The 71,541-nt window shown below is 44.0% G+C and overlaps 1 protein-coding gene across 1 annotated transcript; it reads left to right on the forward strand.

The window, feature by feature from the left end:
- Positions 1 to 1,561: 1,561 nt before the first annotated feature.
- On the forward strand, positions 1,562 to 55,267 carry RNF144B (ring finger protein 144B). The gene is made up of 8 exons (XM_049823991.1): positions 1,562 to 1,872; positions 18,870 to 19,058; positions 32,156 to 32,260; positions 40,596 to 40,656; positions 46,237 to 46,441; positions 47,605 to 47,749; positions 49,476 to 49,565; positions 49,762 to 55,267. Exons 2-8 carry the CDS (start codon positions 18,894 to 18,896, stop codon positions 49,900 to 49,902), a joined length of 912 nt encoding a protein of 303 aa, XP_049679948.1. The 5' UTR covers positions 1,562 to 1,872; positions 18,870 to 18,893; the 3' UTR covers positions 49,903 to 55,267.
- Positions 55,268 to 71,541: the final 16,274 nt, after the last annotated feature.

Below are 71,541 nucleotides of genomic sequence, written 5' to 3' on the forward strand. Positions count from 1 at the left end.
TGAGAGCAAGAAGATTTTTTTCTTGCTGCGCTTCATCTGTGGCCTAACAAGTACCTGGGTGATGGAGGCAGAGTAGCAAAGATAGCAGCTGCAGGAAGAAAATATAGGAGCTGGAACAGAGGGAGGGAGAAGAGAGGGGATGTAGTGGAAAGACAGTGATAGAGGCTTAAACTATTTCATACTAGTACAGAAGATGGAGGATAAAAATGTAACCACTGAAGCAGACTCCTTTTCTAATCATGAAGTTTGACACAGAATCCCACATTTTCGCTACTGCTCTGCAGCCTCAAAAATAGCTCAGAGCCCCATGTGTTTCTTGAGTACTGTCTAGGATTGGTCACTGCTGAGGATAAAAGTCTGCTGCTGCTGGGAATTGCTCTACCAACTCAAGTGGCAATGTCTGTGACATGGCTCTAGGTTGCCTAATCTTATTGTAATCCTATTGAGGAGTACTGCAGGGATCAACGTGATTCCACATGTTGGAACGCCTATATTTTTTCTGGTTATTTCCCTCCTTCCCCAGATAGAAAATTATATGTAACACCCAATGTCAAATAGGTTGATAAAGTTTGTACTTATTCCAAGGGGAAAAGACTATGTGATGATAATTCAAGCAAACCTGTAATGCATAGGTGCAAAGAGGCTGAATTAAGGTTGCACGAGCTCTCTGCCTTTTCCTTCAATTAATCTGGTGCCATATAATTGTCTGAAAATAACTAAAAGCTCAGCTGTGGGCTTCTGTGCAGCCTGGAAGAAATGCCTATACATCTGTCTTTACAGAAAAGTACTGAAGGCAAAATGGCAGCAATAATTGCATGAAGTACAAAGTAAACTTATTTCATCGTAAAGAGAAAACTATAGATCAGCATCTGTACTTTTTCTCCCTCTGTTTTCCTGCACCCCCTGGACTGAGATACATCTGTACTTCTTATCTGTGGGTGTGGTACATTTCCTACAGCAGGAAAACTTCTTGAGGTCTTGGTGTCTTGTGGCACAACAGTACCTTCTCCTGCTTCTTGGCTGGTGTGAATCACACCCCTAGGTTTGGAGTACGCAACTGCAGGATTTCCAGCCCCTCTTGCACACAAGCCCAGCTTAAAGAATCAAAATTTAGTATTGGCACCGTCGTCATTAAGCACTCGGATTTGAAATGACACTGATAGTTTACTTGTGCGTTTAGATTTTCTGCTCCCTTGCCCTCCAACGTGAAGAAGTCACTTTGCTTTTAAATTGACATTTTTCACATGTGGAGATAAGCAGAAGCCAGCAATGTTTCAGACATCATCTGCGGGGAGGGCAGCTGCTACACAAACTGCTATCCCAAAACAGGTTAAATGGTAATTGGGAGGAGTGTCACATCTAACGCCTCGTCTCTTTCAGTTTTCTCTTGTCAGGGCTCAGATGGGAGTTGTGATTAAAAGCAGCACAGATATCCAGATAAGAACGTAGGGTATGCGTTGGCTGGAAGCTGGCAGGGTTTAAGTAATCACCTGCAGTTGGATTGAGACTCGGATGGGAAGTAGGAAGTGCTGTACTCAAGCTTCCTGTACAAGTAAATGCAGCTTTCCCACAGCTACTGCATACAAGCTGTGACGTGCTTTTAAGATATAATGGCAGCATGCTCTTAATAGCAGGGAGGGGATGATTTATCAGAGTGGCAAAGGGGCTGGGAGACAAGTCCTGCTGCAGTCCTAAAAAGTGTACAGCTGTCAGATACCGGGAGAGGAGGAAGGGCGTGCGAGAGCAATCTGCCTCCGCTGCTGGTTGCGAGCTTTAGAGGTTTGTGACATCGTGGTTCTTGGGAATGCTGGAGTCTGAGTGCAGCTACTGAAAAGTCACACAGCTGGCAGTGAACGCTGCTTTCCTTTCAAGGTATGTTGGAATACAGCTTTCTGTCTGCTTTTTCCCCTTAAAAGCAAAGGATACCCTGAAAACAACAGAAAGCCAGCATTTGCTCCTGAGGGAAGAAGGTAGAAAAGGCTTAGTTAAAAAAAAGGTAAGAACTAGAATGATTAAAGAGCTAAAATAAATGTTATTTGTGGTTTGGCTAAAATCAAACTGTGTGGTGCTTAGAGCTGAGGCAAACGGAAATCTGGGAGTCCCGACTGTTAAAGGCACAGAAAATTAATTAGACATCAAGTACTTCCCAAAAGGGTGAAATTACTCTTGTCAGTGTAACTTTTAAAGAAATATCTGTGTGAAGTGTTTGAAAATGCTGCGGTATTAGGACATATCTGTATGGAAAGCAGTTGCTAAGATGGCATACTGTCAGTCAATGTTATCTGTTTTAGTTTAAATACAAGAACTCTGTTCATACTGAAAACACATCTGATTAATCAGGAGGGAGCCGGAGTCTAAAATGCAGAGATTTCCTCCTGGTTTAAAGGCATTTCGTCTGCCACAGTCTTGTACAGCTGGTATCGGGAAGGAAAAATATGCTGATCTGTATTATAAGTGTTAATGTACACTTCTAATCTGTTCAGGGTTTAGGGTTATGTGGTTTATGTAAGCACATACTAAATATACAGTATATTTGTTTTCTAGTTTGCATTTTTAAATTTTTTTACACTAAGAACAGAAAATTGCATTTACTGATATGTTTGCACTGCTTTCTCAGCATAAGGCTTTATCACTACAAATCTGCTTCAGTAATGAAGATGTTTCCGTCTGACTTACTATAACGCTCTGTATTTTCTATAATACAAAGGCACACTGCTTCCTAAATGTGTACAGCAATATCAAATGCCTTCCTTCAGAGAGCACTGTAAGTAGTAAAATATTTAGGATAACTATAGTTAAGGAAGCATTGCCGGGTGACTTCCCATCCGTTTGGTAAATAGACACTGAATGCTTTTAAGAAGTAAATTTTAGCAGAGATACAGGCCGTGACTGAAATGCCCCCATGCAGCTTTCCAACGAACTGTGAGCAGGCACAGCAACACGATATGTTTGGCTACCCTCAGTCTGAAGGGCAAGTGGTCTCAGTTAAGGGCAAGCACTGGGTTTGGGATGCCAATATTTCTGGAAACAGAAGTTTCAAAATCCTGTCCTTAAATATTTTCCAAAACAAATGCATTGACCTGATTCTTGTCCTGTTTAGGACTCGTCTATGTCTGAATGTGAGTGAGGGTATGGGTTGTTGTCATAGCATGAAAGTGGCTGAAACCCTTCCCTCGGTGAACATAAGCTAAGTTGGAAAAAATACAGCACATTGATAAGGGGATGGCTGCTGTTATGTTCCTGGAAGTAATGCTTTAGATTATGGATTGAGAGGAGTGTGTTTGCAGAGCGTCTAAAGCTGTGGTAAAGTGGGAGGCATTCCTTCAAAATAAACTGGAGCTATTCTGGAGCCAAGCCAGTATGATGAGAATCAGACTCCTTTTCTCCCATGCACCTTACTGTCCAATGGGGTTATTTAACACAAAGTGCTGTCTGCTTATACAAGGACATAGAAACCTTCATACACTTAATGTAGGAACAGCATTTGGCAACCTGGTATAGTTTCTGTTCCCCATGCTGAACTATAGCCTGCGTGCTCCTCGCTGATAGTCACAGTCTTCTTTCCCACAGATGGTGACATTTTGGTGATTTTGTTTGTGTGGTGGTATACTTTGGAGCAAAAGTTAATAATATAAATAGCAAACAATATGGAGTTGTTTCTCTCTAGCTAGGTTCTTGGATTACACTGTATTCTCTAAATGCTTCATAAGTTTTGTAGAAATAAATAAACAGTGTTCAAGTAGTTATCCGGCCTTTCCCTTCTGGTGGAGAAGGAAAGTACGTATTTGTCCTTATTATCATCCTAAGTTTAAAATGGGACTGTGAGAAGAAGCAGCAAGTCACTTTACAGGAAAATAAGCAGCGCTAATACTTAACCCCGGTTCATTAGTATGCCTCTGATAATATCTGTGGTATGAGTCTGAGCCCTGTGCCTGCAGTCCACCTTCTCCAGACCTTTCAGTGACTTTCAGTGGTGAGACCCAGTGGAGTGTATTGCTTTGATGTGTAGCTCAAAAAACTGCTATAGACTTGCTGTCCCTCTTCTTTGAGTGGGGAGTTCTCCTGAATGTGTCTGAAACTACACAGCGCCTATAGATTGTATGTATCAGATCCATATAAATATCTCCTGGGCTAGTAGTACCATGACATCTGAGACCGTAATTATAGCTCTGGGCCCATGGATGTCACAAGCACATGTGAACAAAATACTGTGGCAGGCTGCTAGTGTCGCTGTGAACTGAGTCCATCGGACCTCCTTGTACATACCAAAGCAGACATTGCCTTCAGCTTCATGAGGCTGAAAATGGTTCTGGATCTGTCCTCTTCCCCCGTGTGCTCGCCAGGAGGTAGGTACAGTTCCCTCCCCTCCCTCTGGCTTCCCATGCCAAAGCCCAGCTCTGTCTAATGCACTTCACAAATTCTCTCCATTACCCAACAGCCAGGAATAACCTTACATTCATTCCAGCTCAAAATTAGTCTTCTTTTTGTTTGTGAAGGTGAATATTGAACAAAACAAAAAAGAACAGGTCCAGGGGGAAAGACAGCAATGATACTAAGCTCAGCCTCTAGCATTTTGTATTTGTGCTGAAGCACAGCTGAGCTCCAGTGCTAGACTATGAGCCTTCTCACTTGACAGAAAGAAGTACAGGTCTGAGGGCCATCGTACCCTGCAAATTTACCCAGTGTTGGACAAATATTTACAGAGATGCTCGTGCCAAATAACTTTGTGCTGATCAGTAAGAAAATAGTGTTCGGTAATCTTTCTCTGTGTCTCTTGTAAATGGTTTTGACTCAGTGGGAACTGAGTGGGCATTATGTTCATAAAGTAGATCATTGCTAGCAGATACTAAAACACTCATAAAAAAAAAGATAGCATCTCAAATTACAAAGGACCTCATCCTTCACTTCCTGCTGAAGTGGGACTTTTCCAACTCCTAGTCTTCCAGGGAGGAGCAGAGGTGCTGAGTGGAAATTTCTCGGCTTGAGAGCACAACTAGGTTAACGGCACTGCAAACACACTTTCAGATAAAAAATGTAGCTGTATAAAACACATTTTGTTGATGCAGTTTCCTGGATCTCTTTATATGTGTTGATACTTGCACACAATGACATATTCCCCGTTTCTGGTTCCTCTTATTCTATTTTAATAAAGAAAAAATATTGTGGGTTGCCCAAGACCTGGGTGGTTTTTCACGGTATTTCTAGGGGAATCTTCTCAGCCTCCAAGGGAAAATCCATAATCCATAATTAGAAATGCCATCAGCTTACTTGATTCTTTGAATGTCCCTGGTGCCTGCAAGTACAGTTTTGGCTTCAGTGGAGTTTGAGCTGCTCGACTACGGGATCTACAGGCATCCTTGTGGCTCGTGTTTCCAAGCAGGTCAGTATCTCTGGAGTCCCAAAGCCAGCCAGCACTGGCCACAGCAATTTGGGCCATGTGAATCTGGCTCCAGCTGGAGAACTGTTAACCTCTCTGAAGTAAGGCAGTCTCAGACACTCTGTAGTGAAGGGACTGTTTGTATAAATTATGTTTATATAAAACCTAATGAGAAATTCTGTACCTGTCTGACAGACTTCAAAGACCATAAATAAGGGCAATTGGGTGAGTCAGAGTGGGGCTATTGTGTGGCTCCAGAATTGGGACTTGATAAGGTGTATTTTCTGGTGTTGGTCTGGAGCTGTTAGCAGTGAAGATGGTGAAGTCAAGACGTGCTGTTCGTGAAAGCTATAGCCAGCATATTACTGTGGAAAAGTCCAGCTTGTGAATGTGAGTTTGTGCACACTAGAACACATCCCCTGCATGGGGTTTCTTCCTGTGCACTGGAGCTTGTTGTAGACACAACCATTCTACCTGCTTTTTGTCTGAAGGAGAGATGAGAGATGCTGATTAGGAGACAGAGTACAAAATTACTTTTTACTAAAAGAAAAAAAATACCATTTTACTGTCATGATCATGTTTCTCCCTTTTAATTGAGAATGGCAGTATTTGTGTCTGTTGCAAGCTTTTCTGCCTTTCACTTTGCTGTAATAATGAGGAGAGGAGGGAAAGTATATGACATGAGTCACTACTCAAAGAGTGGACGCTGTCTGAGTGTCTAACAGAAGCTTTGATATTCATGTTTGGTTATACAAACTATTGTATCTTCAGTCTGCCAGGGAGTAAATGTGCAGAACTGAAAACTTTTATGTGCTTTATATGTTTGCAAAAAGGAAAACAAATTGCAATGAAAGAGCTGTATCTCTGTGTTCAGGTCATGAAATGGGTCCTTCAAGGCTACGGCTACTTATGCTTTTATGTACTATATGCTGCTGTGGCTTAGGGGTCAATTCCCTGCTCATGTATATATAGCTGCAAATCATTCAAAATTGCGTGCTCGAAACCCTAAACCCTATGTACGTGGAAGGAAAAACACATTTCATGACAGCTAGTATGTAGGCGAATCGTTTGCATGCAAAGAAAATTCCAGGTTTAAGTAGAAGCTGTGACGTCCAGGCTGATACTGGTTATGTCAGCAATAGATGGAAAAGTTCATGTGTTCTCCCTGTGCTTAAATTTGGAAGCATTCTGATGGGTGGAGGTGGGGAGATGATGAAGGAAAACAAGCTGGTCTTACCCCCTTCAAAAAAAGAAGGTTACAAAAATGTAGTCAGTGGGGAAAACAGGAGGATCCTGTGTGCTATTTACCATTGCACTCGCTTGGAGCTTTTTCACAGCAGTGGACCCTTGGCTAACCACTGGTCTTGGAACCCTTCCCGATGGGGTTTTCCCATTATAGGGCTAAGATAACATCCACAGGGCCAGCAATAACTTGCTTGCTGAAGTTTTGCACAATGGAGAGGATGCAATCTTGCACCTATCTGACCTCTTCACAGTTGCAATGATGGGTTTGGTGGTGGGGAATCTCCATCACAGTCTCCGGGGAGGATTTGTGGGAAAGGCAATCATGCCCTTTGCCTGGACTGGAGTAAAAGCCACATATATGTATATATAATTTATTCAATACTACTTTAAGGACATGTATTTTTTGGATTGGTCAATGTTTTTATTGCAAATACCCAAGCAGTGTACATGGCTTGACTGGTTTCAATCCCCTTGTTGACTTAGCTTCCCACATTTTGAGAGGATGGGCCAACAACTGAAGGAAACATGTAGTTGTGGGGAAAGGAGTAGAGAAGGAGTCAAGAATTCTTGCCATAGCTCCTTTTCCTAATTCCTTAACAATGAGGGCAAAATGCCTTTTTGAGGGGCATTAGTTGTCATGGTCATAATTAAAAGACCAGCTAGCAGAAAGATATCTTTAGAAAGGTTTCTGTAAGGTTGTCACCCTATAGTATAGTTAGTCTATGAGTTCCTTCAGTGCTGTGTTTTAGATACTAATTTTTCTGAGTGTTTGGGAGGTGGGGCAGCTTCTTTCAACTGCTCCTAGTTGCTTCTCTTTGCACACATAAGCAGGTCCATTGGAGCCATTGGAAACTCTCCCATTGGCAGGGCTTCGACTTCATGGCTAAGATCATGTAGAGACTAGCCAGTTGTTAACAGATACTAAGGCACATGAGGCTGAAATCTGGTATGTTTACAGGTTGCTGTTCTCTGAAATTATTTCTGCAATGAAGGTTGAAATTTGGAACTGAAGGGAGGGGATGATGAATGCAAACCTCTAACTGCATTTGATGTATACTTCTGGTTTATTATATGTCTTGCAGTATCATCCGGATTTGTAAGTAGTTGCATCGAGCACCTGAGAAACTGTGTTCCCTGTGCTTGACACTGTACAGGCAAAAATCTTCTGTCAGTGCTTAGAGCCTGAAACACAGAGTCAGAAAGTGGATGCAGAAAGTCAGGTGGGAGAGGGCAGGGCAGCAATGAGATGACATTGTGTTGCATGACAGACAGTGTCATCAGCCGAGACGCTGCAAAGCTTTTTTACTCAAGTTTAAGAAAATGTCGTATTTGTCTTATATAGTTAGTAAGATGCAGAACAAAATAGATCATGCTCTGTTCATTTATAAAAGTAGGAATATATAGGTGATTTAAAAATATGTAGCTGTTAGTGAAGAGCATAAGACTAATTGTAGTTGAAGCTGTTACTGTTATTCCAGCGCAGTTTGCAACTTTCGTTCAGTAGCATGTACGTGAAGCCTGTCAGAGGTTAGAGATGCCCCAGAGTCATGTCCTGATTGATGGGGTGGGCACCGTGGGGCTCCTCCGTGCTGGGGCAGCAGGCAATGTCGAAAGAATCGCCTGCAGCAGACCCCCTCCCAGGAGCCGTCCCCCTCCCAGGAGCCATCTCCCAGCATGCTGGGCTCATCGCGCTTCCCATGTGTGGGCTGGAAAAGAGGGAGAGCAAATGTGGATATCGAGAGGACAAGCAGAGGGAAGCTCAGTTAGGGGATTGTTACTGGAGTTTACTTCTCTTTTTTACCTCTGCAGATCTGGCCAGAGCTGGGACTCGTTCAGTGCTCTGTCCTTTCCTTATCTCTGGTTGCAGCTGACTTTGGTAGGGCTTATTCAGGGACTGGCAGAGGAGTGGTTCAGGGATACACTCTGATTAGTTTAATAACCAGTTGTGAGAAGCAGTAGTAGTTATTTCAGTAAATGCATGTGTTCAGTTCCAAAACAACCTGCTCATGTCCGGATCCAAACCTCTGCTATTGCTTCTTAATGACTGTATTGTTTCTTGTCAAACTCCAACATAGTCATTAGCTATTCATGTTGTTTTCTTAATGGAAAATGCTTATATTGTTGGTAGTGACTTCCCCAAGGTCTAATCTTCAGAGTTGACTCCCCAGTCTTTGATGTACTGAATGTCATTGTAGCTAAGACTTGAAAGTTACCACTGGGTAGTGTCCCCCCCTCCTCGCTTTCTAAGTCATCAAGAGTTATTTGGATCAAGGGCAGTTTTCAATGTTTTACCTGTTTTATCTTGGTTACCTTGCACAGCGTGTTTCTTCTATAATAATGGGCAGCATATTCGACTGTGAGATTAGATAGGGGCAAATTAGAACATTATACTTATTAGTTTTATTCACTGAGCAGTCGGACAAAAATTGTTATAAAAGGAAAATGAACTTACTCTTTGATTCCTGTTGATGTAAATCTAAACTTGTGTGAAAGTGCTTTTCAATGCTTGTAGTGAACAAAGACTGTAGGACCATAATCTTGTAGGTTTGCCATTTTCTTGGCCTGACAAAATGACAGGGATGTTAAAGGTGTCATCTTATTGCAAGCACTGAAAAAAACATTTCTCAGATCATCCCTTCTAAAAATAAATACCTAAATATGTGTTAATTTTTTTCACTAGATGGTGTTCGGTAACTTTTTTTAGTATATGGTGTTTTTGCAGAATTCGGTGGAGGATCACTTTCATTGTTTCAGTCAGCTGAGCTCTTCTTTGGCTTCTGGCAAACTCCGCACTCTTCCCTTGGCCCTAAGAAGTTTCTTGCTGTCACTTTTGGGGCCTGGCTTTGTGTCACGTCTCCACTTGCCTTGACCTGCTTGCCTTGCAGTCAGGACACTGCTTGCTCCAAACGCAGCGCTGGATGCTCTGGAAAAGGAGCCATGTCCAGCCCGAGGAGCCCAACAGCCCAGTTAGTTTCTTCTTAGAAGAAGAGTACATGCTATGAACAAACAGATCAAGTTGGTCTTTCTGTCAAATAACATTCCATTGCTTTCACTTTAACAATGCATGTTTACAAATATCTTCTAAAAATCCTTGATGTAAGAACAGGCCAATGTCACAAATATCTTCTGAACATGCCATATCTAAACTGTACACATTCCAGCTCAAGGAGTTAACATATCCCAAGGTTTCGTTATCTGATTAACAAAAATAAACTTTTTTTTCTGTGTCAAAGGCGAATTATTACATCTGACTTCCTATTCCTGTTTCAGCCGAGACAGCTAGCCAAGTTATCAACCTGTTTGACCTCCCAAAAACTCAATTCCTTTTTACTTAGTAAATGCTACGGTTACCAAAAGGTTTCGTGTGGACAGAGAGGAAGACCGACCATTTGCTTTTGTCATTAATGTCACGAAGAGTGTGTTTTTATTTAATAGTAGTATACTACCTCTCGTCAACAGGAAGTTAAAAGTAAAGTGCACCAAACTAGTTTGGCTGGGAATTCCTTGTAGCTTAGCATTGAACAGATGTTGTATAGTGTCATTAAGAATAGGGGATGTTATTTAGATAAGCTTTAGAGTCTAATCTTAGACCTGGTAACCAATACTTGGAATTCCACTTGGTATAATTTTGTTGTTTTGATGTGTTTTGGAAATATTTGGAAATGTTTGATGCCAAAATACACAAGTTCTGTTGTCTGGCTGCACTTTGCCTGTTTCACTGCATTTTGTGCTGATCAACTTTCTTTAGCTCTGTGACTGCCAGGGTGAACATAAAACTTTAGGGGAATCCTGCTAGGGACCAGACGTATCACCATGTCCTGCTGCCTGTGGCTGACACCATTACGCTGCTCAGGCAGAGTAAGTTTGACACATTTGGGTCCTCCCGAACTTGATGCCGACAGGCCTGCCCAGGACTCACATCCACTTGGTCCTGGTGCCGGGAGCTATGGCTTTCCAGCCTGGCGCTGTTGACAGAGCTGTGTCCTGAACTTTGGTATGTCCTAGTTCAAGAACAGTTCCATGAGAAGTGAGTGAAGGTGGTGGCTGCTGCGATATGACTGTCTGACCTCATTCCATGTAGAAGGGCTTACTCCCTTTCTCATGGATTCAATTAATACTGCCATTTTGTGGCTCCTGTCAGTATTGAAAAGAAACGAAGACCATGTTTTGATTATGCATTTCAGCTTAGTAACAGGCTCCATTATTTCTTTTTCAGTCTTCATGTTTTTATCTTTAAGTGATCAGAAAGTGCTTTTCCTAGCTGCCTGTCAGCTGGGAGTAGCAGCATTTATTTCACCATTGGCTATTAGATTCCCTTTTCTTCGACTCCCCAGCTTTTTAGCAATGGGAGGGGGAAAAGCCCACATTTTTCCCCTTGCTTATTCTAAAGCAGCATTGCAAGGAAACACATAAAGGATTCCCACAATTGCAGTCACATATGTTTTGGGGAAAAAAAAAAAAAAGTGGTTTGTTATATTCAATTAATATCCATGATCTTCTTGCAAAGAAACTCCCCGAAGACATATTGATGTAGGGTTGCTAGAGGTTACTGTAAAGAACTGGTGTTTTAAAATCTCAGAGTTATTCATACCTCACAGTATTACAGTACAGTAGAGGTATTACCTGACAAGTGTACTCTCAAAGACTTGTGGAGACTGATTTACATGTGCCCTAATGGTGTTTTGATTTATTAGAACGATTTGAAATTATTTGGTGCATGTGAGATTTGGGAAGCTGTTCAATGTGTGTTTTAGGCATCCTAAATTGCTGGTATAAAAATGCCTGGCAGGAAGCTGGATGATAATTAGTGCAGTCTGTCCCTTACATTTTTTTTTTGTGCAAGAGGCTTCCCACTCACTACATTCCTTTCAAAGTATTTGATATATTTATTTTTTGGTTGCTAGCATGATATGAAAATACTCCATACAGCCAGTGCTTCTTGAACAGCAGCTCAAGGGCTCTTTTTTTTTTTTTTTTCCAGGCATTCCAATGAAAACAAGTGAGAGAAATTGCCTTCAGTGCGTTCTCATGTACCAGACAGCATGTTTACTTAGGCTGCTTGTTCTTTAAAGAAGTTTTCATAAAATAAAAATTTTACCGTGCAGAAAGCTGTCATAAAATATTATACATCTGACTTTTCTTAAGCCCTGCTCAAAGAGAACACATATTGTAATACTTTTATTCTCTCTAATACTTCGTCTTGGTAGTATATTATGGTAATCCAGAAATGGGTTTTCCTTGTACATGCATGTAATCAAGTGCTTGCTGTATTAAGTCAGAGATGTAAAACAGTAATTCTGAATATATTAAAAATGTATTTAAAATTAGACCTTCTATTTGCAGATCTGGTTGCTTTTTTTTGACACCACAACTTCAGGAAATCTAAGTAGTTGTTTAACTAGTTAATAATCTCATTGCAATAAAGCAAGATATTCAGGCGCCCTCAGGAGCCCTTAAACATATGATTAAATGTCCTTCTTGAAGATGAAGGCTTTCCTGAATTGGAGTTTTAATCGTACATTTTACAGCCTTAGTGAATCACTGCTTGATAAGTAATGCTGTATGGACTAGATAGGTAGCTCTGTGTAGGCAGTGCATATCAAAAGGAGGAGAAATTAATGCATTGTGGTTTAGTGGTCAGTCTATTAGACCACAGAAGTACTGGTGCGCTTGATTCAGACTACTTCTCTGTGCAGAGCTGTTGCGTTTAAAAGAGCTGCCTTAGAAGTGAATTTTGAATAACATTGTCTTGAGAGAGTTGGGACAGCAAAGGACTTGTAACCAAAACTGGTAATGATGGGGTTTTGCTGAAATTGATAGAAATGTGGGTTTCTGACAGCTGTCTTCACATAGCCTAATTTCATAGTTCAGTTTATATCTTCTATGATCTGACCCCCTTATCTTAATACCACTCTATTTTTTAAATCTTTCTATAATTATTCTTTTTTTGCCAAAGGCCCGATTTTTGGCATTGGTTTTGAACACTTGTATTTTTCAGGTAGTTTTCTTCTTCTATTTTATTTTGAAGGGGGGGAACCTTAGTTACAGTAAACAACAGAATCCTGAGCTGAACGATGTCAAAACAGGTTTTTGTATGGCATTGAAGTAATTTCGTAATGGGTGGAGTACTTAAAAAATCTCTAGGGCATAAGAAACAATTACAGTGCTTGCAAATGTTTCTTCAAGGAAGTTCAGTGAATACCTGGGACAACACTAAGTAGGAGCTTAGCACAGGTGCTGTGTGTTCGTTCTGACACTAAAATGCTTTTTGTAAACTGGGAAGTGCGATGTTATGTGTTAGACCCACACGTGACATCTTTACGATGCCACCGTGTGTGTGTGTCGTGGTTTAACCAGGACAGTGAGCAAGTCCATGCCTGGGTGCTGGTTTATGGCAAGCCTGGGGGGTACGGGGGTCGAGGGGTCTGCCGGGGCTCAGCCTGCCCCACAGAACGGGCTCAGGCACACGCCAGCCCGCGGGGAAAACCACACAAAGGACCCTTTTTATTCCGTGAATGTTTCCTGGAGCAACTTGTCTCATGTTTGTACATTTCTTGACTCCTTTAAACTCCAAATTGAGCTAAAAGCGTACAGCTCTACTAGCTTCAGCAGAATTGTTTGTAAACACAAGGCTTGAAGTAGCTTCTCCAAGAACTCTGTTGTTGCTTTTGGATGCAGCATGTGAAAAATGAAAGGATGACTTACGGTGCTGAATATAATCCATTCATTCTCTTCCAGCTTCAGTGCAGAAGGCTTTCATGATTTTATGTGATGTTTCCAAGTGGTGAAAGTCACATTCAGATACGTTTTTTTAACTAAGTACAGTGACTTGATTGCAGGCAAGCAGGCAATGTCCTTCTGATGTAGTTTAGGAGACTGTCTGGCTTGTTTGCTCTATCACATATACAGAGTAACTTCTGTTCTTTGAGCCTGGCATTCTTGGTTTGAGGCAGCTGGGCAGACTCAAGCGAGCCTTTGTGTGATTGTAACAAGGATGTTACCTTACAATGCATGCTCACAGGGAAAGTTTCAGCTCTAGGTTGCATCAATTTTTAACACCTTTATGGAGCTGTGGTGGCTTGACCTTGGCTGGCTGCCGGACACCCACCCAGTTTCTCTCACTCTCACTTCAGGGAGTTAATAGTTTCCACTTCAGGACACTAATACCAAGATTTGCAAGGGGTACCTGTCTAGAAGCCAGCACAGCAGATATTTGCTGTTAGGAAGTCGTTTTCTAAGCCAGACACCAGACACTGTGGTGTCAGGAGGCCCTGAAGGCAGACAAGTTCTGTACTCCTTCTTCCAGTGCCTCTGTTGTGTTTTTCATATTTTGCTCAAAACCTCCACGGCTTTTGTGTTAGTGTTTCTGCTCGTACTTATCCTTCCGACCCCCCAAGCCCTTCTCTTTCTGCTTTGAGCACACTCTAGTGTTTTCTTGCTTATGGATAGTGTTGAGACATTTCAGTGCTATGTGAAAGCACAAAGCTTTGTCATCTCCCAGAGAAAAAGCAAAATTGTTTGCAGGCAGATGAACGAAATGGAAACGTTGACAGGTCTGAGTGCTCAGCAAACTCTGGTCCTGGTGACTGTGCAGTTTATGCTCTCCTAGGACTGACCCCATATAGCTCACTCACATTCATTCAGACTGTCTGGTCATGCCTTATCCTGCGGCATCAACACCATTAGCGTCAGAGCCAGGGAAGGATGAGTCTTCCCAACAGTTCTTCTTCCTTATAAGATGGGCAGCATACCCCTTGAGGAAATACGTCCCGTTTCCTGGAAATTCTGTGCAATGTAAAGGGAGTGTGATCTGTATTTGTGTGTGTGTGTGTGTGTGTGCATGTTCATGGCTGATAGAAGTATGTAAAAAGGCTTGGATCTTTACAGTTCATGAGCGTTTATGCAAGCTGGGGCCAGTTTGAGCCTTCCTCATCACCCATTTGCACTGGTGCAGAGCTTAGTTTATTATGTTCCTCCAGGTTAGATGTCCCTGAGACATGTTTATCCTTATTCCACATCATCTCATGGAGCCTTTGTTGCTGTTCAGTGGAGGTTTTGTGAAGAGTTATGTGCTGTATTCCAGTTTCAGTCATACATTTCTTGCTTTATTTGGGATTCTATCCTAAATGGGTCATTTGTGTTTGTGAGCATGAAAGGGAAGATCTTAGTGCTTAGAAATGTATTTTTTATATATGAGGGTCTGTTTTTTTCAGGGACTTTCTATTTACTTTTATTTCAGGTGACTTTTATTAATATAAGCAAATATGGAATGGTGTTTTCCTCTTTGTCCCCAACTCATTCTTCACTGATTCCCTCTTCCCCTGCGCAACACATATCTTAGGTGTTTTGTTTTCAACCTAAACTGTTGGCAACTCACTTGTAATTACAGAAGGAATTTTAAGCTGCTGTAAAGGGAGCTAATGGATGTATAATTAACTAATGACAGTCTGTGGGACTAAGCCTAGCAAAGTGAAAGCCATAAAAATTTGGAGCAACTGAGGTGGAACTTCACAGCTTCTCTGCAGTGTATGGAAAAGTCAGTTCTGCCAGGGTAGTAAAGTCGGGGAGATGGTTTGAGAGCTTGGCAGAGGACAATATATCTTCAAATGTGGGGAAAGAACAGGAGAAGGAGTAGAGGGTAAGAGCAGGAGGAGGACACATGTCCTTCTCTCCCCATCATTTCCACCATCTGATCTGATCATGGGAATGAACTTCCTCCGCAGGCCTGATTTCTCTTTGGAGCCCAGTTGCCACTGGATGGGGCTACCCTTTCCTGTAACCATTAACTCTTCCCCACTGCATGCTTCCCTTGGCAGCAGTAGAAGAAGTCACAATTCTGGCGAGCAGAAGCAGAGACCAGCTGGTTGGATTGCTCTGAGAAAAGGAGCAGTCCATGTAGGCCATGCATCCACTCTCTCTCTGATGGACAGGTTTTTGGGTACTAACAGGATGGCTGTGCCTCTGCCAGCCTGACCTGGAGGGCCGCTTACGGACAAGCTGGACCCTTAGGGAGCATGCAGGGAGTGCTGCTGCTGGTAGCCGTGGTGCCTCCTCTAGGCAGTTGTCTCTGTGGTTCCCATCCTTTTTGCTTCATCTGCTAAACCCTGCCAGGGTTAATGAGGCTGCGGTGAGATGAGCCAGCCTGGGCTGTGTGGGGGCTGGATCCTCTGGTCTGCCAGGTTTGCTTGGTGTTGTCTGCTGGAGATTTCCACAGGGTGCTCTGCTCGTTCTAGGTTTAGATGCCCCACTCTGGCATCCTGGTGTGAGGGAAGGAAGAGTGTGGGGATGGGGGGGGGGGGACAGGGAGCAAAACTGAATTTAACCTACAAACAGTCTTCAGGGACAAGGGTGCCTGCTATATCATAACAAGTCCCCACGGCCATCACACTGTGGCATCTGATCACTAGTAGGGCAGAGCGGTGAATCAGGAGCCTACTCTTCACTGTGGCAGCCTCTCTTGCTATCACACTGAGAACCAGATTTAGGCCATCTAAAATTAGCCCCTAGCCTTAAACCTCAGTCATACACCTGAGTCTTTCTACTGCTGCCTTAATAAAAGCATGCAGTGTTATAACCCTTTTGGTTATAAAAAGAACACTGACTTTGGAAACAGCTGTATCCATTTTATATCCATTCCCACATCTCGAAATATTCCTTTGTACATCTCTCCTCTTAACATTGCTACCTTTTACCCTGTAAATGAAGAAATGTCAGATCCATGCAGCATGGGGGCGAATAGCTTACCTGTACAGATGCAGCTGGTGTTGAAAAGCACACCTGAGTAAATGTGTTACAATTCCCCTAAATACTGAGATAACGTCTAGCGCCCGTTTTAAATAACAGGTAGTTCTTGATCTGTTGTAGCGTTTCCAGTGACTCACTGTTCCTCCCTCCTCCGCCCTCCCCGTTGCAGTAATTACAGAAGAGTATTGCAGTTCCTGACTCAGAGGGAGGCTTCCTTCCAGGGCTTCCGCCCATGCTGGAGCTCCAGCTCTGCAGCCGTATGGAGCAAATAGTGGGGACCATCATGGTAGCAAGCGGGGACTGCGCCAAGAATAATGCAGGCACGGCGTATGTTTTGAACTAGTGATAGCAAGCCATTAAAGGGAGAGTTCGCTTTGGATTCGTGGCCGGGAATTTGGTTGCCAGAATCTTGGCTATGTCTCTAAAACTGGATGCTTACGGGAAGGGCATCCCAAGGGACGCGTCTGGTGGCTTCTCTGTCAGGCTCGGCTAGGAAACTGCAAAGTGTAAAAATCAAAAGGGGTAAGCGTGCTCCCACCCAGATTTGTTGTGGTTCCATGGCTTTTGAAGAGGAAGTGTCTTCCTGCGGTCCCGTGGGAGCACAGAGCAGGAGGGTCACGGGGCAGGTCTGGGGATGGGGCTCGGCTGTGCGTCAGGTTGTGAGGTGGGAGCTGTGGGGTGAGGTTTCAAGCGTGGTGACCCCTCGCGCTCCACGGACACCATCATTTCTCCCTCTCAGGAGGAATTCAGCAGGTAGTGCAAGCTGGCACGTCGTGCACTCGCTGACTGGCTGCAGCTGGCCTGGCCGCTCCGGGAGCAGCAGAACGGCAGCAGTGATGCGCTGCCAAATCTGACCCGACAGCCCTGCCACGAGGACGCTCAGGACTGGGGGGGAGGCAAGCAGAGGTGGACCAAAGCGCTCGAGTCTCCCGCTTGCCTCGTGAGATGTTAGATCTGACAGGCACACGGACAGGTCTTGATCCTCTGTTGTTTTCATGTTCGTGCTGCCTCCATTCGTAATGCAGCTTTTTAGATTTAGTAGAGCTGCACTCGTACTTGGCACTGGTGCAAGCAGCTGTGTGCAGCTGGCCACCGGGCCTCTGCTTCTAAGAAATGTGTCTGAAGGTCTTCTTGCCATCAGCTAAGTGTATTCATAAGCAGAACTGTGCAAGTTGAGCCAAGTTTCTTGGAGATGGGAATAGATTCTTCTGTGCCCTAAACGCTGCACTGAACGCCGCTGTCTATTTTGAGGTGAATAAAATCTGCAAATTTGCTTTCCATTGTTTTAGCTTAAGCATGAGGAAATTCTCTTTAATTTCTCTTTCAGTGTTACTGTGTAAGAATGAGGGTCCTGAAATTTTTTATGGCTATAGTACAGTGTTTTCAAATGCTTAGGTCAGAAACCATTACATGTGAAGCATAGTATTTCCATCTGTTGCTTCTCAAAGGATAGAAATTTCACCCCCAAGTACTGCTGTGACATAACGCGTGGTGGAAGCATGGCTCTTCTGAGCATCTCCTTGTCAAAGTGCTGGTGTACTTAGTTCGTGGTTCACAAACCTCAGTGCCTAAGAGCCCTAGGAAACAGAAGAGCTGGTTGCCAGTGAGTGGGATGGACAAAAGCTACAGACCTGAGCAGGCAGCTCTCTGGCATAGTCAAGGCAATGCAGAAAAGAGGACTCAACGTGGAATACTCTTATGAGCTTGGATTTTTAAGCTCCAGCCCCATATGAAGTAGGACATGCAATCTGAAATCCTTTCCTGGATTTAGATGCCTTTGCCACCTCTCTTGCGATGGACTGCTATCTCAGTGACAACTCACAAAGAAGGTGGAGTTCATGGTACCCACCAATTATGTTACAGGCTAAACGTTTGAAGTGCTTGCCTAGGAAGTAGGAATCTGTGCTTGCTGTCACACTGCCCAGGAAAGCTCCCGAGCCACCAGCTGGAATGGAAAGTGGGAGAGGAGACACCCATTGAAATAGTGTGGGTGCAATGAAGACTGAGGGATTCATAGGGATGGGAGGGGAATGACTCTGCAACTCCTTTGAGGGGGCATAGTGATACATATATATATGTACTTATGAACACAGTTTACTTTTTTAATTAAAAATTCATTGTCCCAAGTCAGATCTCTGCTCGTAGGACTTCGGTGACGGCTCTGACCACTATACTGTTGCATATAACATAGGTAATGTCTCATCTGTGTGAGTTTTAGTTTGTTTGGTTTTTAATATGATGATAAGTGGCCTGACAGGTGCTTTGTGCCAGCAAGGTGAGTGTTCTCTGAGAACCCAACCCAGGTCAGGCCTTTTGGGGTGGTGGGCTCTCAGGCACCTACTTTGTAAATTTTGAATGGCCTGAAGTGTGAGACTGGCATCAAGATGCTGAAGTAGTATATTTGGGTGTGCAGGTGCTTTTATGGATCTGAGCTGTAAATGCTCAGGTCAGTGAGAAGCTACATGGCTTGTGGGATGTTTCAGCTCTTGATTTCTCTTTTCAGGCTGAGTGGACGATTAATGATTGAATGGGCTCTGCTGGGAAGGCTTGTCCTCACACCATGACAGCTGATGAGTCAGAAGCTGGAGAGTTAGCTCTGGAGCCCCTGCTCACTTGCAAGCTATGTCTCTGTGAATATTCCCTGGATAAGATGACCACTCTTCAGGAATGCAGCTGCATCTTTTGTACATCGGTAAGGCCTAGCAGCGCCTTAACATTACAGAGCGGGGTAATGGGAGACAGAACTGTGAGATGGCATTGCTTGTCCTGTACGAGAAGCATGTGTTATCCATGCTGATAGGAGATGCTTTCCTAAAGAGCATTTGGTGTTAGTGTGTCTTTATTTAAAAGAATGACTCTGTCATTCTCCTTTTGATAATTCATAACTCTAACAGTTAAATAATAATAAATCACAGTAGAAAATGGGAAAAAGATGCTTTTTAAGAATGTCAGAGAGCATACACAGTCTACATGCAATCTCAGTATTTATTTTTCTGAAGCAAAACCTTGAAATGTCATAGGATAACTGTGAGATTTTGTTTCCCCTTTATAATTTTCTGAGTACTCAGAGACCTTTTAAGTCTTGTACGTAATTTTTAAGGGCAATCAGAAAACCTAAACAAGAATGAACCTTGGCCTATTGAACCTTTGCATCTGCAGTTTGTACTGCAGAGATGTTGCCCAAGTCATGAATTGCCTATAGTTGTAGGTGAGGACTTTCTGTCCTGCAAATTCAGATCAAATAAAGCTGGTGGAAATGATAAAGGCGGAGGTTGAGTGAGCTGCTAAAAGCCCTACAGATACTGGTATTCTTCTGGTCTCTTTGTCAGCATGGAAAAATGGACCCAGTTTCTCCAGCGATAGTGACCTTGGTGTACCTGACTAATGGATTTTGGAAACAGGTCAGAAGCCACTGGAGGGATGTTGTGTTTATTAAGTCCAGAATAAATGTGCTTGGTTTTATTTTTTAACAATAAATTGTGGATAAGCATCAAGCAAGTATGTTTAAGTTTTGCCCTTTAATGTTTGAACTCATGGAAGAAATCTGATATTTGTGAATTCAGCTTGAGTGAGAGTATCTTCACTTCCTCTGAATTCAGGGTAGTTTAAATGGGATAAGAATCTAGCTGTGTGTTCCAAGAAACTAGGATAAGGTTGATTAATATGCATTTTCAGCCTGAACTTCATGAAGTTTGTTTTCCATACTGACTTCCACAAAACATTTCCGTATTTTAGTTTGTAACAAAAGTTTTAAGAGAACATACCTAACAGGTAGGTATGAAGATATTACTTTAAATTAAAAAAGTTCGGAGAAGTTGATACCTTACAGTGGTCCCACTTTTCTCCAAGAATTCAGTGACTCTGATTTAGTATCATTAATAGCATATTAACCTCAGTGTTAGCTGGGCAGAGTAACCCTTTCACCCCTGGGGAAGGGAGGACTGTGCCAGGCAGAGCTGGGCTATCCGCTCCTTCGGGGCACTGGCTAAAGGGAGAGGTCGGTGACGGCTGGGGAAGTTGCTGTCCCCACTTGTCCCCTGTTGGTGCCGCAGCTGCCACCCCATACATACACCCCTTACCTGGCCGGTAGCGGGAAGACCATCTGCTCTGAGCTTGGCTCTGCAGTGCCACGACCGCGAAGTGGAGTACAGTCACAGTTGTTTGGCATCTGTGCAAACTTTGCTGACTTTGTCTAAATCAAGAGCCAGCCATGAGTGAGTGCTGAGTGCAGCTGGGAGAAGCCTTTAGACATGCTCTATTTATTTCAGCGGGTGTAATATGTCTCGATTGTGCTTATGCTCCATGTCTACCCTTTGTCTGGCTGTTGTTGCCTGTGTCTGAACATCGTCCCGATGGATGTGTATGGGCTGTTGCAACAGAGTCTTAGATCTTGCGTCCTATAACAAAGGAGACTCTGGAAACTTTTAACCTGCCTATATGGCTTTCTGTCTTGAACCCAGAGCAGTTTCTGGGAGACCATAATGAGTTGCACCTTTGGGCAGCCTCCAAAGAGCAGTGTCAGAAGCACCTTGCCACAGAGTGCCTCAGTGCCAGGGCTTGCATGGGGGATTGCTCGGGGCACAGCCTGCAGTAGCTGCACTGGCATGCAATGCCCTAAATTTCCTCCCAACCATGCCAGGACTTCTACCTTCACACTACCCTTAAGACAGATATTGGGGTAAGAACGTCAAGGGTGAGCTATGGGATTCAGCCCATATCGGTTTTTCAGCTAGCAATGCTTTCAGCTTGTATAGCTTATTTTTATTTTCTGTTGCCAAGATTAATTTTATAGATCCAAGAGTAGTATTAAATTTGAAATAGAAAAGGGCATAATAGGTTCTGCTCTACTAAGGTGAAACTGTTAGTTTTGTTAATTTTTTTGTTCTATTACACATATTACATGTGTGAGGGGTTGGCTTTTTTGCAAACTGTAATGGTTCTGCATCTATGATTGTTTTTCACTACAGCTTTTTTTGGCTGTGGAAATAATTGGAAATTGTTACTATTTAGGCATCTGCAGGGGCGAGCTTATGTCTCCTTTTCAGTTGTAGCCTGTAAAACCAAGGAATTTAAATGAATTAGAATTGTGTGCAGCTATTTTTTCAGCTTAGAAACTCTTGTAATAAACATTATACCTCATAAAAGCTGTATTCTAGCCAAAGTAAGTAAACTGTTTAAGAAGGTGTATGTTTGCATTTGGTGGAATGTTGCTAGTAAGACAGGAATTTTTCAAATGGCTATAAACATTTTTACTCTCTCTGTTCAGAGAAGAAAAAGCAGATGGCTTGCAGAACATGCTAGCCATCTTACTTGGTAGCCCAGTCAGGTCTGAAGAGGCATTAGCCTTGTATTTCTCAACATTTGTTGCACATAAGACTCCACTGAAATGTGAGATAAAGCACACATTTACACATCCCAAGAATTTGGAAATGACTACAGTGTACCTGATGGTTTGGTTTTATTGTGTTGGACTATATTAGTTTTGAATGAAAGACTAATCTCTGAAGAGGGTTGGGCAGAGACGTGAGGTACATTTTATCTGCAAAAGTTTTACAGGACTGCACTTTATATTATTCAGGTCATTTCCTATACCTATAAAACCTTTGTGGAGTGCCATGCTGTGATGCACACTCTTACATATATATATTCAGCAATATATGTATTGCTTAAGCTGCACGGTTTTATGCTACTTGCCCCACTCCCTAAAGGGGAGGGGATCTCCTCTGTTCCTGATACTACTGATCTTGGTTTTTGTCTTGCCAGTCATCCTTCTTGTATATTTGGTGGGATGTCCTTCCTATCTGCAGTGCTTACCTTGTTGCCTTGCAACTTTTTCTTCCTTGGATGTGCCCATGTGCAACTACACAGGTTTTTGCCCCTGTGGTGGTCACATCGCTCACGCATGTGTGTAAAATACTTACACACTGCGTGTGGCTACACCATCACAGTCTTACAAAATACAGTATTTTAGCGGACTTATGTATGGGTCCAAAGAAACTAATATTAATTACATCCTGATAGATACAAAATTATATTTTGAATATTACGCTTATTTCTAGGCAATATTCTTGCATGTTTGTGTCCTTTGCTCTTCTTCTTCCTCCTCCAGATAGCTCCAGTGGTGCCTCACTCAGGCAAAAGTCAGGAGTGCTCTGGCAGGGTAGTGCCAGAAATGGACAGGCTGACCTCCCTGCTTTGCCTTTGGAGGGGGCACTGGGTGTTGCCCACGCTTTGGTGCTCATTAGACTGGCTGGAAAGTATACGTCTTGGAGACTCCTGCCTTTTCAAAACCTGGCTAAAACTGGGAAAACAGCTGGGAGAGACGATGAGTGGTGTGATCGCATGTACCTCGCTTCCTCTTGCTAGAAATGCCCTGATAGCTGGCACAGCATGAATCACCCTTTGGAAGCAGTAGTGAGGAGTGCAGGAGTAGCAGTGATACTGGAAATACTAAGGGCCCTAAGAAGACTCAGTGCGAGTCTGTGGCCTGTAAGCAGTCATGGAGGTGAGGTTTTACCAGGTGTGCTAAGGTTGCCCTGGTGGCAGTGATGACGGAAGGGAACCCGTGGAGTGCTGTTACAGAAAATGTGGTTTTGGGGGTCAGTAAAAAAGCCAGTGTCAGCTTCTTCCCTGCATGCCACTTCTGTTTGTTTTTGTCTTTTCTCTTTTTCCCCCTCTTCCTAAGCATTTCAGAGTCCTGATGAGAGCCAGGTGAGCAATAAATGGCATTGCTGCTATTTACATCAAGCAGCAGCTTATACCTGTCTTGTGTGTTATTTACTGGACAAGGGTTGGAGATGCCTAAGACAACATGTAACAAACTGAAAACAGAAGATACTTTCATATATTTGCTTCTGTGTTGTCAGCACATGTTTATGCAGACCTAGCATGATTCACCCTTCTTTTTTTCCAAGCAAATTCTTTGTTGGTTCTTGTACTTCTGAGAAGCATGTGAAGTAACTGAGTTACAAAACGCACAAAACAAATATCATGATGATCCGCCTGTTTGTTATTTTGGTGCGCACAATGCTGTCTAAATGAGATTAAACTTCACGCAACCTTGGAAGGAGAACTCAAGTGTGCAATGTTGAATAGAAGCATGGGCAGCTTCTCTGCTGTCTCGGCTATTTTACAGGTAGAAGGTGATCCAAAGGCATTTGGGAGACCAAGATTTTCCACTGTAGCTACGGGACAGCAAGGCCGGGGCTAGACATGGGCAAAAAAGGCTCTTTTGCTGCTGTTGACAGCCTGGTGCTCTGGGCAGCTGCCTGCCTGGCAAGTCAGGGCCTTGGGAGGCTGCAGCCTCCAAGAGAGGGGCTTGCATGCTGCTGCCAGCTACTTTTGCTAGAGGGGAAGATGAAACCCTTCCAGAAATTGGAGCTTGTCTGTTGCCCTTCACCAGCAGGACACACTAAGACTCCTCTGCTTTCCTTAATCTTTTTAAGAGCGGCTGTGCATTGCCCTGCCTCCTTTGGGTGGCTAAATATTGACATTTTGCCCTTAGTGCTGTGAAGCCTCAGATTGCTTGTACATGGGAGCGCTGGAGAACTGGAGACAAACTGATGTGAAGGATCAGCATCAACAGCAAAAAGCATGGGCAGAAGAGCCTGAGAGCAGAGGAGACCAAGTAGATCAAAGACTAGGAGGAGACAGATGACAAAGAGCGTGGGATGCCTGCTAAATGGAGCAAATGCACATGAATACTCCAGTGAAAGACTACTTAGTAAAATGTCTAAGTAGGGGAAAATTTGGATTTGCCTTCATCTAGCCAACACTGGGGTTTAGTATCTCTTCTGTTTCTTGGTGCTAATTTTCAAGAAGGGTTTTTGTCTCCTCTCCTTCCTCCTCTTTCCCCCATCCTAGGAGACACCTGCATGTGCTCACAGCTGTACCAGAACACTACCTTCTCCCCTTCCTAAATAGACCTTGTGCTTCAATGCCCCACTTACTTTATATAAAGCTCACCTTAGGTTGTTTTCTGCTTCCACCCACAGATAGCAAGCTGTCAAGTTTTGACATTTTGGATTCATTTTTCCCGGCTCAACCTTTGAAATGTTTCAGAATAGCTTTGTTTTAAAGTTACAAAAAAGAAAATGCCCACACCTGCTAATATTGGCAGTGAACACATAGCACTTTTATAGTAATTTAGATGGTTTAAGAACTTCTTACATGCATTTCTGTGCAGAGTCACACCAAAGGCAGAGTTAGTAGGGGTACTAAAAGAGCACAAATGTACCCACTGCCTTTTGATGGATGCTGCTATTCAGGAAGAGGGGCTACGTGTTTCTGAAGTCAGTAGAGTTGGCAGGATCTGGATGGTGGCCCAGGGAAGACAGGTGAGGAAGAGGGAACTAACATGTTTAATGACAGCACCACATCAGTGAAGTTGGCGTTATCTCCATTTAACAAATGAAGAAACAGTTGTGAAGTAACTTGTCAATGCCTCAGAGTGCCACATGAACTGAGCCAGCCTGTGACATAAGCCTCATGGTCATGTCTGTTTTGTAGCTGTTGGTGAGGCCAGGTTTGGCCGGACACAGATTTGTTTGCAAGAGAAATGGTAGTCGCAGCTGGTTCGGTTTTGGGAAGTTTCTCTGGTCCTGTTCTTTGGTCCTTTTCTGTTTGGTGGTACCACTTCATGGCAACGATTACCAGGAACCTATCCTGACTTTTATGAAAGGCTGCCAGGATGTAGCAGGCCATGTGTAAATTGGTTTTAGACTATGTATCTGAGCAGAATCTAGCACCATTGGTGGTAGATCTTTTGAGACAAAGCTGATGACAATGTATTTCTCAGATGTGCCTGAAAAAGCCCCTAAAAAATAGGCTTGTGGAGCACCGGTAGGCCATTATATTCTGGTCTGTTGTCATATTTGCTTGATGTTTTCACTTGGTCATGACAAAATAAAATGCTTGTCAGTGATGTAATTCCTCCCCTTCTACTGAGCCACAAGATGACTGTATGTCATTTGAGGCCAAAGGGGCATTTTTTCACTTTCTTTCAAGCATCTTTCTCAATAAGGCTCTTACATGGCCTGATCTTCTATCCGTTTGAAAGCAACTTCATTTATCACTGCATCTGGTCCTTAGCAGTTAAAATATAGATTGGGCAATACAAATGCATGTTTCATTGGACTTTTGTTTTTCACTTTAAACCATGCCTATCATAAGTTTATGTCTAACAAATTAATAAATGGTTATTTCTGTGGTGTCCTTTTAAAAAACTCTCTTTAATTGGAAAAGCCTCACATTTTTTTCCAAGTGAAGTGCAGATGCCTCCAAGCTAATTGCGAATAGATTTAATTCATCTAGTTTTAAGACCTGTTGAGAAATACTGGAGAGATTCCAGGAGTTTAGTTACCACACATTGAAAGCAACTGGCCCCTTTTTGGAGATTGAACATGCATAAGTGCAGATGTCATGACAATGATGAACATATTGCTAAATGTTATGTAGATCTGTCATAAACACTATGAGTACTGTTTGGGGGGGTTGTATATTTGAGTACACAATTAAGTTCTGAGTGGATCAGGTGGTTAAATTTAGAATTCTGACATGAACTGTCTTACTGAACTCAGTAATACTACATATTCCATTTAAAACTACATGAGTACTACGTTGTCTTGTGTATGCACTGAAGAACAGGTAACATTTATAAACGATAAGAAAGAAATGAAAGTTATGTCTTACTGAATCAAAAGTACATAAACACTGCCCAGAACTGAAACGAAAACTAAATGCCTATCTGTTGATTTGTTCTGAATCATAAGACACTCTGGAATGCAAACTGAAAAGTTGTTTTCTCTCCATATACAGTCTTTTTTTTCTTCACTCCTCCAAATTTTGAGTTTATAAAAAGGCTAAGGCTAAAAAAACCCCAAACCCAAGCCAATACAGTTTTGAGGGCAAATCTGGAAGAGAGATTTAACATTTTAAATCAGTCTTGAGGATTTTAAGATGAAAACCTGAGGTTTTCTTAATTTTTCTGAAATTGAAATTGTCTTCAAGTTATATGTTAGTAGAAAAGACCTTCTTGTTTTGGCAAGATGCCTTCAATCATTTCTTGCATTTTCATATTTAGTGTAGATGATGCCCTTGTACTGGTTAAGAAATACTGTAGATCCATTTTTTTCCCCTTTCTGCAATTTAATTAAAGACAAATACCCTTACTTATCCTGTATCAACTGCTGCACAGTGGCTATCAGCAATATCTGGAGTATTTGACAGGAAAATAGGCCAGTGCTTTCTGTTCCTTTCTTCTTCCTAGCCATCCCTCCACGTTTCTTAATAAAACTACCTGTTCAGTTTTGTCAAATTACATACGTGGTTTCTTTTTACACTTTTGCATCCAAACCAATGAGGCTGCATTTAGGGAGCTGAAGAGCTGCATGCAGATGGGAGATGAGCAAGGTAATGGAACATATCAAGGTACTTGAAAAAGCACTATGTAGGAATGACTGAGGTCCATCTTTTGTCTCTGGTATGGAGATTATCTGAAAATGGCTTTGAACAGAAACATAAGATTTCACAGTGAGAGAGAGAGATAGTGCCTTTGTCACATAATTACCTAGCAACATAATACTGAAATTATACTTTGAACTCATTCTTATGTTAAAATGCAAAACTGTTATGGTCCCTTTGCAGATTATATACATTGCCAAACAGTATTGGTCAGTACATTAAAAATCTCCTCTGTACAGTGTACTTCGGGGGGGAAAAAAGTTGAAGATAGAACAGCGTGTAGAAGTGTTGAAATGAAAAATCCATGAATAGCCTGAACAGAATTTTGTATTCCTGGGGCTCGTAGCTGACCGTAGAAAACACTTCTGAAGATTAGAGAAAGTGTTTATTACTGAAGAAGGAATTTTTTATGTTATTAGTTTGTGCATTCCTGGATTGGGCTTTTCAGTGCTTTTTAAAAGATTCTTCCCTCATGTTACAACATACACTTTCAACAAAGCCTTAGCTCCAGGAGGTGAGTGTGTACTTGGGACATATGTAAATATTTGGCTAAATTGTAATCTTTCTTACAAGTCCTGCAAGATAAAAAAGAAATGCATATATGTTGCATGATAATTTGATCCAGGTACTTTACAGGCCTTAACTTACTTGTGAGTAGCATTTTATGAAGTACGTAAATTGATACTGACCTTATTTTATTAAATAGAGGAAGGTGATGGCCTGAAAGACAAAAGAAGCATAAGAAGAAAAAAATTCTTGCCCCAAAATGCTTAGACAGCAAATTATTTGAAAAAAGTGTCATTATACTTTATGAATCTCAGGCAGAGAAAAAATTACTTGTAGTACTCTTTCCACTGAAGTTGACAGTAGTCCAGTAGGAGCAAAACATGCTTGGCAAAGTTAGTTCAGCACCAAAGCCTTCTGTTAGGTGTACTGAGTTTTACTGGTGGAATTACATTATCACATTTGAATTGATCCCTCTTGCTTGATTGCATCGGGATTTTGTTGTGTATCCCAGAACTCAGATATGTACATGGTATAGTTGCTCAGTGGGGAAAATCTGAGTAAACTGAATGTAACTGATTAGGGTACACTTGCAGGTATGGAAGTTAAAATTCCTTGTGTTGGTGTCTACCATTTATTTGAGGGGTGAACGTAATGGAGCCAAACATCCAATTTCATCTGTAGTCGGTAGGATTCAAACCTGTTCAGCAAGACCTCAGCAGATTTTTAGTCTGTTGCCTCAACCACTCTGCCTTGACTATGTGATGCATTCGTGGAAACCTCACTGTGCTGGTAGGAGGAGGGTCACTGCGGATGAACTTGCTCTGGCCATGGAGGGTAAGGTGATGGGGTGACTGTCACTGTAAGCCACAGGTCCTGTGGTGTGGCCTCTCCAGCCACTGACTGCTCTCACCCCACTGCAGGAAATTGGTGGGCGAGTGTAGCCCAAGGGCGTTGAGGCCTGGTGATTTCTTGGATGTCAAGATGAAGATCCTTTCAAGGAACTCTAATACCACAGAAGGCTGAGTATCTTGATCTTACTGTCGCATTGTAGAGCAATTAAGTAGCATATGTAGCGTGTGCAGCTTTCCTAACTGAGATACTGCTGATTTTTGTAGACAAAATGCACAAAGTCTTACCATTTTATGTCTGTATAATGTATTCTCTATAGTGTGGGAGGACATACTGCTGAGAAGGTCAGTCATGACTCATTATATAGACATTGAGTCCTCTTTTCATCACATTTGCAGCTTGTACATCTTTTCAGATACTTTTATTTGCCACTTTTCAACTAAGTAGCTAAATTAGTAGCTGATCTGTAGTTGATAGTAAAACCCCTCTAAAACCAGTCTTACTGTTAAAGTGAAGGCATATTTTAAAATTTTAGTGATTTTCCACTGTGTCTTCTTTGCTCCTAACTTGTGAAAGAGGGAGCAAGAAGTTCACATCTTCATTCATGTACAGACTTGGGTAAAAAGCATAATCCTTCAGTGGTACATGTTAAATGCTTCCTTCGAGTTTCCCACCACCTTTAAGTCCTTCCATCAGCTTCTTGATTTGCACCCGCAGCAACTTCTCCAAATGCAGAAAATCAAGGCAAAAGATATAATACCTATAACAACTATTTCACAGGGAGGTTTTCTCTGAAACATTTGAAGATCCATGGCACTGCACAGCTCTATTATAAAATCTCTCCAAGTCACCCTCTGAAAGCACAGCACCCTCTAAAAATATCGCAAAAGGCTCCAGTTGCTCACCTATCTTCACCTACAACCAGGCAGTGAGCTAGAAGAGAAGGAGAGTCCAGATGCATTAGCAATCCTCAGAAACCTCCGCTCTCCTGGCTTGGTACCCCTAATGATTTAGATACTGCATATTGAAACTGATTGCAAAATCCATACTGTGGATCGAAGCGCCTTAAGAGCTTCATGCCCATCCTTGCACGGAAGGGTAATTGTCAGTGCTCTGAGCTTCTGTCCTGGAAATCTAAATTAAGAACAAGCCTCTGGGCTGCTGCTAGGCCTGCAGTAACTTCTCAGGCTTTGTCCTCCCTCTGTAACCAGCTGACCTGAGCTGCCCCCAGAATACAAATCCACTGTACCATGCTGTCAAAACAAATTACTAACTATCAGGCAGCACCACAGAGGAGACAGAAGCCAGGATCTTAGCGAAAGTAAAAGGTTGCTCTCCCATGCTTGCTGAGGAATTAAGGCAAACTAAATGCTTTGGTGAGAGGGAAGCATTCCCCCTTCCCCAAACGCTTCCCCGACAGTTGATCCAGAAAGTAATCAGGTCTCCCATGAGGAGAGGGAGTGAGGTGTAAGGAGGCTCTGCTGGAGCATCACCCAGGGATCAAAGAAGTGCACCCAACACACTGCAGCGCGTGCTGGCTTTGGGGAAGGGGCTCAGAGGGCAGAATTTTGTTTTTGCATCGTTGCTGGTGGAGGCTGGGTACAGGCACAAACCAGGGAGGAAATTTGTGCAGGGAGTGAGCACTTGATAACCCCGTTTCTCTTGTGATACGGGATGAAGCATGTGGGCAATGCCAGGTGCTTAATGAACGTGGGGCTGCAGGAACAGGTCACCCACAGTCTCATCTGCATCAGTAATGGCACTGGGAGTCACCCTGGGCTCTGGGGACACTTGTTTTGGCTTTCCCTGTGTCACTTGCCGCCACTGCCCAGACCGTGGTGGCAGCAGATGTGGGCAGGACCCCGGCAGTCTGGTGTCTCTGGGGTACCGGCTCCCAGGCACCACCGTGGTTACGTACCTGCTTCTGCTCACTGCTCTGTGGAGGAGCTGCATGTGCTAGTGGGGTGATTGGATCCGGTGGTTAAACTGACTTTTTATAAGCACTGTGCCTAGATGCCTTTGGGAGAGGTGGGCGAGGAGATGGGACAACGCACTGATACTGCTGTCTGAATAATAAAAGAATAGTTCCTGGTTAAGTCTGGCTGATACTCCCCAAGAAGCTAATATTGCCTTCAGTTACTGACGTGATTTCTTTTTTGCTCTTCACCTGCGAGTATTTCCCTCACCTCCCACATACTGCTTGCACCATCAATTCCTTACAGGCTGCTCTACTGCTTTCCTATAGGGGTGTGTGCTGGATCTGAATCCATTAGTGCTTAATGAGCTAGATATTTAAAGCTTACCATTTAGGTTGTACCCCTAAATTCTTCTAAATGAACACACTTCAAATATTTGCAAATCAAAAGTAAGCTCATTTAAAATGACACTAAGTTAAGCTGATTCTACTTGCTTGAACTAATATCTCCGTATAGTTCCTCAGAATTAACCAAAACATGTGGACGTGGACGTTTCAGTAGAGAGACAGACAGAATAATAAGGAAACCTCATTTCCATTTGTAAAAGTCCTAATTATCCTGACATTTCAGAGGGTACCAGTTTTCCAATAAAAATACAAATGAGGAAATTTCTTTTCAGAGCACAACATGCAAGGCCTTCTCAGAACAGTCCAAACTAACACAGACTTGAATGTTAAATGCCTGTAAATACTGGAAAAACAGTTTTTGAAGAGTCTTGGGGCTTTAACCCAAGGTGATGCTCTGAAAGGCTGTGATTTCCCCATAACCCACCTAGTAGCTTTTGAACCCAGTGCTGTTCCAGAAGTTGACAGAGACAGAGGTTTCAAAGACCTTATGCTTTGACATGTTTCTTGAAAACTGATGGGGCAATAAGGGAAGAAGCCAGCGGTATTGAGGAAGAGATGTTTATCGCGTAGGCGTGAAATACAAATCTGGAGGGAATAAAGCTGCATTAGTCCTGCTGCTTGTAAAATATGTTGGTTTTAATTTACAATAAACTATGGAAGTTGATACCAAAATCTGCCAGAAAGCCATGTTTTGTTACTTTGTTAACAGTGATTTGCAATTTACTCTATGCTTTGTCATTATTTTGAGGAGACTTGGTTGTTTTGTTTGATTTAGAAGTGAGCTCACTGACTTACTGTGCAGTTTGGAGATACAATTCAAGCACAGTTCTTTGGGCCATTGCACCAGTTTTATGCCATGATTTTATTGAAGACTCTATCATATGTGTTAAAAAGACAAGCTGAATATATTTGGAACTGGCATGCCAAATAAAATGTGGGGAGAACAGAGGGCTTTTTTTCCTTGGAGGAGGGAGGCCTGCCATTTTTGTGTAACGAACCAATTTGGAAACATTCAGGAGGTGGCCTGCATGCTGGAAATGGACTTTGAACTCCTGCTTAATAGACTAGAGGCTGATGATAAATCATGGTAAACCATGGAAATTGCCTGATCTGGGGAGGGGGAAGAACTGGTAGCTCTACATCTTCTAGGGCCGATTATAACCTCCTAACCAGGTTATAAACCCTCTTCCCCTTTTATGCAGCTGAGAACAGTAGTCTCTTTCTTGTAAATGAAGTCTCCTACAATGGAGACTGCTGGCTGAGAGTCTGAATTAAGAACACAGAAGGAAAGACAAAAGAGCGAAGCCTGTTTAATTAGGATGAAAGATACTCCCCCCTCCTAAATCTTCCAATCCCAGTTTAGCAGAGCGTAAGGGTTGTTAGTGCTGAAAGGTCTGACTTGCTGACTTGGGTAAATGCAATGCTTGGCAGATGAAGTCATGCATAATTAATTGGTCTTTGTTGCATTCTTTCCAATGTAATGACTTGTAGCATTCATGCTTGTAATAATTGATGTTTTCTGTGTGCTGGAGCTTCAGGACAGCCAATTAAGGCAGTGGAGGTGGTAGCTGTGCAGCATCTCTAGCATCTGTGTGTTACCAACATGTGGGCTATAACTTTTTTTTTCTCTTTTCTTTACTCGTTTCTAGTGCCTAAAACAGTACATGCAGCTGGCAATTCAAGAAGGCTGTGGTTCTCCTATCACATGTCCAGACATGGTATGCTTGAACCATGGGACCCTACAAGAAGCAGAGGTATCAACACTTTTTCTTTCTCTTTTTTTTAACATAACACCCCCCCCCCCCCCCGCTTCTTTATCTACATAATAAATATGATCATACACTTTTTCCTCCCTTTAATTACCTTTAATGAGCTTTTGGCAAGAAGCCTGACTGACAAGAGGAACTAGAAACAAACAGATGTTTTTCAAGGGTTTTGCTCATTTTTCCCTCCCTCTGTGCCTTCAGGAAAGGCTTACTTGGCATCCAGACAACCTCTGAATTTCCCATGCAGGTGACTTAACCAGAGTAGCCTGTATCCCAGAATTGCTAAGCCTCCATTAGCACTATCAGTTAAATCAGGTTTGATTTGACTGCAAACACTGAAATTCTTGTGCCTCTCTTAACTCAAGAACTCAAACTGGTGGTACACAAGGCCAGAATTTCTTCGTGTATGTTTATATTGGGCTGCAGCAACCAATTTGCAGTCCAATATAAACACACAGGACTCTGTATAGTTATATGGAAAGAAAGGTATCTGCACAGCACTGGGTGGAAGTAGGTCTTTAGAGAGGCAAAAAAGTGTCTTCATTCCCACGGCAGGTATGGGAGAGATTGAGAGCTCAGAAGCTAAATGAGGTTTAGGCAGAGCTGTTTGCACATCTGGCACGTGCACAATCTCCCACAGTAACTGGAAGGTTCAGTTTGAAAGTTGGAGGAGGAGAAACTGGAGGGAAGATGTGTGCCTCAGATCTTCTTGCACCACTGGGGACAACGGGGTTCAAGGGGGCTGCAGATGGCCCCTACCACACTGCCTGGTGGCCTCCCAGCAATGCTCAAGCAGCCTCCTGCCTGACATAGAGCTGGTATAGAGTTTCTGAATTGGGCTTAGCTCCAAACCCATGACACAGAGAAGAGCTGTTGGCAGTGTGGCTGGAACCCTCATACGTGCCAGCTGTTCTGTGCATCTAGAAGGCCATGGAAAACTGTGGGCAAATGTGATGTTGCCTGCGGCTATTCTTGCTTGCTTGCTTTGTGAGCCAGGTAGGTCCCTGCTGGGCCTGAGAACACAAGCAGGAAAAAAAACAAACCAGGAAAAAAAAGGTGGCTAAGGGATTTTGTCTGGTTTTGTGGATTCCCTCTGCATTTGTTTGCAGGGATAAAATCAAGGAGAATCAGATCTCCATCCCTGAACTGAAGAAAAGCAGCTTATCTTCTGGTTTCCCTTGAGCACTATGAATACAGATGACAACTGTGGTAGAAGTATATAATCCTATTCAAATGCAATCAATGGCAGTGCAATTCCCAATACCACGAATGCCTTTTTCTCCAGAAAAAATCAGGATCTCCTCTCCAGTATACATTTGAAATGCCGTGCTTAGCTGAATCAGGGCCTGGGAGTTGCAGTTATGTTTGTTACAGCATGCAAGCATCTGGTGGAGCTTTTCTTTGGCTGCATCCAGCTACTGTGGAAAGTAGCCAGCTGTTTCCCTTCCTCCTTTCTTCTGCATAGATACAGAGAGGGTGAAGCAATGTCCCTCCTACTCATCGCACCAGATTGAAGGCAACTAGCCTTTACTGAAAATGAATTTTTTAAGGAAAACTAACAGATGGTAGGAAGAATTCCTCTCTGTTAAGCTAGGTTTATGATGCTATAGGAATTAGAGAGATGTATTTCCCCTTAGTAAAGCACGATGACACTCCAGGGCATGTATTAATGGACCATTAGCTTAATCCTTGGGTGTTTTTTGGGCTGAAGGCAGAATGACTAAACAGCCCAAATGTGCATTAGTGTCCCGTGGATGAATGAATGTTCTGATGCTCCATTTTGGTGATGCACTTGAGACACCTTCCTCTTGAAAACCAAACAGGCCCCCAACCTGGTTAAAATGAACTGCTCACGTATTTTACCAAATACCTATTTCTTTAAGGAAGACCCCCCCGCCCCAAACCCCCAGAAACAATAATCTGTTAATAATCTGAAAGATTAGTATGTAAACTGCAGATTATGTATGAGCACCCTGTATTCTTTTTTCTTCACTATAAAGGCTGTTCCATGTGAAAATGTGACCTTGAAAAGCTATTATTTAAAAAACAGAACTTTATTCAGATGGTAGAGAATGTGCTTAAATATGGCTATTGTTTGGCCTAGAAGTACTATTTAGAATTACAGTTTATTCATTACACACTCTGAAACTCCTGGTGTAAAAGTATGAGCCTTCTCACCTCTGGAGGGCTGGATGTTTGGTATCTGGCAGGAAAAGGTTCCTCACCAGGACAGTGCCATGAGGAATGATGTGTTGCCTGTACTGGGGGGAAATTGGTCTTTTTTTGCTCCCATGTTAGCATTAGGGTTTTGAAAAAGTGTATTTTTCATGTCATGTCCATTTCAGACTCTGCTGTGACTGACATTTACCAGGTACCGTTACAGTTTGTAGAAAAAATAGGAGTTCAAACTGTCTTTGTGATGGACATGGTGTTAAATTGATTCCTATACTTTGGACTAAATTATGTCTAATTATGTTAGCTACTGCGGTTGTTTTGTTTGCTTTTTAAATGCCTTTTGCCCTAGCCTGCTCAAAGAAGATAAGGTGAACTTAGGCATAATTTGAAGTGAAGGAAAGCCTTTTCATTGACTTCAGTGCATTTTGGATTGAACTCTCTTCGATAAGGAAACTGAACAATTAATAATAAAGCTTATAAGCAATTTATAACACATTATGGCTATGAAAGTTCCTCTACTTCCCTCTCTCAAGGTCCTTTTTCAAGGTGTGTAACATTTCTTCAGTGCTTTCCACTGACGTGTTTGTCTTCATTGTGAATTAAATCTGTTGTATCTTCTCGGTAAAATTCTTCAAAGTTTATCTAGTTTGGTACTAAATTATGAGAGACTTTTCACAGCTCTTGCCTTGATTCTGAGACACGTGCTTCTTGTGTTGCTTTCGGGGGGTGGAGGGAGCAAAAAACTCTGGTTAACATTTTAAACAGGGAATAGAATTTCTTCTTGTATGGCTCATGAAGAAATGAGCAAGTGGGAATAGTAGGAATGTGTCTCTCTAAAACAGTTGAATATTTCATTAGTGTTTGGGGAGTAAACTGCTTATTCATAGAGTATAGGAGATGTTGGGAGTTAAGGCTTTACTTTTGGTCTTTGTGTCTCTCTGGACCTCAGAAGAAAATGTTCCAGGTTTTTGTTCTTAAAAAACTTAAAATGAAAACTCATTTGAACTGGAAAATTGTACTTTTCAGTACTTTGAAAATATGTTTTCAGAAACCCCTCTGTTTGGATTTGGTTTTGTTGTTTTTTTTTTTTTTTTTTTTTGTACTTTAACAAAATCTAGTTGAAACTGGTATGTTTCCCAGCATTTTTTTTTTTTTTGTTTTGGCAAATAGTGCATTCAAACAGAAGGAATTGTTCCACTGGAGTGCTTGAAGTCAAGTGCAATCCTAGGTCCTATCTTGACCTGTTACATCAAGATAGCAGTTGCTTGCAGTATAGCTGGTTTTAAGTAGAAATAAATGGGTGTTAGTGGTGGGAAGGCAATGGTTTTAGCTACAGACTCTGTTTCAAATAGCTGGTTACACAAAAGAAAGGGAAGTTTAAAAGCAATCTCATTAAACAAGATGTTTGTCTTTTCAAGCTCTAGTAGTACAATAAACAAAGATGATTTGGATTCCTTCCTGGAAGCAGAAGGTAGGAGGAACATCTTATGTTAATGCAGTTGTCTTCAACGATGCAGACTTCTTCTGTCTCGAATATTCCTGTCTCTCTTGGGAATTTGCTCCATTGATTTAATTGGATAAGTTAATATCCCTAATCTAAATAAGGGGTAATTTATCATGGTTTGAAATGGTTTTACTTGGTGCAAATCCAGTCACCAGTGTAAGCTATGAATCAGGGTAAGTCTCAACTGCATACAGGGATTTCTAATGCAATACACACTTGGATAATGTCTAGGGGATTGTGCTTTGCTATTTCTGATTCCTGTATTGTTTTGAAGCTTGTAACACTGATGCCAATGATCCATGTATACATAATCCGATTTGGATTAAAACCATGCAGCAGGCACTAAAGAAGATACTGATTTGGGCTCTCCTTTTGCCTCTTAAGTTTGACAAGGAGAATTACCCCTTTGCATGCAGTGTAGATGGTGCTTATTGTCTCTCTGTCTGTGTAAATCCATGACCTACACCGATGCTAACTTGACAGAGGGTTGTCAGTGCTTTGTAAAGCGATGCTGAAATGGGACAGTGACCCAGATCTTAGAATTCTTAACGGTGTTATATTCCATCCATAGCTGAACAAAAGTACCATTGGGAGTCAGTTTAAAATACCAGTTTTATTTTTAATTTGAAAATTGGTTTACATTTTGCTAGGGGCAATTGAAATGGTAAAATGAGGAGGAAGGTGAGAAAATGTTGCAGGCTGACCTAGCTTTTTCAGGGTCAATATTAAAATTTTTGTTCTTCTTATTTACTCATTCTTTAATAAATCCAAGGGGAGCAAATGAGGGAGTCTTAATTTTGTTTTTATTTGTCACTAAATAAGAGAAGAGCTCCTTAATGGAGAAAATGAATAATTTAGTATTTCATGATGACTCTAGAGAGCATGGTAGCTGATGAAGAAAGGTGTGGGTGTAATTTCTAAAAATAAAGAGATTGAACTCCCATATCCCTTTCAAAAGCAAACCACAGCCCAAGTTAAAACTATTTTGCACTCCTTGCAAAGCTAGACAGTGCCTCTGTGAGTGGGGACTTTTGCAGAGGTGGGCGACGCAACCCTTTGCAAGCGGCCGTTGCGGCTGCCAGTACAGGATCTGCCCTTGCTGCGTATCTGCTAAAGCGAGAAACGGAGCAGCGCTTGTCCTGGTGAACTGCCCTCCCTTGGCATTATCGAGGTTTGATTCATACGGGTGTGAAAGGAAGTCAGATCTATTCAGTTTTCTTGATTGCCTCTTTGCTTGTCCCTTGAAAGCCTGAGAATAGGTGGAGTAGTGATTTTCCCTTTCCACTGTGGTAGCCAGCGTTTAAAAACAGGGGAGTTGTTCTTCCTTGGCTCCTGGTTGCTGCACTGCCCAGGTTACAAGGAACAGGCTGCCCCTGTGTAAACTGAACCCAATTACTTCAAGCCCTTTCATTTTTCTTCCTTTGCTCTTTTGTCTCACATAGTAACAGCACCCCCAGTTATCGTATCACGTCGGGCGATCTTTTTGTACGCTTGGCAAGGGTCCAGCTGGAGCCTTTTGTGGTAGTGAACCTTCAAAATTTTGCCTTTTTCCATAGATGTTTTTACTTCAAGTGAAAGCTGCTCTTCTTAACGAGAGCTCTTATGTGTTCTTGTGCTCTATAACAAGATTATTTTAGCTGCAGACGTTGCTTACAGGGTATAGAAAACCGGAAAACTTAGTTTGTCTCCCAGCAGCCTGATACATCAACAATAAATGTCTTTTCAGGAGAGGAGAGTCCTTGCCTCTCATTTTCTTCATAGGTTTTAATTGTAAACTTAACCCAGTCTTAAAAGGAAAAATAAAATACAACCCCAAAACTTGTCCTGTAGCATTTCTTGCTGCACTGAATAATTTCACAGCCTAGAATAAGAAACGTCTGCTTTCTGACGTGCTCATGGTCTTTCTCTTTTGGCCCTTTGCCATCTGCCAGGTTGCCGGTTTGCTTCCTCCCTAGGTCTCCATCCTCTGTCCGGCCCAGGGCTGTGCGCGGGTGTGCAGCAGAGGAATGTTTGGGATGGACTCCTGGGTGGGGATGGAGAAATTGTATGAAGATGAACACTTAGACTCTGATGCCAAGTAGGAGATAAACACCTAATCCCCGTGCCATGCTTATGGCTGTCCTTCTCGATTAAGCATACATGAGATTAAAAGTTCACTGAGGAAAGGATTTGCTGGGTTTGGGGGGGACCTGATACTCACGTTTCTTTTTTTTTTTCAATTGAGTTTGCACGTACAGCTTTGACGTGGGGCACTGAATTCAGGCAGCAGCGGGTTGTGCGTTCCTTTCCTCATGCCTGAAGATACTACATCCGTGAGAGGCTTCAGCTCAGCACCTCTCAGGTTGACCTCCACGCGGGTGCTATCAGGAGCTGGTCTTTCAAAGCCTGGGGGAGTCAGTGGCAGAGGTGACGGGCTGCCTGTGTTCAAAGCCCCGAGCTGCGTGCGGGGAGAGGGGAGCTGAGCTGTGGAGAGGGTACGTAGGAAGAAGAGTGGGGCTGGGTGAAACCGGTAGGGAAGGCTGGCATGGTAAGATCAGGTTTTCAATGGGAGAAAAGGAAGCTTTCAGCACTGACTGTGCTTCCTATTGAAATCTGCAATGAAACTCCTACTCTGCTCCCACTGTAATCAAAAAGGACGATTTTTAATACATGGGAAATTCTGGGCTCGATAGAACTGCTCTTGAAAAACTGTTTGTTAAAAGCAAAAGCAAGCACAGAAAGACCCCAGACAACTAAACAATTCACTCAAGTGGCTCTTACAGCATTGAGACTCGCTGTTTTAATTTATGTCGTAATGAAGGAAAATTTAAAGTAGTTGCCAATGCTTACCCAGCTAGAGAAAAGCAGATGACTCCTTTTGTTTTCCAAACTCCATTTAGAATTGAAGCTGCCCTGGGGAGGAGTGGGCAATACTGAAATGATGTGTCTTGTGGGTTTTATATAGCTTTGTTGGTTAGCTTCATTCTTTGCTGAAGCTGCCGAACTTCACACTTTTTTTCCCATTTGATTAAGTTACCATTTGTTTTCCAAGAGTGTTTCAGCTGACTTCTGATCAATAGGTGAAGAGTTTCCCAGGAGGCTCTCTGTGTCTTACAGTCATATTAATGTAATATTGTTTAGCCATGCAAATACTTCCCTATTAAAAATAGTCTACACCCTGAATTCAGAAACTGAATGAGAGCAGTACTTTGACCCAGGGCTGACTTACTAGACTAAGAATATGCTTTGTAAAGATTTGCTGGTGTTTCCCATTTTGATATTAAATCTTTTGATTTCTTCAACTCAAAGTCTTTTAAGCATCTTTGAACACTTAAATCTTGACATGAGTTGGATTATTTTTTTGTATGACATTGGTTTATGTCAAATAAGTGATCCAAACATCCAATTCAAAATGCAATTTTAATTCCAATTGATTTGAGATCTCAATAAAGCAATTTCATATTTTATAATATACAAATTGATATATTTGTTTCTTTTTTTCCATCTACGAAAGCAAATGTACTCACAGCATGATATTGAATATATATTGAATTTTTTTGTCTTTGTATTTCTTCTCACAAGTGCCTTGTCACACAACCCAGGATAGCAAAGGCCAGTGTCTGCTTCACTGAGGGCAAAATTTGCCTTTTACAGTAATCTGAAGGACTGTGGTACGAAACTGGATGTGAGGGTTGAGAGCCCTTCACTTTGAAGCTGTCAGTTCTACCCTGTCTCACAGTGCTTCAAATGATCAGGTCTTGTATCAGTATTGGTCTAGGTTTATTTTCAGTAAAAGAGAAAGACATTTTCAGTGCTGGTACAGTGTTACGAATGGATCAAATAAAGAGAATGATCTCAGATTCAGAGTCTAACAAACATGTGGCTCCTGAAGTGTCTATGAAGTTTCTTTTGAACCCCTCCTTACCCTGTATGCAGGTTTGCTTATTAGTTTTAAATAGGGTACTTGGTTTTCTTACGTAGACTGTTAATTGGAGATTAGAGCATTTAGCCTTTTAGGCTGCTAGTTTAATTATGGTAATGTGTAAAATGTATCAGCAAAGCCTGTTTGTGTATGCCAACTAAATTTGTTAACTTCAGTCCAGTTCCCAGTGGTCTGGTGCGTGTCTAAGGCAAATTCCAACAGCAATGGCATTAACTGTCTCAGCCCAAAAGCCATGAAATGAATAAAAAATGGAAACCAGACTAGCTTTTAAGTTCCTGAGAGCTACGTGACCCCTGCCATTAAGACTGGGAGACATGAATGAGAAACCTTTCATTGGAGCTGTATTCTTGTGCATGAACAACATGCTGCAGTCTCCAAGGCTGGCAAGCTGTCACCCTTCGTTACATTAAACCAACAAGAAATAAAACTGAGAAGCCTGAAGTAAATGCAGAATCCAGAGAGAAGGCTTTCCTATGCATGGTAAGAAAGGCGTGGGCTGAACTACTGGACTGCGTAGCTGAAAAACGAGAGGTCAAGAACTACTTCGCATTTTGGAGAAGGAAGTCAAGGTGTGGAGGAACGTGGTGGTGAAAGTAACCAGGAAAAGAAGGTGGATTTGAAAGCCAGCTCAGGAGAGCAGGCATGTAGAACAGGGTGCTCATTAATTTTTTTTCAAGTCTGTGTTTCTAATGCTTTTTCTGTGTGTTTGTTTCTCATTTCAGATTGCATGTTTGGTGCCTGTTGACCAGTTTCAGTTATACAAGAGGCTGAAGTTTGAACGAGGTGCGAACCTTTTGGTTTCTATTACCTTCCTTTTTAAGTGTCAGTGGAGGCAGCAGTATTAGACAATGCAAAGACAAAGCCTGTCGGGTGAGTTCAGTAAGAGACAGAGAAGATGTCTTTGTTGTGAAATAGTTTAAGAGCAATCACTAGGTCTGACTGTGCTCCACAGACAAATTTGAAATTATTTCAGGGGAGCAGAATCAACAGAGTGGCATCTTACTGAAATACCACGCTTTTACTCAAGCTTATGGACAACGCTCTCAGATTGCGTGCCTGAGGCTCCGCCGTTCTTCCTGCAGCATGCTCATATTGGGTCCTTGAGATGCTGGTTGTACTAGCAGAACTAGACAGGGCGCTAGAGGCTGGTGCAGGGTGCACATGGTCCTTTTGTACATCCACAGAGATCTTCAGAACTTCTGAGGGAGACAGACCCTTCAGTGTGATGGGCATTTTTGCAAACATCCCTGCAAGAGAGCTTTTCTTATGTAGAAGTCTCATGTGTGTTCATCTAGTATATTTTGGGTTTTCCTGAGGGGTAATTGGACCCCTCATTACTGAGTAAGGCCTATTAGTAAAGAAGTTGGAAACTGAAGGTCTTACTGGGGCCAAGCTTTCCTATGCCAGAGGTCAGCCTTCTGCTTCAGGAGATGGTTTCTTGCCAAGGCTGAAGAAGAAACTTGCTAGTCAGAGAGATGAGGTCCCACGCTGGTTTTAAAGACTGACACCAACTTGAAAGTCTCAGCTGGAAGTTGCAGCGTTTTTCAAAGAACTCACTCTGTGGTAGCTTGCAGGGTAGTGTATCTGGGACTGACCTGCCCTGACTCTGCCTGTTTTCAAACTTCCCTTGAAAGAGTGTATTTGTGTTCTTGCTTTGCATGCATGCTTAGATGCAGGTGGATTGGGAATGTGTGTGAAAATGCAGATGTTCATAAAAGTTAGGCACAGTAATGCTCTTGATAAGATGGTCAGATTGAAGAATATATGGGGTTTTACAGAATCTCATCTGGTATGAGTCACAGTGAATGACCACAAAGTATAAAAACTGCAAAATTAGTATACCCAAGTATGCCTCAGAGTTCATGGAGAGATGCAGATTATAGCTATGATTTGCAGGCACTCAGGCCAAAAAAGAAAAAAAATCCCAAACCCTGCTTTCATTTTTTATTTCTCTCTCCTATTTTACCTTCTTGTCATTTATCATTCATTCCTTAGGAAGTCCCTCCAGTTCATAAGCCAAGCAGTGGCTTGTCTACAACCCTAGACAGTGGAAATCAGAGCTTGTTAAATGACCATATTAAAGGGTTACAAAAGAGAGACATCTTGCAATACATTAATCTGTTCAATGTAAAACCTTTTTTTTAACTCAAGATTGTGAAACTAATGATTTCCTGGTATCTCTTCCTCTCTAACCAGCCAGAGCTGAACTCATGATCTTTTGTCCAAATCCCTGTAACATCTCCTTTTTTTTTTTTACACTACCTCCCACACTGAGAATCCCGAAACTTGTCTATATTTTAAATATTCCTTCCCTTTTCTTTCTTGCCTAAGTCTGACAAATCCTCATCCACCTCCACTACCTCTCTTCATTATGTTTCTAAGATCTGTCCTTTCTCCTTTATGATGAATAAAACTGGCATCCAAGCAGCAGGCTTAAACATAGCCTTTTTGCCTTGCCTATTGGCCCCAGCAATAAATCCAGCTTACTGGTGCCTGGGAACAACGATTCCTGCTAAATAAAGCTCTGACCTGGACACCAGCACTAATCCCAACCCCGGCCAAGACCTTTTGCCTATCCTGGATTTAGCACTGCCCCCAAGGCTGGCCTTTTTGGACTCATCGGTTGGACTTGGCTTATTAGCTTCTGCTGGCCTGAAGCTCTGTTCTCAGACCTGACCCTAACCTGGCAAAGCCTGCCTGCTCTGACCAATGCCAATGCTGGCTTGACAGTCTTTTTTCTGAAACTAGCAATAAACCTTGCTGATGGCACCTGCTGGGGCCAAATTCTGACCCAGAATCTGCCTGGGGACTCACAGCAGCTGAGATGTGGTGTGTGCCTTGTGTCTGTGTCAGCCTTAGTGCGACGTAGCCTTTTTCAAACCTAGCATTATGAAAAACCCAGGCTGCTACTGCCTAACTCTGCCCTCTCCTCCCTTAAAACAGGCAGGTACTAGGGTGTCCTTCATGACTTTTGCTCTGATCAACAAAGCCCTTTATTCAAACCCTTCAGCTTCCTATATTTACACCCTTCTTCTCTCAGCTTTATTCTGTTGAGATATGGGCTCTTTGCTGCAGCAGCCCCTTTGCTTTACTGGAAATGCTAGAAATAAATAACCAGCTTCTTGGGTAAGTCGACTTTGTCTTGCTCTGTAGTCTTTGCTTACCAGTATTCAAGTGATTGGTAAGGCAAATGCTTCTCACTCTTCCAGACGTTTTTCATCATGAGATGAATTTTGAGGAAAATTTTGAAGACCTGAAGAAGGACTTACACATCCAAAAGCTATTTTCCCCATCCCCCATCTGTGCTAGCTATTTTATTAAAATAGATTTCCTCTCCATTTCCTTGTTTTTTTAAAAAATGGGCAAATAATATTGAGTGAAAAAGTAGTGAGAAGTAATTGGCATACAATCGTGTATCTATAGACACTTGCTTAGTTAATAGGGGATGCAGTGAAAATATGCTATTCTCTTGTGGGTTTTGTGTTCATAGAATGCAAATGTTTTCAGGCCGAGCTTTCTTACATATCTGTAACTTCTCTGCATCCAGTCAGGACCTAGCCACAGAGCTTCCGTGCAGCATATTTTAATAGAAGAAACAGGAATTGCTCTGTCTGTTTAGGATGGGGTTGATGTGGTTGTCAGAAGTAACGAAATAGAGGAATAGGATGTGGTTAGGACATATGCATTATATTTCTATTTCTGTGACAATTGCCCAATAGGCTGCGTGGTAGATGATGAGAACCTCTACTTTATGCTGGACCAAAAAGTAATCCATTTTAAAAGGAGATGTTCCTAATATGCTGTGAAAGGCATAGGCTCATCCTTTCAGTGAGTACCTCTGCTGAGCCAGAAATTTTCCTTTCTTCAGGGTGCTGCATTTCCCCCATCTGTCTCCCACATCTCACCTGCTTGCTCACGTGTTTTGTGAAAACTGGCCAGATCCGTGCCCAGTACTGGCAATGTTCCGGAAGGCTTTCCTCCTGAGAATGGAAGAAGTGTGGCTGAACTGGCTGTGGGGAAGCAGGGGAAAGGCTCGGGAGAGAAATGGCCCTAAACAAAAGATGGAGCAGCTTGTCAGAGCAATACGATAGCCTCTTTCCTTTTTTTGGCTGCTCCTTTTAATTTTTTTTCTGTTTTCACTTGTACTCCATGGTTAACCAAGAAGTATGAGACAGCATGGATTGCAAAATGCCATCTGTAGGTTCTTTGTAAAATGGAGGAAGTGGGAGAGGAGGGAATTTCATCTCATGCATTACATCTTGCTGCAACAAATTTGTAAAAATCAGTAAGATTTATAACACAACTCCCGTCGTCCCAATGATGTCAAAACCAGACATTCTGTCTTTCATCCAAAAAAAGGGTAGGAGACTTTAGATGTCCAAAGTTGAGTATGTTAAGCAGGTATCTGCAGGAACTGCACTTTATTTCATTTTAAAGCTGTTTATCAACAGAAAGCATACACAACCTATTGTGTGAAGACTTAAATGCAATTGCCAGTATTAGGCCATGGTCTTACCCAGTTCAGTGTTTCTTTTAAGAGTCACCGAAGGAAGCTACAGAAATAATGATTTCTCAGTCAAGACACTACTTTTTAAAACTATATAAAAATGTAATATGCCTTGTACTGCCCATCCATGTCTCCCTCTTCTCCCCACAAATGAAGCTGCAAACTATTTTGTTCTGGCTTTCATTGAGTAGAAAGCAAAATGATTGCTTGTTTTGGGGGCAAAGGAAGCATGTGTAAGAGAATAAGAGGAGAGAATGTAACTAGATTCATGAAGTGTCTGGAGGTAGATGGTACAGGTGTTTGCTGGCACTGCCTAAATTATAGATGGCAGCCTTTGCCATGGATGTAGAAATTCTCCACGTCTTTCAGAGGACTCTGACACAGACTTAAAAATTACCTGAAGTCAGAGCATTGTGTACCTGTGTGTCCTGCAGCTAGCAGAGAGGCTGACCATCCTTACATGGTTCCTCACTGTAAGTGTCCTGGACAAATGGGAGGGAGGGCTGCCTTTAAACAAACTGGAAGTTTTCAAGGTGAACAGAGAGGTTTGGCATGCTGGAAGAGAGCTGAGTTTCTAGTGCACGTTAGGTTATGATGTTTCTGAGGTGTCCTTCTCCCCAGGTGTTCATGCATGTGTATCTAAATTCTTGAGAGCTTGAGGAAGAGTTTTACTTCTTTGAACACATTTCTAGTTGTACAGTTTCTGGTTTCTGGGTATCTGGACACTGAACTGATAACACTGCTTTTCATGTTGACTGGAGCATCTGCTAGATATCCATCCACCAGCCCCCTTCACTGTGGGCTACCAGCAACCTCCTGCAGAGGAGCAGTGCAGGCAGGAGGGTGTGCACAGGAGGAAGTGCCTTCAACTATTTCAGCAAAATTCTTCAGAGAACATATGTGTGGGGCCCTTGTGCAGCCTTTTGTTTCAAGTGTTTTCAAGTATTTTATCTGCTGGAGGTACAGAAGAACATTGTAATGGCTTTTGACATCTCACTTTCAGGGATTTCCACCTGTTCCTGAGACATCCCCTCCAGCTATTTATTTTCAGTGGTGGTACCAGAGAGCTCCCAGGGAAGGAGGAAAGGCAGATAGCTCCTGCAGGCACAACAGCCCTTTTCTGAGGAGGCTCTGCAGGGTGGGAGTGTTTGGCTCTACCTCATGGACTTGAGTCAGTAGAAAGCGCACACAGAATGGGCACCCCAAACAGTGAACGTGTTTCAGCTGGGTTTCTGTTGCAACCCCAAATTCCTTGAATAAAGGTTGGGGAATGAGAGGAAGGATCAACATTTATCATTCTCTGCCATGTGGTGACGTCTGTAACTCAATGTCTCCACCCCAAATCTTACCTTGACTATTGTTGTAATCTGATACCTGAGAAATAATGATCACATAATAAAGGGAATATTAATCGGAGTTTGTAGATACAGGGGAATAAATAAGGCGTGGAAAGTGACTTGACGTTAATTTAATGATAGTCCTTCCACTATTTACGTGAAATTTACTGCATGGCTTGCACACGTGAAAGACCTGGAATGGCCTAATGTCACAAAGACATGCACTTCTCAGCAAGCGGCACTTATGTTTGTCTTTTGTCCCTCCCTGTAAAGGCAAAGAATACGTCCCATGTTGTGTATTGCCATTCTCGCGATGCTTCCAGTGCAACCGCCTCAGCAGAGCACAACTGCGGACCTGCCTAAAGAAGAGGATTAGGCCTGAATGCCCATGGGCATGGGCACGGAGGGCTTCAGCTTTCCCACCCACCCACAGAACTGGGTCTTGTGTACCTAGACACGTGTCGCTGGAATGAGAAGGGGACTCTGTAAAGCTTTATTTTTCTCTCTGTTATGTTTCAGAAGTCCACTTGGACCCCCAGAGAACGTGGTGCCCTGCAGCTGACTGCCAAACGGTGTGCCACATTGCACCGAGCGCGTCAGGAGCGCCGGTGCCGGTGGAGTGCCCGGCTTGCCACCTGGCGTTCTGCTCCTCTTGCAAGGAGGCATGGCACCCGCAGCGCCTATGCCAGGAAACCCAAACTACTCCAGTACCAACTGAGCAAGGGTAAGAGGGGAACCCACGGAGGCAGCATGGTCTTTCGGTTCCTTTTGGCACAGGGTGCTAGCTCTGTGCCTCATATTAGTTTCATGGACTGGCTTCCTTCTAACGTCTCCGGTGCATCTCTGAGAGTTTCCATCTCTCCTGGTGTTTCCTAAATATAATTCCAGTCTAAATATTAGTTTAAATGATACCTTTTTTTTTAAATACTTATTATTAATATTGATTGGGTACTTACCAAACTTGTGATGCCACTGACAATTCTGACAGGTGAAGCCCTTCAGGGCTTTGAATCTTCCTAAAGGCTTTGTTTGCCTGCTAGAATTATGATTTGTGCCCATACAAAAAATCCAATACAGTAATACTCCGGGATCCAAACTTTGCTTATACTATGATTAAGAAATCACCCCTGCTTAATATTTATAGGATCTCTGCATAGCCAAATCTTAACTCTTAACACAGAGTGGGTGTAAAAAGTCCTGTTTGGTGTGAGAAATCTGGTTTATGCTCATTTTGCATAGGTGTAAACAACCTACAGATAAGGTTACATAAAGCATTAATCTACAGAAAGAAAACACTTTTGTGTTTAAATTATATAATGTCCATCTTTGTTTTCAGAATCAGATTAAGTTCAGTCATGTGTGTTCAAAGTTTTCTATCATTTTTTGCAAGAAATGAAAGACTTACTTAAAATCTAAGCATTCTGCTTGCTAGAGACGTCATCAAATAGGAGTTGCCAAAGAGCTCTCACCATAATTTTTCTTCTCCAGGTTTGATCTTTGGCTTTGGTGGAGTTTAAGGCTATGTGGCTCAGGCAGGGACAGTGCTGTGAATTGCATAATCCAGTCCTATTAAATGAATGGTGCAAGCTGTCTTACACAGGGGTATTTTTTAATGCTATAGGTGATACATTTGTGGGAACAGTGAGTGTTGGTTTTATGTAGCACAGAAGACCAAGGGAATAGAGTTTCACTTTTACATCATCTTACACCTAGTAGTGAGTGTACTCCAGTGTACTGTACTGGATATAACAAGCTTCACACATTAAGTGCATTAAGACAACAACATTAGATGCTTTCTAAAATAAACACCTACACATTAGGCAGTGGAGCTGAATATCAACAGTAATTACATTCACATTTCACATTAATATTTCCCTTTTCTTCTAGATCACTTATTGGAACGGGGACAGAGGCACCAATTAAGCAGTGCCCAGTCTGTCGGATCTATATTGAGCGAAACGAGGGCTGTGCTCAGATGATGTGCAAGAACTGCAAGCACACGTTTTGCTGGTACTGTCTACAGAACTTGGATGTAAGTGCTGCAGAAAAAGACAGCTACGTAAGAGTAACGGGGTTGGGGTTAGTCTGAGGCCCTGTACAAGCTCTCCACCAACTTGTCGATATCCTAGTGTACGTCTTGGCTCAATTCAGCTTCTAACTTCATTTCTTTCTTCTCATTCATCCAGTGCTTTTATTTGTATCAACATTCTTTTTCTATAAAGGGTTATAGCCATGTCTGTGGGTCCCATGCTAGTTTTTTGAGGGAAATGGGACAAACTGGTTGCTCTCTGGAGGTCCATTCCAGCACTACCTTTCTCTGATTCCCTCTTCCAGTGCAGTAAAAATAGTTTGGTTGAGAGCCAGGAAGTAAGTGTCTTCCACCTGCTCCAACTGCAAGGGTCACAGCCTGTCCAAAAAATGGTATGGTACTGGGTGAAGGGTGTTATTTCATGGGCAGGTGTGTTCAGAGCTCATATGGACTAGGTCTCCTTTACTAGTCCATCTCTAGTGCCGTGTTTGCTGAAGAGAATGATTAGTTAGTAGGCTTGAGGATAAAAATGTTGGATTATGAACATGGAGTAGTGCAGGAAGTGCAGGTTGCTAGTTATTTCTCAGGTGATACCAACTAGTTTCAACTCATATCGACTTCAAGCTTCCTAGCAGGATTAAGAGCACAGGAAGTAATGTGCTTGTGTATGTGACAGCTTCAATTTTTGGCACAGTCATCAGCAACAGCTGTGTGAGTGTGAAAAGGACTTTACCAGCACTTGAAATAAAATGTTACATGCTACATGGCTTTTCTTCTTTTTGGTATTCCACAGCCAGCAAACAATGAGACTTCCTCATTCTTCATCCGTCCTTTTCTCAGCACGCTAAACAGGTTTTGCTTAGCGATACGTCCTGTTTCTGTGTGTGTGAACCTGCTTTTTCAACATGAGTCTTACTGCTTGCCTCAGAGTACATACAGTACACAATGATTGCTTAACACTGTGCTGAGCTGGAAGACTGTCAGATTCTCACAGACTCTGCAGACATGCCCTTACCAAGTTTTCGTCAGTTCAAAGGAGGAAGAAAAAAGAAACTGTAGCTGTGTGATTCAAATGTAGTTTTTCTAAATATGCAGGGTTACAGGAGCTCCAGGTGTAGATGAAGGTAATACCTGCAGAGCCAAAGAGTAGGGCTGAAAAATGAAGAGAGGAAGCAGCATCAGGTTACAGTGCAGGTGGCTAAGGGAGGATAATGCAGAGCGTTAGTCACCTTCTGAAGAAAAAATGGATAATTTAATAAGTATTACTGGGAAAAGAGAAAGGAAACAGGGATTTCCTACTTTTTAGATTTTCCTGTTAAGCCTAGGAAGAAAATTACTATAAAGTGTAGGTACAGCAGGAGAACAGACAGTAGAAGTACCTCAGGAAGATGATCGCTCAGATTGCTAGCTTTCAGAAATATCTGTTGTTTACAGGCCCCTTTATCATCGCCAAATTACAGGCTAGGTACCTGTGCAATAGGTGCAAAGCTTATGCTTTTTAAAAGTGGTGGAGGAAAGACACTATACAACAGCTCAGGTCCGAAATACACCACGCTTTTTGGAACTGCAAGAAGTTTCTCAAGATAATTATTTGGAAGACAGGTGAACTTGTGTGCTGGCAGCTGGTTATTTTAAAGCAGTGTCAGGGAAGTTGTTTTTCCAGTCCAGTCTTGAACTTCTCCCCGCAGTACTGTAACCTGCTCTTACAGCTTCTCCTTTTGTTTTTCAGAATGATATCTTCTTAAGACATTACGACAGAGGCCCTTGCAGAAACAAGCTGGGCCACTCGCGGGCTTCGGTGATGTGGAACAGAACACAGGTGCGTTCCTAGTCGGCTGAGCAGAGCTCTCACGCATGCATGAAGCAAAGAGATTTTACCCTTCAGTGAAGGACCAAGATGACTGTTTTCATGTTTTCATCTATTTTTTGTGACCTATGCTGTGCTTATGCATGCAGACATGTATTTTATGTTCCATATTAGCTAAATACATATTTTTCCCCACCATGTCTTTCAGGTTGTGGGGATCCTCGTTGGACTAGGTATCATAGCATTGGTGACCTCTCCCTTGCTGCTTGTGGCATCTCCATGCATTATCTGCTGCATTTGCAAATCTTGCCGAAGCAAAAAGAAAAAACACAGCCCGCCAACAACCTAAAACTCTGTGTCTGTTTGAGCCTCCATCTGTACAGCATATGTATGTGAGAAAGCACAATGGTTGTATTTTGGTGCCATACCTACCAAATAATACTCCCTTTTTTGCCAATTCTTGGGATAAGTGCCTATTCTTTACAGGCTACTCTATCACTAACAAATTCCAGTGTGGGAAAAGTCTAGATAATTCTGCAGTACATATGGTGTAAGGTTTTGTTTTATAAAAGGAAAATGGCACACTGTTCAGTAGTTCATACCCTTAAATATGAGCCACCTTTTGAGACTGCTAGAATTTTACCATCTTCCGTCAGCTGAACATGACTTGATCCTGCAAGTCTACTCTGCAGACCCAGTCATTACTGTCATGCTTTCTGTTGGCTCTTGGTGACATTCAGATTTCTGAGAAAATTTGGTGTATTTTATAAAAGGGGGAGAGGGAAAAGCCTGATGAAGTTCTGCCTGCTAGCTTGCGTCCCGTTAAAGGTAACAAACTGTTAAGAAAATATATTTGACAGTTTCCTGTCAACTGGCTGCCATGGCATTTCTTTCAGCATTGAAATCAATTTGGTTTATACTATTGATCTCAATTACAGAAGTAAGAACCAACAAATCTATTTAAAACTAAGATAGGGTTCTCTTTTGAGAGACTGGACTATCTTGCGAAAGCTGTTATTTTTTCAGATCAAACATGACATATCTACCTTGAAATATTAGGAGTATGCATATTTCCCTGCCTTTTGTCAGTAACATGGGTGTAGTAAACTCACCATGAAGCTAATATTTTAAGAAAGGCCATGCTACAGCTCCTATTTTGTGCACGGTATTGGCGTCTTGGTTGTGCATATATAGAGTGGCCGCATGTGCGTGGATATACCGAGTACATAATGGACAGTTAATTTTCTACAGTATATTTTTTCAACAGTTTACGTGGGGTGGCAGCAAGAACCCTGTCGAAAACTGACTCAGACCAGGCTAAGCCAAACCCTCCTTTAAACCTTATGGACCTGCTGAAGTGAATAGTTGAGCAATGCTGTGTAAACGTAAGCTCCATCCATTGGTGGGTATTTCTTCTGTCCCGCCTAAGGTCAACAAACTCTGTTACCGATAATTTTAAGTTACTCTGAATCTGAAAGGCTGTCATTTAATGAACCCTTCATTTTAATTTGGGGCCTCACCACCAAACTGATTCAGACCCTGGTATCAGTTACATCTGTGTAAGTTCACTGAAACCTCGCTGAAGAGCTGGAGTTACTCCAGGCTCTGCTCCCTGGAGTTTATTTCCTTAATGGCTGGTGCTTCTCACAACCCCGGCCGGTGGCGGCTTTTGTTCTGAACTCCCGTCTGTGCATTTTATATCTGTGGGAATTGATACGCGTTTGCACTATATAATCCGTTGTAATTCCAAACCCCGTTCGATAAGGGCTGCAAGGTTTAAATGGGATGCCCAGCCCGAGCGTCGTGTCGGGCTCACGCTCTGCCGATCTGCCCTTCTCCGTGCACACAGCGCGAGGCACCCGAAGAGTGCTGCGAAGAGCGTCTTCGCTATTGCGTTTGGCCGAGCCTCAGGAACTTTGCCTTCTTGGCAGCCATAAATGTGACCTTTTTTTTTGTTTAACTTCGCTCTCTGGTTACTGTAACAGAAGTGGTAGATGTTCTTATTTTAAGAAAGTGTAGTCTGTTGAGCAGACTAGCAGGGACAAAGGCCTTAAATGATATTATCTGTTTTACTTTTTAATTGATTTCTTTCATAAATACTGTCTGACTTTGCTACCAGTTATGACTGGAGGGCAGGCAGTGCTCACCAGTGTGAAAGGCTGTATTTATTCTCCATCCACAGCTTCGAAGGGAAGCAGAAAGGTAGTCAGTACGTTCTAAATACAGAGTGCAATGCAGGCAACTGCCGTTTATAATAAATAGAGAATGTTTTTTTGTATGTGTTTTCTTTAAAAGCGGTAATGGTAGTTAGTGCTTGGGGGTACTTGTGACAGATTAAAGTGTCCAGCCCTTGGCTTTGCACTATTTTTCTACCTATGTTTTTATGGCACTACTGTCATTTCCATTTTATCTATGAACTTGCAATTGAGAGTCTTACTTTAACGAAGCCTCAAGGACAAAGATATAGGAGCTGTACAGTCTCTTTAACCATAACCAGCGTTGCAATGTACCAATATCCTTTGCATGTTAAAATTTGTGTTTTTTTCATGTTTTGTGGTCTTACCTATGTCCAATGCACCTTCTGCTAGCCTGGTTTATTTCCTTGTCCTCTTCCTCTTTCCCTTGTCCTGTTTTTGCTAAAATGCCGAATGGAGTGAAGGTGTCTCATGCTTTTTTCGTTAATACTGCTGTGTTAATGAAACTGCCAAGTTCTTCTCTCTGTTAAAGAAATGCAACTGAAGGCAGTTGTCTTGCCCAGAAGACACTAATGGACACAAGGTCACTATTTGTATTGCAATACCAATTTGACCTTTTCTGGTTCCTTAAATGTTGTCTAAAGTTAATGCAGACCTCTCCATAGAGTGGGAATTTGTTTAAATGATTCGAAGGATAGTATTTTATAAAAGCATTGCACATGTGCATACCTGTAAAGTCTGGGAAGACAACACTATTCAGTTTATTTTGAACTCCTCAGTTTGAGTGTAAGGTAGCTCCTTTCAGAGGCTAATTCCTACAGAGCAGAAGGAAGGTGTGCCTTTTCCATGTGCACATTTTATTGCCGGTGCCAGGTTAGGTGCCTGGTGGGGGTACCAAAAGCGGTAGAAGTTCAGTATGCAGGTGTTAGCGCAACCTGACAACCAGAATGCCAGTCCAGGCATCTAAGGAGCCTGCATGCAGATTGGTAGCAGCGGCCCAGGCTTTAGTTGGGGGTCTTTGCCTAAAAGCTGGATAAGGAGAGCGTGAGCTCCAGGCACACCTTTGGCTGTGTAGATGGAACAAATTGACCAAGAAGGAAGCTCTAGAAATACTTTGGAGCTTAAAATAGAAGTCTTATGAAGATTCTTTTCTTTAAAAGGCTATGACCAGTGCGCCATGTGTTCTGGCTTTTCATTGCATGGGGATACTTGAGCACGTGCATTAAGTAGTCCCTGACCTGGCCAGCTCATGTGGACACGCTAACTCTGCCGAGTGGAGCTGTACCTGTGCTGAAGCGCTGGGAGCAGTTGGGCCCTTTTGCCTTGTTTTCCAGAAGGCAGCTATTTTGCACCAACTGGTCATGCTCCCAGAGTTTCCAGAGAACCATTTCAGCGACAATCTTTTTACAGTGTTAGTTTTGGGGTTTGTTTTAGTTTTTTTTTTTAACTTTATAAGAAAAATTAAAGTCACTTTGTCAGAGACTGATTGCAAGCATGACAAATATTATTAACAGAAATTATGAGGAAAGAAAAACGGGACTCCCACTACCTGTGACTCTTCAAAATCAATGTAGCTGTAAATCCACCCTCTTGAACTCCACCTGTGTGGTGTGGTGCATGTTCGTACCAGGCTTCACCCCTCTTATCATCTCTCTCTTCTTTCCCCTATGGCTGGTGTGTGGGTAGCACCCAGGGGATTGCTCAGGGCCGTGGCAGGGCAGGGTACTGTGCCGGGAGCTGAGGTCTACGGCACACCACCCACCCTGGCTCCATCACCCATTTGCCCTGGGGCCTTTAACCCCTGAGAGAGACCTTGAGGGTTTTAGGCTGCTTACGTTACATTGATAGTGTCCACAGACGTCTCTCTCCCTTGGAGAACGAAAGTGGCAACTACAGTATTCCCTCTGATCCAGGGGCATTTAGCCCTTCTGAAAATTGGGCTCTAGGTGGTTAAAGGTCCGATCCTGAAATTAAAGACCAGTGCTGGAAATCTGGATTTTTACTGCAGTTGGCCACACATCTCCATGGCCACATATCTCATTGTAATTTCCCAGCAGTCACTGGAGCTGTGTCGAATACAGCTGAGGATCCAGCTCAGCATCTCATGTCCTTTTGTTAGAATGAGGATGATAATACCTGCTTCCAAAACCACCTGTTAATGAAAATATTTGTCATGCTATAGCATAAGTACTTCCCTGCAGTATTTATTCTAGAACTATGGGAGATGGTCAATGCTACCATTCAGTAATTGATGATTTATTAATGGTGCGTGGGGTTACTTACCCCAAAGAAGGGCATGAGGGGTAACAGTAGTTAATGTTTCTACAGTGCTTTAATGATGCTAAATGCTACTTACTGTTGTCTGTCCAGTAACATAGCATAAGGTCCAAAGATAAGTTTAAAATGTACATAATTTTTACTTGAATGAACTAAGAGAAACTGGATATTACCTTAATATTTGCTAGAAGTTACACAGTTGGACAGAAATCAACTGCATTCCCACAATGGGACGATGAAATCAACTTTTGGCTGCTCTGTTCTCTGGTACCACAGCAAATGGTTGTGTTGTAGTGCCTGCCACTTTAAAAATTTGGTAGCAGTTTTGCACTGTAATCTCCTTCTCCCAGTCACTCTCATCTTTCTCAAACAAATTCCTTTTGAGATTGTATTTTTCATCTTCTATCTCAAGCCAAAGATTCTTAGAGTGAAATTAGTAGATTTCTTTGTATGAGGATAAAAACCTTCCAATGGTTTTCTCACAGGTTTTAATAAGAAATTCGATGCTGAGATAAATGACCAAAGATAGAAATTCCAAACTTGGCTTGTTTAGAAAAACTCATTCAGAGTGAAGAAGTTGTCCTGGAAGACCTAAATAAGGACTGCTTTGTTAGAGCTTAGGTAAAGGAGCCCTACAGCTTTTGAGCTTCACAGGAGAGATGCTTGTATTGTTGAGCAGACTTTTTTGGAAGTGTGCTGGGGAAAAAAAATCTACATCCTACATACATATTTTTACTACATAAATCAAAAAAGCTTCTCTTGTATGTCTTCATATTTTAGGGGTACAAACCCACTGGAGGCTTTCTAAGGCATACTTATACAGTAAGATAATTTTAAAAGCACTATAAAACAGTTGAACAGAGTGTGCTAGTTATAAAACAGTTGTAAGACATCTCTCACATGAGTGTGTAGGATCAGACCCTAATTTATGTGGCTGGCAATAAAGATGTGAAAATTTACCTCTCTTGGAACAGTGAGAGTTGATTCTTCTGTGGTCTGCTGGAAGGTGAACTTACTCCTAAGATTCTGGGAAAGTTCAGTCTAATTTTAATATGTCCTCTAGTTAGTAAAGTAATGAAGTGGGAGCTGAATGGTTTTGCTGAACAGGAAGCCCAAAGGTCTGGTTTGTGTCGCTACACTCAAGTTACTGAGAACCAATGTGTTTTTATAATTTATAATTATAATTTATACAATTCATATGTAATTTATAATTAGTAATTATAAAATATTAATTTTGAAGTATCGTTGCCTTTTATCATATGATAGATTTATTTTAGTTGCATTCATACTGGCAGCCTTTCCTCTTCTGTTTCCTGTGGAGAAGGTCATGGAGTTCCCGGCAAGGTAAATTCCTATGATTTGGTGCAGTCCACAGTGAATGTTTACTGCTGTTTTTTAGTTACATCAGAGGTTTTGTTATGATCCTTCAGGCTAGTTCTTTGAATCAAGCAAATTTCTATTGTTAGGAAAGGTAGTTTCCTAGCAATGAATTTTATTGACCATCACACTTTGGGCTATACAAGAGGATACCGGTTGACAGGGTCCACCAGCTTTTTAGAGGACACGACCTCATTCTTTCCCCTTCTGCCCAAGAGGCTTTCTCTTTTCTTGGCTGAAAATTAAGGACTTCTATCATTTGCTCGTGCCTTCTGGATGTCCAAAGAGAGGCGTCAGCTTCTGGTGGCCACGTGCCAGGAGATCCCAGACGGGTTGAATGTGGGATGCCGCAGCGCGTTGTTGCTTAAGTTTCGGGAAGGTTGCCTGAGCTTTACGGCTTGTCCGGGGCCCGTGCGGTGGATGTGGTGCACAAGGGACTCATCCAGGCGGCTCCGTGAGTGCCGCCAGCTGTACGGGACCTGTGGCGCTGGGCCGGTGCTGCGCTGCAGCCCCGATGCCAGGCCGCTGGGTGCGCGCGCCTGCATCCCGCGGTTTCGTCGAGGTCCCTGTCTCTAGCCGGCCCTTTCCCAAACTACCCGCCCGTCCCCAAATCTTCCCAAACTGCACAACAAAATCTCTGTTCCTTTCGTTTTCCAGTCCCTGCTACCGGCCTGTTTCAAAGAAACGTCGGTTCAGATGAGTTATTTGGCGCTCGGCTGGCCTAAGCACTCGCTTTGCCTAATGAGCAAGTCTCGTGAACGAAGAAAAGCAGAACTATGTACCACGCTGACATTAGCAGCACAGGTGCCAAGGGCCACCTTGTGACAACTCCTTAACTGCCCCAGCATTGCCTATTTCTGAAAAAAAGTGTGTATTTTAAACATGCGTGATTCAAAGTGTCTGACGCCCACCGAGGAGCGTTTTCTGAGCCACGGGAGCGAACCGGCCGCGGTTGCAGACCCCGTCGTGCCCCGTCCGAGGCGGGCGCTCGGCTCTGCGCGTTGCAGGCGGAGGCGCTGGGCTCAGCCAGGCTATTCGCAGCACTCCCACCTCTTCTCCTGGCTGGACCGACGCTGCTTTCGGATGCGTTTGTTGGAAATAACGCCTTGGCTTGAGAGGAGCGGGGGAGAGGGCACTTCGGGGCTGTGCGGGGCGGGCGGCACGGCAAAGAGCAGCTTTGTCGTGGCAGGAGGAATCGCGCTCCTTTCCCCAGGGCCAGCCCTTCTTCTTCGGGGGGCTCGTCTCCTGCCCTGTGGTGCACAGGTGAATTCCTCCTCAGCGTCTAGACGTTGTTTCCCTGGTACCTGTTTAGGCTTACTTTTTGTTTATCTGGGTTTTTTTTTTTTCTTTTCCTCCAGGTAATACACTTGCTTCACCACTTTTCTCCTGGTGAAGGGCAAAAGGGTTTGATCTTTGTAAGATTTGTTAAAATATTTTTGTGTTTATAAGAGGAAAGCTGACATGTATAAAGAAATAAGTGCTTTTGTAAATTTTTTGTTGTATGATTCAGCATTTAAACGTTTTACAGATGCAATTTTTTGCACTCTCGCTGCATATATTCATAAAAAGCATATTTATTTTCTGTCTTTAAGGTTTACTTTGGGGTTTTTTTCCTCTAATGTTATAAAACGCAGTATGTGCAACATTAAAAAATTAGTGTAAAAACATCGTCCCATTTTGTTGTCATTCTTAACTGCCTTTAAAAAGCTGAACATAGAAAATTTATGGGAAGAGTTCGAACACATCTGGGGTGCTTAATGGGAATGTTGAGGATAAAAGAGGAGAGAAGAGGTGGGGTCAGAATCTTGACTCTTACTTACTTTCTCAAAAATAAATTACATTAAAATCCTTTTTATGAATCCTTTTTATGGAGATACCCCGGGCTGTGTGGGTGGGAGACACGCGGGAGGCTGGACGAAGAAAAGCCTGCTGCTTCAGAGCCCCCTTTTTCTTCCCTTGCTCCCTCAACCCTGCCTGTCCTTGCAGCAGAATTAGGCCTCCTGCTCCGCCTTTCTAAAGGACGTGATGAAACACTACACCTTGCCGTGTAATTTCAGATAGAGATGCTCCGTAGTTTTCTCACACACCTACATCCTGCAGTGCTTCCAAGAGACAATCACAGCTGTGGTTTGGAGCATCACATATTAAGGTGATGTTTACTATTAAATGGTTCCAGCTTAGCTACAATTACTCAGCATCCGAAGGTAGGATTTTCCACCTAGGTGACACATCCTTGAAAAGCCAGTGTGCCACCTGTGGGGCTTTTCCCCTCATTAGATTATCTGAAAGGTCTTGAGAGTTTTGCCTCTGACAACGCGTTTTTGGGGTGAGGGTTGAGGAGAATGTCACCATTGTCACCTACAGCTCAAAATTTCAGTCACGCCTGCACCCCCCCCCGCACCCCCCCAGGTTTGTTCAGCGTAAATTCAGTGCTGATGTTATTTCACTTAAACGCAGTAATTTTTTATTTATTTATTTATTTATTTTGTGGCAAAGGCTTTGGTCTTGTTCTGTGAATGTGCAACAAAGCGGTGGCAACGCATCAGTCCACGCAGTAACACAGGTAACATATTGCAGCAGACTGAAGTTTCCAGCGTGGCACTTTTCCTTCAGAGGATCTTGCTGATTACCGAGGAACCAGCTTTGTGGTGGGAATGTGTCAATTCTGTCAAACTCATGATGGACACCAGCTGCTGGCAGCCAACGTGCCTGGTGCCCTGCCAGCCTACCAGCTGCCGGTGGTGGGCAAACTGCCCGGCTCCCCACCCGGTAGATGAGTTAACTGCCAGCTCCTCACCTGGCAACTTTGAAGAAAAACTCCCCCCAAAATCTTTTCCAAGAAAAATTTGACATTTCTGAATTTCTCTCCAATTTTTAAAATTCCAGATCAGATGAGTCTGAGCAATTTTCCACAGAGCGGAAAGTCCAGAGGCCCCGTGACTCCTCTATGGTCACATCTTCTTCCACACACGCTTGTTCTTCAGCAGAAATGGGAATTTATTACCACATTCAGTTCACTGTCTTAATGGCTGTGGAGAACTGGCACTGGCCACTACTCATGTCAACCCAAACATCTTCTGACCAGTTTTGAAAAAAGAAGTAGATGGCTTCAAATTTTATTTGATCCCAGCTTCAACGTGCAATTTTTCCCCAGTTCCTGTGCTTGTCATGAAGACTGGTTTTCTTCGACAGCCTTTTATTTCGGGGTTATTTGTAACCAAATCCCTGGATTTTAACCTCCTCATGTTTTCTGAGATTACAAAAGATGTCGTTTACCTTCTTAACCCGTGTGTGTATAACAGCCATCTGCCCGCCCCCTTCTGCAGGGGGCCGAGCGTTGCCTTAAACACGACCCTCAGCCTCATCTATCCTTCCAGTTTGACAAACACCACCCACCCATCGCCCTCGTAAAACACCTCCTCTGGTCTCCCAGCAAGTGGGTTGACACTTTTGCTCCAAGGTGACCCTGTGGGTGATGGTGCCCACCCTATCGCCATTCTGTCACGCTTCTCCACAGGATCCGTGACTCCTGGGGATGTTTCCTCCTCGGTAGGCGTCGATGGCCTCTGAGAAGCATTGCCCTTGCAAGTACATTTTCCAACAGCCTTTGAGCCTGGTGCCTGCATGGCAGCTCCTTTCTCTTTCAAGCTCTACAAGCCTTCCAATCTGAAAACTTTTTAGTTTTGGGAAACCAGAAATAGCTGAAAATTATAACAAAAAGACTTGTCTTTCTACAGAGCTTTCCAGGGATATCGCAGAATTAAAAAAACAAACCAACCAACAAACAAAAAACCAAAACCACCCACAAGATCATACTTTTCAGAGCAAACACTTTCTATTTGGTACTATGGGTTACTTCTCCCATGGGACCTCTTCAGGCTGAGCTTCTCAGCCCAGAGCCTGGCTTGTTAACACCCATGCGATGAGCAACCTCTCCAGCCACTGCCACGGCCACAGGTGTCTGACAGGCAAACTCAAGGCTGCAAATCTGTACTGGGATATTCAATGTAAAAAATAAATAATTTCTTGTCATTCCTTTCCCTAACCTGACCTTTAGCAGGGCTAGCAAGCAGTGTACCTAACGATAGGTGCACTTTAAAATTCAGCGGGGATGCTGGAATAGCTGCTCGGTGGCAGAGCTTGTGAGCAACAGCCCAGTGTCTGCACCTGCCTGAAGATGTGCCCATGTTTTATCCAAAAAGGGAAAATTGCAGGATTTCTGACTTCTCAAACTAAGGCTCAGAAAGTTTCCACAGAAGGGTTAGAGCAAAGCCTCTGAGCAAAAGGCCCCCTGGTCCTTTTTCCTTAGGAGTGCCGTGTACCAAAGAAAAGAAAAATCCTTCCTGATGCTGACCTCTTATTAGCATAATCCATTAGCAGGCACAGCTGGTAGTTTCGCAGTCTTGCCTTCCTGAGATCCATACTAGTGTCAAAATGTCGGACTTTGAGAAAGCCTGGAGGACTGGCCAATTAGTGAGTAATGAGTTTTTCTGGGTCTTGGCTAACGAATTGAATTGAAGCCCAGGTGAGTGCCTGTGGCAGTCCGTGTTGCTGCCTGGTGTGAGAGGCTCCTGCTGCCTCCGGCCGCCGCTCCTCATCCCGGACACTGCAGCCGGTGGGGAAGCTGCCTTGGGAGCTGCTGGATTTCCCCGGTGAGTGTGTCTGAGCATCCCATTGCTGGTTTGGGTCTGAGAGGGGGGTCTGTGGGTCCGGCCGTAGGAAGAGGACTCTGAGGAGCGTCCTGTGAAGGTGCCCGGGAGCAGCACTCTAGCTACTGGAGGAGGTAGCTCAGAACCTTGAGGCTGGCTCAGCTGACTGTCTCTTGAGAAAGCTTTGAGTTTTTTAAACTGTATTTGTTCCCATTGGAAGGGGTTTTTTCCTTCTGGTCTCCCTTGGAGCCGCCAGCAGAGTGGACAGGGAGACATGTAGTGGGAAAGCCCAAGGGAAGACTTGCATTGTTATCTGCTTCCTTAGGGGGCTGAGGCTTGACTGAACTCTCTCACTCTGCTCTCAGCACTGCTGGGAGTGGGGAATTCATCTGTTTTCTGCTATATTGTGTTCAGTTTTGCTGACCCAATACTTTGCCTGTTTAGCTGTTGCCTGGAAGGGACGTTGTTCCTGGTGGTCTTTCAGCTGGAGAAGCCTTGCAGTGTGTCAGCTACCAAAGTGAGCTGAAGTATGCGGTGTTACAGTGCCATTTTTAGAACATAATCGGAAAGGAAACTTCTAGCTTTGTTCAGGCTACGAATACAAACAACTAAAACGCGACAGGCCCTGGGGCCTCCAGCCCGTGTCACCCACAAGTGTTGGTACAACCAGGGAGGCAGCAGCCTGGCTCCTCGGGGGCAATGGTTGAAAAACGATAACAGGGATGCTCTGGGCTGCAGCCGAACCCCAGTCCCTCTCGGCTGGGTGAGGAAAGTGGAGCAGGGGCTGATATAGCTGTGGTGGCTCAGAAACCAGCGGAGTGCTTCTGGTAGGGGTGGGGTGGCTGGGTTTTACACCGATCTCTCCTGCCTCTGGGCTGCGGTGTCTTCACATCACCCCATGACTCCCTGGTGTGTGGTCCGGGGTGCTTGGCCGCAGGAGGATGCTGGTAGGCAGGGTGGAGGCTTGGGGTGGCTATAGAAAAAATTTCTCCTTCTCTTTTCCAGCAACTGTATAATGTTTTCTATAGGAATATGTGTATTTTCTTTAATCTGAGGCTTCAGTCTGCATCGCATGTAGCTTTTGGAGGAAAAGCAGCTCACTAGTTAGCTAATGGTGTCCTGATTAAAGTGCACCTAGTAAATATGATCATCTTATTAATTCTGTTTATGAAGATGAGTGATATCCCATAAGCCCTTTTTTGGGGGGGACTGAAGTGGGCCGGTAACTTCACTGATCTCAGGTCCCTCATACAGACTTTGATGCTTGTGGGTTTTCTTTCTGCCTGCTCTCTCCAGACAAGCGGCACAGCAGCTCACGCTCTCGTAGGCAGAAGTGCCTGTTGCACGGCTGGGCTGTTTGGGTGTGCAGCAGCAGCGGTGCTGAGCTGGCCTGGTGGGACAGCCGAGGTGCTGGGGACTCTGGTCCACGAAGTTTCAAAGTATGGGGTGTCTAACTGGCATCCAACCTCTAGTGACCTCAGCACTAACTCTTATCTAGGCTTTTCTCCTACTGTTTCACCTTGTCTGACTTTTTTTTTTTTTTTTTTTTTTTTTTTTTATCCCCCCCTCCATGCTTCCACATCAGCTTAAAACCTAATCTCTGCTTTGGGGAGCAGGGTTGCTGCTGTGCACCCTGGCAGGAATGGCTGAGATGCTCTTGTTTGTGCCTGCCAGGAGCAACCTGTTTGGTTTGCGGATCGGGAGCAGTTATGCCAGCCACAAAAATGAAGTTTGATGTTACGGTTCGGTGTGTTAATCCTGTGGAAATAAAGAGAAGCGAGCCCCTCTGCCTACCCCTAAGCGGTCCCTGAGCCGTGCATGTGTGGCTGTGTCCTCTGCTATGGTGGGGAAGCCGGTCAAGGGCAGGGGAGCGCTGAGCTCTGGTGTGATGGGGACTGGCAAAGCACCAGCCGGGAGAAGAGATTCACGTTTGCAGTGCTTCAGGATTATTTGAATTTGGCACCCGGCCCAGCCGGTACAGCCTCTCCAGAGGAGCGCTCTGCCCGAGCGCTGCGAGAGGTGGTAAATGTGCCTCCTCCGCGGGGCTGTGCTGCTCCGTGGGACCCGCTCATCGCTTGTGTGGGGCTCGGAGAGGGGCCTCCCGTGGTGAGACGAAGGGAGAGTTTTGTTATGAATTTTCACCTTTCACTTCTCCCCTCCGTGGAAGAGGCAACTTCTTTCAGCAAAGACCTAATCCGATCTAGGTCTGCTTAAAATGAGACCAGTTTAGAGAGAAACTGAGGACTGGCTTCCTACCCACTGGGGTGGGGGCTTAGCAGGTGACCCTGACACTCGTGTTGGATGCAGATCCTGATGCTTTTGCAGGGTGCTGTGCTCACCCTCCAAGGTGTTGTGGCATCTGCAAGGAGCAATTACTCCTTGCTGCTGGCACCTGCCTGCCTTTGATGGTGCATTCTTGGTGCATCCACACTTCTCCTGGGCCAAACGTTGTTCTCCTGGGCATGTCGGGATCGGGATGGCTGGGAGAGGTGACTCTGCTGAAGGCAGAGAGGAAGGGAAGGACTTAAGGCTGCGGAGGTGTGAGCTTGGGAAGATGCTTGAACACAAGGGGTGTGAGAATGATTGTGGCAGCTTTTCCCTATGCACTGGGCTCCATCTGGGGACCTGAACGGGGCACGTGGAAGATATTTCACAAGGACCATGTCTATGTGGGGGCTGGAAGAGGAGGGAGGCCTGGCTGCTGCTGCCCTGGTGTCTCTCCTGCCTTCCAGGGGTCTGTTCAGAGCTGCCTCCCAGCAGCTCCTGGTGGGGCAAGGCCCTTTCTCCAAGGTGCTCCAAAGTCCCCTGGAAACCCTACAGGAATGAATGTTGCAGAAAAAACCAGACCTGACTGCAGAGAGGGGAAGAAAGAAAAATGCATTCAAAGTAGGGAAAGACAAATGCATGTGTAGGAAAAAAAATCATGAGTCATGTGTAAGACTACATTATTTTTGTTAATTTGGTAAGATGACTCGGTTCAGCTGCCAGAGCTGAAGCATATGGGATCAATAAAAAGAATTCAAAGAAGAGAGCATGTATGTAAACAACAGGGGGTAACTCAGCAAGAATCGAGTATGTGTTTTAGTTAATTAAAAGCAAAATCCTAATTGTAAGCTTCTGGTGGCTCATAATCCCTCTGAGCATTTTGGTCACTCTTCCCAGCTGGGGCTTGGGCTTGGATGGCCTCAGGCCTGGGTCTGTGGTTGTGCTTTGTGTTATGTGTTTGTGTCCCACTGCAACCAGTCTGGTCTGTGCCAAGTTTGTGCCCGTGTATAAATTTTTGTGGGAGAGCAACTCCGCAGGAGAAGAGCCCCCCGTGGCGGTGGGTGTGGAGACTGATAAGGTTGGATGCTGGCTCCCTCCAGCAGCCTCACCTAGTGCTGATGCCCTTCAAGGGGGTGGAGGGTGGTGCCCCCCTCCCTTCCCAAGCACCCTGTGTCTCCTTCTGGTCCCGTGCCCATCTATTTCGGGTGTTACTGATGCCGTGGTGCCCTGCAGGGAAGCGTGTGCCCCCCATCACACCCACCCTGGTTGGGAGGTATGTCCACAGTCATCCTCTTCTTGCCCCACCCTGACTGATTTGTACAGGAGCAGCAAAGTACTCTGTGATCCCCCTTCCAATCCTCTGGGAAGGCAAGTCCCTCTTGGACACAGGGTTTTGTGTCAATCTCTGTCTGTAACTGTCATTAAGCTGAGGGCACGTGGGAAGGATTAGCACCAGTGCTGACCAGGATTACTTATGGCCTCAGCAGTGGCGGTGTTATTATAAACCCCATTACTCGCACGTTGTCATTATACAATCATATAGAGTATCATTTTATATAATTGTCATTACCTAGCTATTTATTTATATGCACATGGTGATCTCAGAACACCTGAGGTGACCAGTTTCTTCCCAGAAATGATTATGCTTCGGTTGTATGTAAGACTAAAATATATGGCAGCCATCCAAGGTGTGGAGAAGCCCAGGGATGATAAGGTGCTGGGGCTATGAAGGACACTGCTTTGTTGGGGGAAGATGAAGTTATTTTGCTCTTTGCAAATCATGTGGTCCCCCTTTCCCCGCCCCGCCTCATTCTTTGAAATGACGGAATGGTTTTGGCTGAAGTTGTGCCTCTGCCTCTTGTTACTGGGCTTTGCACATCCAAAGGTTCCTGTAAAGCTGATGCTAACGTGGGGCTGCTGCTGGGCTGCAGCACTCCCAGGGCCTGGCAGGACGGAGGGAGGAGAGACTCTTTGATACCCTGTGGACTGCATCAAGCAGCATACGTATTATAGCTTCCTCCCCAAGATTTGTTTTAAAAAATGGATGCTAATGCACTAAAAGAGAAGATACCATTTATTTTTAAACAGAGTTTAGCTAGAAACCACTTGTCCTGTTTCATGCTGTATCCTTTGTATTTCACTTACAACGTGTGCTTTGGGAAAGCAACAGGGGAAAGATGCACAAGTCCAAGTGGGAAAGAGAGGAAAAAGAAAAAACAAATACTGTGCTGGATGTAGGATTCTGCATTTACTGTTGCAGTACCCACGGTAAATCCATGGGTGCCGTTTGCATCTCTGGTATTAGCTGGTAAAACTGAAGGTCAAATGCGGATAGCCCTGAGGTGAAACACATCCCACCACCCTGCGTGGATCCCTGAGGAGCGTGGGGTGTATGATGTGTGAGAGGAGCAGCAGCACAGGATCGGTGACAGCTCACCACTGACTTTCTGCGGAGGAGAAAGTGAGTGTGAGATGGGGAGCAAGAGGGAAACTGTGATGAGTGTCAAAGAGATTTGTCGTGTACTTCTAAAACATCTCCTAGTCTGTCATACCCACCGTTGCAGTGTTATTGCAGGTTGCGTTACATCACCTCCGTTCCCGGGAAATGATGGAGCTGCCAGAAAAGCTGCAGAGTGAGAGGTATCGATTGCTGGCTGTGCTCCTCGCTCTGTAACTCCTGCCTACGTCATGGCACGGAAGCAACTTGTAAAGGAGGGATTACATGGCTGGACAGACAAAATAGGGGCCAGGAAATAAAAAGCAGGTTATAATAATGGTCTGACTCAAACGCAAAAAACCAATGCGGGGCTGTGGCAAGCTGATTTCACAAAGTGATTTAGCTGTTTTTCCTTGAATGTTGCCCAGTCTCTGCTGGGAAATAGTTGGTGTGGGAACACTGACAGACTTTTTCTGCTCCTGGAGGAATCGGAGGTGATTCTGGACTTTGGAGGTGGGTGCTGAGTGTCTGAGAGGTGAGTCTCGAAGTGGTAGCTCAGGGACTGGCAGATGATGGACACCACAGCTTGTATTACCTCATGGAGAACAGAACGTGTTGCTGAGCTGGGTTTTGGTGCAGGCTCTGCAGGGCACCAGATGGGTACAGCTACCCCCAGAGGGTGGCATGTGGGGACCCTTCTGCCCCGCCGTCACGGGATGTCCCCAGAGGTCTTGCTGGGCCTTCCCCTGTTGCCTTGTGTGTCCAGCACAGGGGTGAGACAGAGCCCTGTGTTGACATCTTGGACATAGGTGTTTAATCTTTTTTCCCTGCCTGGGAAATTCACTGGGGAATTTTTAGAGCCTGTACTGAGGCTTCAGGTGGGTGCAGCTTTCTTGAGCTGACCCTGCAGCAGGGGGTCCTGGCCACTGAACACCTTCTGCCATGTAAGTCTTGTAGGCACCTGACTTGAGCATCCTTGTTGTGAATCCTTGAAGGATCATGGGAAGCTGTGTTAATGTCCTCGTCCCTCCCTGTTCTCCTCCCCTGCTTCCCCAAAACCTCTCATGCATGGCCTCGAGGAAGGGTGAAGTTGAGACACTGGGCAGAGCCACATTCCTGCTCCAGAAAGTAGGACACCCTTTCTCAGAGGTGCAATCCCACCATGGTCACGTACGTGGCCACGTCTGGAGGCTGTCCACTGCAAGCACGAGGGTCTTGCATGGGTTGCAGAGGGATTTGAAGCATGCTTGCGCGTGGGCTTGCTGCCTGGCTAATAGGGTAACCCACGGCCTCTGGCTTACCAAGCATCTGCTCCTGATGTCTGGGAAGAGATGGGCAGGAGGCGATGGGGCTGTGCGGGCTGTCGGATGGTGTCCAGCTCTCTGGTCCCTGACCTTTAGCGGGAGTGGGAATAGAAACAGGATAAACTGGTGAGGTTTGGCCTTACATGGATTCAGTCACAGCAATTTCCCCTTTGCAGCAATGGGAAAGTTAAATGCTGATTTGCAGCATGGCTGAGTGCAGCCTCTGCTCCCCTTCCTGGCTGTGATGCAGTGGGCATATCTCTGGAGATAGCAGCAAATTCAGCCAGTGGAAGTAGGTTATGTTCTCCAAATGCCAAAACATCTGACACGTCCAAACATGGTTTAAATTGCTGGGGTGATGCAATTTCCCATTAACTGAGATCACAAGGGTTTTAACATGGATTGCTGTGTGCTTCAGCTGTGACATGTGAGGCTCTGTGGGATCAAAGTGGAGTTCATTCCTTTTTGCTGAAGGTGAAAGATGTCTTTCAAATATTTCAGATGTTTCTCTGTATGGGAACTTTCACTATTACTTGCAGGAACAGAGCCTTTACAGGTTTGGAAATAACCTGCCTTTCCCTTGTGTACTTAGTGGCTCTCTGGGGACTTGTCTTTGCTGCTTTCCCCTCTCTGCAGGTATGATCCAAAGCAGTGGCAAGGAGCAGGGTTAAGGGGTATTGCTGATCAATCTTGCCCCTCTGCCAGGCAGCTGCCTTCCTGGCAGAGCAGAGAACTAACCCAGAGGTTTTGGCCAAGCACTGTTTTGGAGCTGAATCTGCATGTATGCTCTGTAATGGGAGGAGCAGCCACCATGGTGAGGGCTGGAGACTGACCTTTCCAGCCGCTGCTAAATGGAGCAGATGAAGGTAGTCAGTACTTTGCCTTTTAGAAAACCAATACCTATTTATCTCTGGGTGGGCACCAGAAAATGGAGTTACTCTCTTCCTGCTAAAAGCTTGATTTTCCTCTTGGCACGGGCTCTGAAGGGTTTGGAAATGCCAGTGACTCCCTCGTGCAGTCTGTGAGACTCTCTGGGGCTGCTGTCGGGTCAGGCAGGAAAGCTTGGTGTGCCTGAAGGTTGGTTACTGCCAGCAAACATGGTGCGAATATCAGTGGGGTTGTGCTGCAGCAGGTTGGATTAAATGCTAGGAAGAGATCAGGCAGGTGAAGTCGCAGCCCCTGAGGGAAATGGGGTTCTCTGAACAGGGTCATCTGAAAACTCCGGAGTGAGAGGTACAGCAGCAGAGCAACTGGGGCTGGGTGAGCCGTCAAAAGCCCTACAGTGTGTTTTGAAGGAGCAGCTTTAACAGAGGGGGGGAGGGGGGGGGGGAAAGCAACTTTAATGGAGAGGGAGAATCACATGTAGTCATTATGAAAGAACTCTTTATTGTCACTTTGCTATATTCTGCCCTCCCACCTCCAGTCCTTAGAAACCCAGTGCAGTGAAGAAAGGGACCTGGGCAGTGTTAGCAAAGAAGGGAGAGGGGAGCCAGGTTAGCTGGCCAAGTCTTTGCACCTTTAAGGTACAAAGTACAGGTCTGGCAAAATGACCTCTGACTATTTCAGCCTGTTGGCAGCACTGACAGCTCGCTCGGCACCTGCCATGGGATTGGGACTCTAGCTCGGAGATGCTGAAGCTCCCCACTAACACCCCAGCCCTGCCCAGGTGTGTCCTGGCTGCAGAAGGCTGCTGGTGGGAATGCTGGTTCCTGCACCAGAGCAGGCTGCAGAGGGGAGATGAGGTGCAGGGTTTCCTCAGATGCGGGCTGCTCTGGTGTAAGGGTCAGGAGTTGGGTGTTGGGGAGAGGAGAGGACAGAAAAGGGGCATTAGGTGTCTGTGATGCTAAATACATCTGATGTCAAAGACGAATTGTAACTTGAGCTTTGGCTGTCCATCAGATCTCATCCCTCCTCTGGTAAGAGATGTTCATCATCTCTCCTACTGCTGGTAAGGGACTTGCAAGGTGGGTATTATGGATATGAGACTGGGGAATAACTGATTCCTGTGTTTCTGTGGCCAAGTTCAGGGGTGGGTGGGTGTCAAGGTTGGTGCTAGAAGGTTTGGGGCCCCTCAGGAGGAGGCAGGCAGCTTGCAGACGTGAATACAGGGGATGCATGAATATAAGCACCATGCTGCTGTAGACCAAGGATTCACCTCTGTCTCAATCCCATCTCATCATCTTTATGTAAAGGATGAGCTTAAAAATGGAGCATGACAGATGGTGCTGTACCCCAGTACAAGCTCCTTGGCTTCTCTTGGGCAGTGCTCGAAGCTGTTAAAATAATCACTTCAGGAAGCCCGTGGTTGTTATTGCTCCGAGAGGCTTGCGGATGGTCCATAACCTGAGAGAGGCTGCACAGCTGGGTGCCTGTATGTGGGAAATAAAGCTGGGGGAAGCAAACCTGTGAGCAGCCTCACTGCCCCTAGTTCTTGTGCCACAGGAGAGTTTGAACCCGTTGTCATAAATTTGAAACGGCCTACTCCTTGTTGCTTACTTCCACTCCTGGATAGGAGGCACTGAATGTGTTGGCGAAGGTGGGATGAACGGGAAGGCGTGCTGCGCTGCAGTGACCCTCCTGCCCTTTGAGGAGAGCTGTCATGGGATATCGTGTGGGGAAATGCTGCATAATGGATGGCCGGGCAGGTGACAAAAGGTGTCTGTGGCCTGTAAGTGAATACTGAAAACAGAGTGACGTGAAACCAAGGGGTTATCCCAGTTACACTCTTTCCTCTGGCCTTCCACCCCATCAGGCAGGTGAGGAGGGCACCTCTATAGGTATGTCAGGATGGAGGGATGAGCTGGGGCAGCAGGAGGCAATTCTGTCGTGCAAATCAGTACAGGTGTATAAAGGGAAAGAAGTGGCTCTAGTAGAAAATAAAGTGAAAGAGAGGCTGGTGAAAGAAATAGAGGATTTGAGCTGAAGAAGTGTGTGTGGGAACACCCCCTGAAAGGCTGCCCAAAATTATCACGGAGAAAACAGCCTTGTTGGAGGGGAAGAGATGGAGAGAGTGGGTCATGGCTGGGGCCGAGGGGAGGCTGAAGGGCCTTGGAAAGGGTCTGGTTGGGGAGGCAACACCAGGGAGACCTGGCAGGAGGTACCTGAGGAAGGCTTGCAGAAAGCACAGCACGGAGTACTCTACAGTCTTGCACTGAGTGTGTATGACCCCTGCGGTTTCTACATGAAGCTTGAGAAAGGATCTACTAAAGAAACCAAGGGCTGGCAGTAGAAAGATGCTCTGAGGAGGTATTTTCTGCTGGAGGTCTTGATTTGGGATGAGCTGGAGATGCAGGTGGCTGAAGGCTCTGCCAGCAGATCCTTCTCTGCCATCTGGATGTGCAATACTCGCTGTTGGGAAAGTGAGAAGTGATGGGGAGGAGGGAGATAAAAAGGGCAGAAAGAGTAATTTGGGACTGGAAACAGCTCTCCAACTAGCTGGAGAGGCAACACTTGCCTGCGTTGTGACACTTGTGAGGTTTTGGGCTCAATCTATTTGATCTTGGTGTGCGTGAAAGAGGCTATTGGGTTTGTAAGGCTGCTGGACTACGGTGGGCAGCAAGCTGTACCCCAAGGGGCAGGTCTCCCAGGTCAGAGGGATTCATTCTCCCCCGGGCAAAATCAGGTCCCAGCCCCCGGGGGCTGCCCCTGCCTGCAGGCAGGGGGAGGCTGAGGACCCCCGGCTGGGAGGCGGCCCATCGTGCTGCCAACTGTAGTTTCTTGCTGCCATCTAGTGACTTCCAGGGGTAACTAAAAATGTTAAAAAAAATGCCTGGTTGTGGTGTCGGGCTGCAAGCGGAGCCGCTAAACTTGCAAAGTTAAACAGCAGGGAAACAATCCTGAAATATCGTGGTCTTTCTGTTTTCTGTATCTCCTGCAAAACAACCGTGGGAAGCGCTGGCACTCGAAGGCAGATTTCGGTGGGTAATTAGTCATGAAGCATATTTGTCACCGAAGTTTATTTCCCAAAGTAGAGAGAAAATTGGAGCTGCCGTTTTCCCTCTGTAGCATTGCTGTTCCAGGCTTGCTTCCCCTGTGTTTGCTGGTTTCTTCTTAACGGTGCCCTTATAATGTCCACACAGATGTGGTGAGAAACCCCCAATAAAAACTTTGCTGAGGAAACTGGAGTGATCTCAATAAAAAAAGGCAAAAGACCTTTATTTTTGAAATTCTAAGTGCTTCAGGCTCACCTAATAATGACGGACCATGACCCAAAAGGTTATTTATTTTTTTTTTTTCCTATGAAGAGGTGTAGGGAAGACCTCACATGGCAGACAAATAGGGTATGGATTGATTGTTTGAGATGGTTATTGGGATCAGATATTTCTTGGCTCTCCCAGCTCTAGGACATTAACAGGACTGCAGTTCACCTTAACTTTTAAAAATGGACTCTTCTCAAGCTTCCAGGTGAAAACATGAGGATTTTCTACAGAAACCAAAGGAAGAAGCTCCCATGGATTTTGATTAGGCCAAGATTTCACCTTAAAACTTGGGAGTCCATTTACTACTTCTGAAATAGTAACATGATGAAGAGAATATTTTTTACCTTGCAAACATTTATGGAAAGTTTACCGGAGCTTTTCTGTGTGTGCTGCTGTGGCCTGTTCATCCCAGTACAGATATGTTATGGGTATGTAAGCATTTCTCCTGTTCTCTAAATGCCCTCGGCAAGAACTAACACCTTTGCATGCTGTTATCACCCAGCAGGCTTCTCCCCTCCACCTCCAAACAGCGGCTTGCAAGAGCAGTGATGGAAACGGGGTATTACAAAGTGACTTTTCCTTATACCCTCTTTCTCTATGCCTTCCTCCTGGCCTGAATCTTTGCAGGGAGCCCACTACAAGGGCTTTAGCTGCTGGGAGCAGGATGCCTAGAAATACTTCAGGTATCCCATTACCATTGCTTCAGTCATTTTTTGTTCCCTGGCACCTCAGGGAGCTGTGGTGCCAATGGTGATAAATCATTTCTGCTGTTTGTGTCCTTGGGGGCAGCTGCAGTAATTACTTGGAGTGACCCTTGCTTTCAGCCATCATGAAAACCTTGCCATAATCCCAGAAGAGCTTAAATCCTTGATAGGATGTAAACTGCTGGCACCAAGGGCAGTGTGTGTAGCCAACCAGGAATATAATACTCAAACTACTGCCCTCCAACCTGTGTATTTTTAAAACAAGGTTAATGATCTCTTGTTAAAAAAAGAACAAACGTGCAATGGTCTTAAAAAGGTGGTGACTGTTTACCCAGCTATAACATTTTAAAGGCTGTTACCAGGGAATTGGAGATGATGGCCCCCTTCATTGGAGCCTGGAGGTTTGTTTGGACACACGAAGGTGATGTGTGAGAGACCTAGGGGACCTGACAGTGCACTCGGGTGGGAATGGGACCTGCGAGTTGGGGCTGCCTGTGGGTCAGACAGCCTCGTGAGGAGATGGTGGTGTAATACTTGCCCCCCACAAAGGTGAATCTGTCTTTGCCATGATAGGTTTGCTA

The sequence above is a fragment of the Accipiter gentilis genome, chromosome 20, assembly GCF_929443795.1.
Source record: "Accipiter gentilis chromosome 20, bAccGen1.1, whole genome shotgun sequence".
Classification (NCBI taxonomy): Eukaryota; Metazoa; Chordata; class Aves; order Accipitriformes; family Accipitridae; genus Astur; species Astur gentilis.

What these genes read in the sequence shown, in the direction of transcription:
- RNF144B (XM_049823991.1), top strand. Translation starts at nt 18,894, where the DNA reads ATGGGCTCTGCTGGGAAGGCTTGTCCTCACACCATGACAGCTGATGAG. An exon ending in GCTGCATCTTTTGTACATCG is followed by an intron (nt 19,059 to 32,155) that starts GTAAGGCCTAGC and finishes ACTCGTTTCTAG; the next exon opens with TGCCTAAAACAGTACATGCA. An exon ending in GGACCCTACAAGAAGCAGAG is followed by an intron (nt 32,261 to 40,595) that starts GTATCAACACTT and finishes TTCTCATTTCAG; the next exon opens with ATTGCATGTTTGGTGCCTGT.